Here is a 72,089-nt window from a genome sequence, read left to right on the forward strand (position 1 = left end):
TGCTCATTCAACTGTTTATAGAACTATTAAACAGTCGTAATGGTGAAAACGTTGAGTGATGTTGCCTAACTAACTGTATTTTAAACATAAAAACTTTCCATTTTGAGTTTCTTAGTGGTGCACGTTTTGATTTCTCCTCGAGAGGCTGCGTGAACCTCGCCTCAGCATCGCCACCTTATACTGTCAATAGATGCATTATATACAGTAGCTATATCCACTATTCGCCACTTACTCTAAATGTAGAATAATACTTGCGTTTTGGTGTTTACATAGTTATTTTTGGTTAGTGATGTTTTAATCATGTTACTTGTCTGGCGTTAATGAAGTGTTAATGTTGAGCCCTGGAGTCTATGTGCCGGGGCTAAGCCCCGGACGGCCCCATCCCGATTTAAACCCTGTTTATACATACAGGACAGTACAGAAAGTGCACAAGTGTGAGGGAGAGGAGGGGACGGCATCAGAAAGGACCTAGAGCTGGGACTCTTTCAAGGATCACCCAAAGCACAACCACGCTATATGCACAAGGCAGTTGGTTCTAACATTTTATCAGAATTTGAAGAAACATTTCTACTTAAAAATATTAAATGCATTTCATTCAAGGCAGCCTTTTTCCTGCATAAAGAATTTCCTCTGGCTGTTGACAAAACTCAGACAGTCCTATCCTTTACCACCGACATGGTTTCTGTTGCAGGTTCCATTCTCAAACTGTTCTACACATTCTCACTGCACAGATGTACAAATCTCTTAGTAAAACATGTTTTCACAGAAACTATAGATTTCCACCAAAACAAAAGATCAACTGGCTTCAGTCAAAAGAAGTACAAGGGTTTCTCTTGCAAGTGCAGTGCAAAATATGCATGTTATGTTGCAAACACTTTGAGTCTTTAAATGTTGTATTTGGATTTTACAGGTTTTTAACAATACATCCAAGCACAAACACTGCAAACTAAAGTTTGGGATTATTTTCATCAGTTTTATACAGTATGTTTCCAAAATAAAACGGTTGTTTTACAATATTGAGCATGTGGTAGTTTATTGAAGTTGATTGTAAAGCCATTGTTGCCAATGTTGATTTTTAAACTTTATGTATGTGTTGATCTAAATGCAAACTATGTTCTAATTGAACGTACAGTTGTGTATTCACTCATGTTGAATGTACGACGGTGAAACAATACTATCGCGTGGGCACGAGAAACTTTTCTGAGCTCAGGCATTACAGTTTCCGGTTGCATCACTTCTGCCATCTTACAAAGAAGAAAACAAGAGCATGCATGTGCATGAATTAGCCTAATTGAGATCTATTTTGACCTTGAATACTAAAACATTGTTTCTGTTCTTGCATTTGGACACAGATAACTCAGCATAAGAACAGCTTTTTCCCTCAGGCTATATTCCACCTGAACAATACATAGCCTAACATCTCAGGACTGTCCATCTGTACATAACTTCTCAAAACTTTTCATCTGTAAAATAGCACATTTATAATTCTTTCTATTTTCTCTATAGTTTATACATAACCTCCTAAAACATTTGCACATTCATAATTCTATTTTATCTATATTTTTATTACCATAGTTATTGTTTTTTAATGCATTGTCTATTCTGTTTATTATTAGCCTTATATTTCATTCTATTACTTTAAATTATATGCATGACTGCACTCTCTCTGTACTTTCTCCACTGGATGCTCCTGTCACCAAGACGAATTTCTTGTGTTTTTGTGTGTGTAAACACACTTGACAATAAAGCTCTTTCTTATTCTGACATTTAAAACGCATTTTGAGGTCTAGAAGGATTGGTAGCTACAGTATAAAAGCTCAAATTTTAGATTTCGATATGGCGATAGCCTTGTCCCACATGAAACTTTAAAAGGCAGTCAAATATGTATATAATCGAAAGCGATTACTTATTTTTGATAATTATTACTTTAATTCAGTTTGGTTTTCAATAACTGCTGTTAGTTTCGTTTCATTTTTTATTTCTTTGACATTTTTCTTTCTTTCTTGATAAATAAATGCCTTTATTTTCATTGAATAGAGTTCCACGCGAAAGTCTTCTTTTTTTCTTTTTGCCAGTGTCACTTTAGGGGCTCAGTACTTATGCACTATTTTGACAATGTTTTTTTTATACTTTTTTGTGCCTTGACAGTGTAATTTACTTGGCAGTCAATGGGACAGTCACAAGTCTCGCGGTTTTCATCCAAAATATCTTAAATTGTGTTCCAAAGACAAACTAAGCTTTTACGGGTTTGGAACGACATGGGGGTAAGTGATTAATGACCAAATTTGCATTTTGGGGTGGAGTATACCTTTAAGGATTGTCATTCTTAAATAAACATAAAATTCATAATGTGGAGACTTTTTACGCATAATTTTTTTCTTCCAGGAAAACATTAATTGTTGTTTCTGTTGCTGTGACAAGAATTTTTCTATTAGCAAAATAAGACAATCAGCATTGCATGAACAAATAAATTTATATTGGCTAAACAAAGTATCTTCACTGAAAAGAACTTACAAAAACTAACAGCTCAAAATGCAGTCTTACTGCATCAAGTTGCCTTTTAAAAAACAAGGTGCTGTATGTAGGATTGAAAGCTAGCGGTTGAACTAGGTATTGCAGTCCAAATTCAAAATATTGGACACGTTTTTTTTCACTGATTCCCTCCTCCTCAGACTTGACACGCGCAGGTTGCCAGATTAAGGACACCAACAGGAACGAGCGCACATGACAATGAATTAAATTAAATACCCTGTGTTTTCCACCAACTGGCAACCCGGGGTGCCAAAATATAATTGGGTAAACTGGCAGTGGGCGGGTTTCACAAACCATATTTTGTTTATTTTGCTGCAGTAAAGACTTTATTTGCAACAGGAAAGACAGAGACAGAATTGCTGCAGTAAAGACTTTATTTGCAACAGGACATTAGAAAGACAAGAAAAAAAACAAGAATGCAGGAAAACATAAATATGCAATATAGCTGTCATTTATTATGTGAAAATACAAAATATACAAAACAAAAAAAGCCACAGAAGAATAAAAAAATAATTTGGGAATGGTGGAATGCCACATCATGTGATCACATATATTGGCAAGTGGTCTCCCACCTGTCCCCTTTCTCTGGCACCAGTCTTTGGTGCAGATCTTCTAAAATATCCAACCCGATCATGAAAGTGCATATAAATAGTACGCCAAATAAAAATGAAAACTCGTGGTATTGATGGGTAGAATTAGGGTTGTGGGGTAGATGCATATTATATGCACGCCAAACACGTTTGTATCATTTTTCCGTATCAATAACATGAGCTTTTGTTTTTATTTGGCATACTATTTATAAAAAAAGATCGGCCCAAAGAGGCCTTCTTTTACTGTATATCATATGACCATGCGACTGAAAGAACCTCAACACCTGAATGTGTTTCCTAGATGGGAATCAGCTGTAATTTATATATTTGCATGACTTCAATCACCTGTTTCTCATTAGCAATATAGAATAAAATACAAAGGACATATGTGTTTCAAGGTTAATAGAAAGAGAAAACAGAAACAAGAATTAGACCCAGGGCTTTTATGGGGTCCTAAGCAGAATTTTATTTGGGGGCCCTCAGTGCCGCCAATACGTGTGATTATTATCAATGCTTGATTATTCGCACACTATAACTCAAACACACCCGTTATCAGTTTTATTTGTTGTAGCTGTGTTGCTTACAACATACCAATGTTTTTACCCTTCTACGATTTTTAATTGTAACAGTAGCAAACCCACAACAGTGGACAGGTGTTAATTAACTTTAACATTCAAAGTGGCATACTTAATGCGGTGTGCTGAAAAGTAGCTAAATAAACCAGCAGACAATGCATTTACAGAAAAGAATGTTATTTTAACAACAAATTATCATACACAGCAGCAAGCCATCTGTACATAAATAACAACAGCTCTTAATCTATAACTAGCTAATTGAGGCATAATGATATTGGAATATAATAGCAAAGACCCTAAAGGTAGACTAAGGTAAATAATGTTAAGCTGTTGTCAGTACCACGTTTATGAAAGAATTGTTTTATTGCAAAAATATATCCTAGGAAAGCTTTTACACAGAAGACAAAAACTTTCATCTAAAGCTAGCGAAGTAATATGTTATATTATATATCAGGTTATATATCAGAGAAAGCCCTCAGCCATAGTTTATTATCCTCCAACCATTTGCACGAAAACTTGCATTTCCCCATTAGTTAACGATGTTGTTTAACAACGGGGCGTAAAGGAACCTGCGCCATCACGCAGCAGTCAGTCAGCGAGCGCAGTAACAATAACATCAAATCTAGCGGGATTTCATACATAAACTACACAGAATCCCACTATTCACTTATGCAGTGATTCAATTCAGGAAAACTTTAGCATTCAACCTCTTTGGATAAATATACATAATGAAAAGATGATTTTAATACCTTGGAAATGGCATTTAAGACTTTTTAAGGGCCTTAATTTTCTCTAAAATGATTTATAAACTTTTAATACTTTTTAAGACCCCGCGGACCCCCTGTTAATGGTGGAAAACACAAACACATATTTTTGAAAAAGAATAAGTTGGAATAAGAATACAAACAAGTATTGTTATTTGATCAAGAACCTCAGAATTGTTTTGATATATATATATTATGTGAAAGTATAATAAATTTAAACAGATAATTTATTCATTTGTATTTTCTTAATCACAGCAACAATGGCGTCATCCACACATCGCCGCCGACGCAACAGCAAGGATGAACCTCCTGATATGCTGTAAGAGAGTTCTTATGCATTATACTCACTTCATTCAGTGGACCAGAATAACTGGTTGCTTAAACAAAAATTTGATTATTTTATTATGTAGCATATAGAATCAAAATAAACTAATGAAACACAGTTCCATCAACATATAATAAGTACCATATATGCTAATTCATTAAAAAAATGCATTACAAATTGTACAATATAGATTAATAAATTCTTAATTTTTATATTCTCTTCAGATCTGATGTTATTGGTCTCCATGAGGAATTCATTGCACTCTATGAGAGACATTACCATGAGCTCCAGGAGTGCATACAGGCGCTGAATCGTCTCATTAATACATTTGAAAAAGATTTGAGACGGTGTACTGCAGTCACTATTGGTGGAGGAATAGTGGGAATAGCTGGAGGGGTCACCACCATTGCAGGATTAGCTTTAGCTCCATTTACTCTGGGGGCTTCTGTTGCTGTCGCAGGCGTAGGGTCAATAATGGCCTTAGGTGCTGGAGTTGGTAGTGGACTCGTAAACTTCATGAAAATGCACCAGCAGAAGAAATTAATACAAAACGTCAAAAATGGAAGCACAAAATCAAACCTATGACTGACATTCTGAATGTCATTTGTGCACATTTTAATGAAATACTGAGACACCTTAATAAACCACAAGATGATATCTGTGGCTTTATTAAGTGTGCTGCTGGTGCCAGTGAAATATTACGCATCATGCGGATAGATGACATTGGTGAAGTGGCTGCACAGGCGTCTAAAACTGTGCGTCTGACTACAACCCTTACAGGAGTTTTTGCTGGGATTAGCCTTGTGTTCGACATTCTCTCAGTTATTGAAGATAACAAGACACTCGATGACATGGACAAACTATCAGGAAATCACCAAATAAGTGAAAGTGAGATGGAGTCAAAAGCTGGGAAATTCATTGTTGAAATGAGGAAAGTCATTCATCAGCAACAGAACTTAATGGATGAGCTTAAGAAAACAAAAGACAAAATTGCAAGAAGACTGGCTCTAATTAGGGCCTGAGCACCGCGGTGCAAGGCCCATCTTGGAATTGCTCAGTTTATTTTTTTTTCTTCTTCTTCTTCTTCTTCTCCAAAATGAATCACATTTTTGAGGGCCTAAACATGCTCAAAAACTCATGAAACCTTGCACACATGCCAGAAGTTCACTTTCAATGAAGTGCCCCTCCCGCTACGTTTCACGTACATGTACTGTTACGTCACGTATTGTTCTCTTGCTTCACTATCTTGTCTCACAGGTTCTGTGATTTTGGATGATGTTCCTGTCAGTTATTGAGTCTATGTGCCACCTTGAGGACCAATCAGACCTTAGTGGGTGCATATAAAGGCCGGATATGACAAGTGCGGGGAGAGCGTTTGCTTTTCCTTTGTTTGCTCTCTGATTCCGAGTTATTGTTTGCTTTCTGAATCTGAGTTATTGTGTGTTAGAGTTTTCTCTTGTGGAACTTTACTTTTCATATGCTGTTTTACTTAGTTTATGTCATGATTCAGCTCTCGGCTTACCCGAGTTTACTCAAGTCCTTCCTCGACAAACAGTGATGGGACCAATTCAGCATGTCATGTGACTTACAGCACGTAGTGTAAAGTTGTTTAAGCACACTAGATTATAAGCAGTGTCAACTTATGTATTTATGTTTATTAGTCAGTGTAGTTAGTGGCGTTCTACGCTGAACATGTAATTTTTCTTGGTTTCTTTTGTTTAGCTTAGATTTTGATTGGTGCTAGATAGTGTTTGTGTTTATGTTTTATTGATTTCTTTTCTTTAGCACCACTCTTGTCCCTCACTTTGTTGTCTTTAATCCTTTACGTTTGTGTATAATTTGTAAATATAATATTTTTTTTGAAGGTATATTTTGGTTCACTGTTTATTGTATTATTGGGTGTTTTGTTATATTGGATTGTTTTTCTCACTAAAACCAAATTCAGATTCAGTTTTGTCTCGGCCGGTTTCATAACTTCACGCACCGCATCTCCTTAGCAGAGAAAAGTATTTTTGCTTAAATAATATTTTTTACTTATTTGATGTTACCTTCCAATAATCCTAGATGCAAAATTATTAAGGAGATGTCATCGTTACACACATGTAACACACCAATACCTTATTTATTATGTGAAAATACAAAATATACAAAACAAAAAAGCCACAGAAGAATAAAAATAATTTGGGAATGGTGGAATGCCACATCATGTGATCACATATATTGGCAAGTGGTCTCCCACCTGTCCCCTTTCTCTGGTACCAGTCTTTGGTGCAGATCTTCTCAAATATCCAACCCGATCATGAAAGATTTGGTCTGAGAGGATTGTTTCTGACAGAAAAGTATGATTTCTGTGATCTTTAGAGACGGGGGGGCATTTTAATTATTTATTACTAAACTAGTGCTTTCTCAGTTAGTGTCGGCTGCAAACGCCAGTGTTGTGCACAATTCTGACCCCCTGCCAAATTATTACCCCCCTAGTATTGGTAGGTTTAGGGTTAGGTGTGGGGGAGGGTTTAGGGTTAGGTGTGGGGAAGGGGTTAGGATTAGGCAATCAGATAGCGATTTCAACGAGAGGGCAGGGGGTCGAAAATGGGCACAACAATATTTACTATTGCCCAGCTCCCCGTCATTGATCTAGCACCCCCTGAGCACCAGCGTTTAAAATTCTCTGGCGCTGCCCCGATTATAAATGTTACATTATGCCAGAAGGTAGCGAACAGTGACTGTTAAAATGTATCTAATGTCTAATTCATTCAATCAAGAGATTAATTCGAAAACGAAACAAGTTCATATATTTCAAATAATTTTTACAATATTTTTATTTTAATTGGCTCATTTATAACATTTTACACATTTTAAATAAAACATTTTGTAAGAAACCTAAGTGAATTAGCCTTCATATTATTTTGTATTTGTCTAATGTTTTGCTTCTGAATCTTGGGAGAACCATGATCTCTATTCTAAAAATTGATGATCCAGAGTCTTAACAAATAGGCTAATATCTGGCATCTAATACTGTTTTCTAATATTAAAATGTAGACTAGGATGTAAAATGGCTCTTTGTAGCCATCTCTGTGTTGAAACCTGCAATTGCAGTTATTTGCCGAATTATCTTCATTACATTATAACAGTCTCAGGTTTAACCAAGCCCAAAAGCTGCTATACATATACAAATTTATTTATAAAAGGTATAAATCACGAGGCATAAATCAATCAGAGTCATTTACTGAATGCAAAAATCATCTTTAATATTCAATAAGAAAATTTTAAGCACAACATCTCAACTCATTTCCACCTTTTCAGGACACTTACACCAAATCAAAACAAACAAAAAAACACGTAAAGGTAGAATCCAAATTAGGTCACTGTCCATCGATGATGAATGAAGAGTAAGAGAGTGAATAAAGTCTTATCTGATTTCCTTATCAAAAAATCCAACACAGTTGTCAATCTTAATCCATATGCCTGTTGTAATCAATACCCAAGTTCACGGCAACTTGGAAGATCTGTACAAGACTGACGGGCAAATGATGAGATAAAGATCTTGGTGAACAAAAGGAAATTATAAACTTCCTCCACAGTCTCCATATCAAGCACCATAGTCTTGCAGAGAACAAAAAGTATTTTTTCAGTTGAGCATAAAACACAAGTATCTCAACAAGGGCTCGGAAATTTGGCACATGGCAACAAAATCTTTTTTCAGTTGAGCATAAAACAGAAGTTTCTCAATAAAGACAAGTTTGAGCACACGGGCAAGGCCACGTTTCAGCCACTGTAGGTTGTACTCTCTTCTTCTTCTTCATCTTCCTTGATGTTTAATGGCGGTTGACATCCAAATTCAATGGTGCATTACCGCCACCTACTGTACTGGAGTGTGAACCGGAGCTAGACTATCCCTGCATCCCAATGTGCCTACTTGTACTACATCCTAAAAGTATGTGCTTTTTTCGCAAAGAAAAAGTAGATACTTTTGAGTGTGTAGCAGAAAAGTATGCACGTTTTTGGAAAACACTACTATGTCATAAAATTGCGTCTGGTGACATAATTGCGTTCATTTTACATCTGCTGTCAATTATTCAGATAGAAAACATTCTTACATGACATTTTTGCCATTGCATAAAAAATACACATCGACATTTCTTTTCCATTAAGTTTATTTATCCTTACCGTGCCCTACACTGCTCATTATTTGTTCTACAAATGCTTACCAGTTTATTCGCGAGACAAGAAAGAGCGCGTCGGCGCAGATCTGCCTGGACATTAATTCTGCACTGGATATTAAAATCCAAAATATAGTGAAAACAACACAGTAAAATCTCCAGTGTTGAAATCCCAGTGTTACGGACTTTTAGAGTAAAGAGTTAAAGTTGTGGTGTTGAATTGTAAAGGATTAACACTAGCTAGTGTAAACAGCACCCTCTGGCTGGTGTCAATACGGAGAATTACCCTTATTAACACCGTTGAGTGTTATTAGTGACATCCGGGACATTTTCTCGTGTGCGAGCCTGATCCGTCTGAAATATTTTTCACAGACGCCATTTTCTTTGCTCGCGATGCGGAGCATATTAGGACGGAAAACAGCGAAATAAAGTGTTTAATCCTACTCACAAAGTGTGTTTTGTAATATCATATCGTTTTATAATTATTTCAATGTGTTGTGTGCGCCTAAACATTTATCAATGGCATTTCCTTTCACTCGCGATGCGGAACAGACGAGGACTTTTCTAAAAGGGAATATCCGAAAGTAACCCAGATAGCAAACTGACATAGAATCAACGTCGATTTTTGGTTGTAACGGTCAGTATCGATCGTCAATCAAATTTCGATGTTGAATCAACGTTCATTATTTGGTCGGTACATCAGAATGTTATTACGTCGAAAATGAAACATCGATTCAACGTCGAAACCACGTTGGCTTATCAACCGACACAGCCGACGCATCATAACGTCTGATACAGGCTGAAAATTGGTCAGACGAATCGGAGATCTGCGCCTGCACTCTCACAGAGAGGAACAGTCCTGTAACTGTACCCGGGTAACAAACATTGATTTTTATTCATTATTCCGTCTGTCTCTAAATAGCTATTAGCGAAAATGAAAGTTTTAAAAATGACAAAACATTTTAACTGGAGCTTTGTCGAATGTTTTGTTATTTTTTTCTGCAGTCATTTTTTACACCGCTGGCATAAGCTATACCCTATAAGTTATAAAAATGAATTTCTTTTTCCTTATTTTTCTTCATTACACCTCTTGTTTGGTTTTATTTAATTGCACGTTAAAAATAATTTACTTTGTTATGCAGACGCAAAACGTGAAACTGCAGTTTTATTCGCAGCTCTAGGCTATTTATAGTATTTACATAAATATTTGTAAGATATAATCAGCATATTTTCTTAACCTGTTTTGTATCTTAATTATTTAATCCATGAATTAAAACAAGTTTTTATAACGACATAATCTTGATCAACAACAACTAATGATAAATTTGTAGCGGCATCGGTCCATTATCATTTTTAAACTCAAATAGCTTCAGTTTTAAGTTATAACTGAATTTGTCTCGGGTGTAGACTGGTGAATTATGTTAATAAACTTATAAATGTGTTCTAGTAGGTCTACTGGCCCATATTCAGATGTTTGTGCGGAGTGTGGAGTGCAGGACGGGGCGGCCGCGAGATCACTTGCATTTTTTTTTTCCCTAATAATGAAACAACATCAGTTCCAAACTCATAATAGGCACAACTCATATTAATAAATATTTCAAATTACTACTTTTTCCCGACACATTCATAATCATTTGGCGACTTTTTCCTGTGCTTTGTGGCAAACTTTATGCATGTGCTTGAGCGCGGAATATATTAAGGCTCACTGTGGATTATAAACTTTGGATAAACATGCGATTAGGCCTAGTTGGCTTAAATGAACGACTAGTTAAAATGTTGGGGGCAGCTCTATTAAATCTCCGCTCTTAGATCTGTCAAGTCCGTAACGGAGAGATGACATTGACTAGGCTTCATTGATTTTCCCTCTGAAACACACACACACACACACACAAAAAAAGTATGAATAGACTACATTTCTACATCTGGAAGATATTGCTGCTTATTGCGTGTGCATTGTAAATCGTACAAAATAGCCTGTGTTATCTCCCCAAAAACTCTTATATAAATAAAATAAAAAACGTTTATAGACTGATTCTTTTTTGAAGTCTAGACTCTATTTTCGGAAATTTAAAAAAATAAAGAGATGGTTCAACACAGGTCTAATGAATAGCCTATTTATATGATAATTTATGTTTTGACTGCGAATGTCACGTCAATAACGCTGGAATTGCTCTAATGTGATGCTGGTCTTTGAAATACAGGTACTTGCTTTTTTTGTCCAAAGTTGTGATGCAAGTTTTTGAAACACTGCCAAAAAAAAAAAAAAAGCACAATTTCAAAACGTTCATAAAATATTGTGCTTCACATTTTCATTCATTTACTGTTTTTTTTTTATTTTTTATTTATTTATTTATTATAAAGAATAGTTAGGTGTATTAATCTGGCCCTCTTAACTGCCCAAGTTTCTCTTGGACCCTTAGGGAAATTAATTGCCCACCCCTGGTCTACATGCAAGCAGGCTTTCTAATAAAATAAGGTGGTTGAGTGTTCATTAAAAAATAAATATATATAAAAGTGCTGCTTTATCCGACAATAACGTGCAGGGTGTCATAAACTACATTTAAATAAATTAAATGTATAGATTTAAGTTATTTATTTATGTAATGTTCTAATTTTATATGATTATTTATGTAAATTCTGCGTGACTGTGACGTGTTTTAATGCGTGCGTGCTGAACGTTCGAGCCGCGTTCAAACACAGGAGCGGAGGGAGTTGCCATGGAAACGGAGCAGCAACACAACGACTGACAAGCAGGAAGCTCCGTTTCTCGCTGCTGTTTTTACTGTTTTCAGTAAGTTTAGTCCCTAAAATCTCACAAATATTAAATACAGCTATTCCTGACACCTCTCTTGCTTGTATTTGACTCGTTTCTGGTGAAATTAGTTCATAGAAATGGTTTAGTGTCTTCGAACAAGTCCGTTAGCATCTTAGCCGTTTTCAGAGGACGTAACGTTAACATTAGGCTAACTCCGTAGACTGAGCTCTTTTTGAATGTTTGGGATTTTATTTACATCTTTATGTGTAGATGAGAGGTTTTGACAGTTCTGTAAAAGTTTAGCTGGTAATTTTTCAGTGGGTGATTGGAAATAGGCTCATTTATTTAACCTAAACATATAGCCTACACTGTACCGTTAATCGGTGACGTCACTTACATCAGCGGGACAATTAACTGAATCTAGTTCAAACGTATTTTGATCTCTCATGGTAAAGAAATATTGATTAAAAAACTGTTCTGTGATTTCAGAAGAAAAACAAAAGCACGGCAAGATGGGAGGCTCCAAGATTTCACAATTTCTGAAGGGAGCTGCAGACGGAGAAGTAAGGAACACAAGTGAACAGGTGAAGCTTCTTAACATTTTAAGAGGGCTTTGACATCCACAAGTAAGAAGTATGAGCAATATTAAATAAGTAAACCTAGAAGCAAATTATGTTATGTTAAAAGAATGTTTTCTGTATATTCTTCTTTCTCTTCTACATTTCACCTGCTCTAGCTTGGTTCCTTGTAACAAATCTGGCTGGCATTGTATACTAAATATTGTTGGCTCTGTTGATGGCCTGCACCCCAGACTCAGAGCGGACCTCCTGTCGGACAACATCTCCCAGGCACAATGAACAATATGGTTGGTAAGTTAACCTCAAACATGCACTAATGTTCAAAATTCAGTAAAATACTTTGTTTTTGAAAAGAAGTCTGTTATGCTCACCAAGCCTGAATTTATTAAAAAATTCAGATAAAAAAAAAACAGTAGTATTACAATTTAAAATATCTGTTCTCTGTGTGAATATATTGTAAAATGTAATTTATTCCTGTGATCAAAGCTGAATTTTCAGCATCATTACTCCAGAGTCACATGATCCTTCAGAAATCATTCTAATATGCTGATTTGCTGCTCAAGAAACATTTCTGATTATTATCAATCTTGAAAATAGTTGTGCTGCACAATATTTTTGTGTGTTTTTTTTTTCAGGATTCTTAGATGAATAGAAATTTCAAAAGAACAGCATTAGTTGAAACAGAAAACTTTACACTCATTTTTTTTATTAATTTAATGCATCCTTGCTGAGTAAAATTAAGAATTTCCTTTAAAAAAAAATCCTGATTAAAAATAAACAAACAAATAAACAAACTTTACACTGTTAAAATATATGGAGGACCAAACCTGCAAAACAATAAATAAATAAATACGCAAATAAATAAATAAATAAATCCACAAAATAATACATAAATAAATATATAAATCCACATATTCCTGTATAAATAAATATATAAATAATTAAATGTGCGAGAAAATAAATAATTAAATAAATTATACCAATGTTGTGGGAAATAAAATAAAGAAATGCTAAACTGAAAGTTATTTTTTTCTCCCCTTTCAAATGTTTATTAATTTTTGAATGTAGTTCAGTATTTATTCTTCCTCAGCTCAGCTGCTAATGAGGGGGTGTCTATCAAGCATCGGAGAAGGCGGTCTTTATGCCACCATTGGTTGATCGTTATAAAAGTTCTGCGTGCGATTGTTTGCCTGCGCAGTGCCTGTTAACGTAAAGGCAACTGACAAGCGTCGATTCAGCATTGTGTTTTAGAGAGATGGTTGAAATCATCATGCTAACAGTTGCCAGAGACTTGCGAAGACTAGCTGACACTGTTGAAATTAGTAGTATGCTATCTGCTGATTATATTCTCTTCAGAGTAGATTCATCTATACACTCTTTAGGTCAGTTAGCAGCTACATTTGATGTGGCTGTAGATCCTTTCGTCCTCGAAAAGCTGGAACAGATTACTCTCATTTTAAGACATACAGGTGTCAACAGAAATGTAACTGACGTCCTTTACTCCCTATTCCCGCAAGTGCAATTGAGTCTTATTTATTATCAGGCTTAAGAGCACGTGAAATTGCAGAGCTATTTGGAGTTTGCGAGAGGACAATTCGTTATAGAATGGCACAAAATGGTTTAAGGTAGGTTGAGGCTCTTTACGGTACTTGATATTACAAATGTAGTTTCTGTGTTCACATATAAGTTTATCAATGAGTCAAAAGGGATTTATCTCATTTTGCAAGTACATTTTGTGCAGTCGTGGCCTAATGGTTAGTGAGTCCGACTGTTAACGCAAAGCTTGCTGGTTCGATTCCAGTACCGGTGTGCGGCAGGAAATGACTGAGGTGCCCTTGAGCAAGGCACCCAACCCCATGTGTGTGTGTGTGTGTGTGTGTGTGTGTGTGTGTGCGTGCATGTGTGTGCATCCATCCTTGGATGAGTTAAACGCAATGGACAAATTCTGAGTATGGGCTACCACATGCCATGCCGTCACATGTCACTTTCAAGTAGTTGTGCATACCAAAGGCATGATGCACCAGGAATATATATATATATATATAAGGTTTTGTGTCCAGATGGACATTACAATGCATTTCCTGGAAACATCACAAGACAAAGCACTTTCTCCATAACATGATTAATTATAATATATGTATTTTCTATGTTTGCCATGTAAGGGTTGTAATAAAGGCCTGCCTGCTGTAATATAGCCATATCTTGGGATTTCTCACTATTTTATGCTTTATCTCTATTGGTGTCATCTTACATTAATTATTGTTTCTGGCATATAACGCACACAGACTAATCACTGCAATAACCTTCTCTTGTTAAATCATGATCATACTGACAATGTTTTTTTTTTTATATTTCAGGCTGTCAGACCTGCGCACAACCATGGACAATGAGGAGTTAGATGCCATTGTGACAGGCATCTTACGACAACACCCGAACACTGGGTACAAAATGATGATGGGACATCTTAATGCTCAAGGCATTCAGATTCAGAGTATGTAAATTGTATAATGTACAATGAGACATACTGAATGCAACCTCAGTGATATTTAAAAAAAAGAATGTCCTCTGAAAATGCATTATAATCTGTAGTTTCTGCTTTATTCAAAGTCCATCGTGTGCAGAAATCGATGCGGCGTGTTGATCCAGATGGCGTTGCAGTGCGCTCTGTCCTGCTGCAGACAACAAGGTGCAGACGATACTCCGTACCAGCTGCAAACAGTTTATGGCACATTGACAGCAACCATAAACTGATAAGGTAATGTAAATTTTTTTTCTTTCTTTTTTTTCCCCCCACCAAATGCTTATATTATGCGGGGTGGGGGGATCTATCTATCTATCTGTCTGTCTGTCTATCTATCTATCTGCTTGTCTATCTATCATTCTGTCTGTCTGTCTATTTATTTGATTCTGGTGTTTCAGAAATGAAATGAGTGAATTTCTAAATATGTTTCATTAGAACCCATTTATTGACAGCTTTAAACAGCACTTCTGCCTCCTACTTAAACTGCTACCTGTTTTTACTTCAGAAAGTCAGTTGCATCTTACTAGTCCATGACTGGAGATGAACATCTCTAAATGAACCTTCCTGGTTGAATAAAATACAATGGAAATTTGAAGTTGTGGAGTAATAAACTGATAGTATGAATTCCTTTTTTTTCCCCCTTGATAACTAATGTAAATGGTATGAATATGTTACAGATGGCGAATCGTTGTGCATGGGGGCATCGATGGCTTTAGTCATCTCATCGTATATCTAAATGCTGCTACCAACAACCGTGCCTCAACGGTGATGACAAGCTTTAGAGAAGCAGTTAGTCTCTATGGGTTGCCGTCTCGAGTCAGGTCAGACAAAGGAGGGGAAAACATTGAGGTGGCACACTATATGGTGACCAACAGAGGGGCCAACAGAAATTCACACATTACTGGCAGAAGTGTATACAACCAAATGTAATCAAATGTCTTGAATTTTACCCAGAACTTGAATGTTATGATTGATAATCCAGAGGTCTTTAAAGTTTTTTCAGGCCAAGGACCCCATGGGGGTCAGAGAAGTTAAGCAGGTACCACATTATATATTGGATAAAAATGAATAAGTATGGCCTATAGTACTTTTAACTTACCAACCATATTGTTCATTGTGCCTGGGAGATGTTGTCCGACAGGAGGTCCGCTCTGAGTCTGGGGTGCAGGCCATCAACATGGAAGAATGTAGGAACATAAGAAGCAATTTGTCACAGAGCCAACAATATTTAGTATACAATGCCAGCCAGGTTTATTACAAGGAACCAAGCTAGAGCAGGTGAAATGTAGAAGAGAAAGAAGAATATACAGAAAACATTCTTTTAACATAACATAATTTGCTTCTGGGTTTACTTATTTAATATTGCTCATACTTCTTACTTGTGGATGTCAAAGCCCTCTTAAAATGTTAAGAAGCTTCACCTGTTCACTTGTGTTCCTTACTTCTCCGTCTGCAGCTCCCTTCAGAAATTGTGAAATCTTGGAGCCTCCCATCTTGCTGTGTTTTTGTTTTTATTCTGAAATCACAGAACAGTTTTTTTTATCAATATTTGTTTACCATGAGAGATAAAAATACGTTTGAACTAGATTCAGTTAATTGTCCCGCTGATGTAAGTGATGTCACCGATTAACAGTACAGTGTAGGCTATATGTTTAGGTTAAATAAATGAGCCTATTTCCAATCACCCACTGAAACATTACCAGCAAAACTTTTACAGAACTGTCAAAACCTCTCATCTACACATAAAGATGTAAATAAAATCCCAAACATTCAATAAGAGCTGTCTATGGAGTTAGCCTAACGTTAACGTTACGTCCTCTGAAAACGGCTAAGATGCTAACGGACTTGTTCGAAGACACTAAACCATTTCTATGAACTAATTTCACCAGAAACGAGTCAAATACAAGCAAGAGAGGCGTCAGGAATAGCTGTATTTAATATTTGTGAGATTTTAGGAAGTAAACTTACTGAAAACAGTAAAAACAGCAGCGAGAAACGGAGCTTCCTGCTTGTCAGTCGTTGTGTTGCCGCTCCGTTTCCATGGCGACTCCCTCAGCTCCAGTGTTTGAACGCAGCTCGAACGTTCAGCACGCACGCATTAAAACACGTCACAGTCACGCAGAATTTACATAAATAATCATATAAAATTAGAACATTACATAAATAAATAACTTAAATCTATACATTTAATTTATTTAAATGTAGTTCTATGACACCCTGCACGTTATTGTCGGATAAAGCAGCACTTTTATATATATTTATTTATTTTTTAATGAACACTCAACCACCTTATTTTATTAGAAAGCCTGCTTGCATGTAGACCAGGGGTGGGCAATTAATTTCCCTAAGGGTCCAAGAGAAACTTGGGCAGTTAAGAGGGCCAGATCAACACACCTAACTAGATTCTTTATAATACATAAATAACAAAAAAAATAAACAGTAAATGAATGAAAATGTGAAGCAATATTTTATGAACGTTCACAAAAACAGTTTTGAAATTGCAAAACAAACAAACAAAAACAAAAAAAAAAACAGTGTTTCAAAAACTAGCATCACAACTTTGGACAAAAAAAGCAAGTACCTGTATTTCAAAGACCAGCATCACATTAAAGCAATTCCAGCGTTATTGACGTGACATTCGCAGTCAAAACATAAATTCTCATATAAATAGCCTATTCATTAGACCTGTGTTGAACCATTTATATTTTTCTAAATTCCCGAAAATAGAGTCTAGACTTCAAAAAAGAATCAGTCTATAAACGTGTTTTATATTATTTATTTATATACGAGTTTTTGGGGAGATAACATATAGGCGATTTACAATGCACAAGCCATAAGCAGCAATATCTGCCGGATGTAGAAAGGTTGTCTATTCATACCTTTTGTGTGTGTGTGTGTGTGTGTGTGTGTGTGTGTGTGTGTGTGTGTGTGTTTCAGAGGGAAAATCAATGAAGCCTAGTCAATGTGATCTCTCCGTTACGGACTTGACAGATCTAAGAGCGGAGACGGGTGGCTATTTAATAGAGCTGCCCCCAACAATTTAACTAGTCGTCGTTCATTTAAGTCAACTAGGCCTAATCGCATGTTTATCCAAAGCTTATAATCCACAGTGAGCCTTAATTCCGCGCTCAAGCACACGCATAAAGTTTGCCACAAAGCACAGGAAGTCGCCAAATGATTATGAATGTGTCGGGAAAAAGTAGTAATTTTAATTATTTATTAATATGAGTTGGGCCTATTATGAGTTTCGAACTGATGTTTCATTATTAGGAGAAAAAAAAAATGTAAGTGATCTCGCGGCCGCCCCGTCATGCATTCCACACTCCGCACAAACATCTGAATATGGGCCAGTAGACCTACTAGAACACATTTATAGGTTTATTAACATAATTCACCAGTCTACACCTGAGACAGATGCAGTTATGACTTAAAACTGAAGCTATTTGAGTTTAAAAATGATAGGACCGATGCCGCTACAAATTTATCATTAGTTGATGTTGATCAAGATTATGTCGTTATAAAAACTTGTTTTAATTCATGGATTAAATAATTAAGATACAAAACAGGTTAAGAAAATATGCTGATTATATCTTACAAATATTTATGTAAATGCTATAAATAGCCTAGAGCTGCGAATAAAACTGCAGTTTCACGTTTTGCGTCTGCATAACAAAGTAAATTATTTTTGGTTCAAAGTTTGTTTTTATTGTTTTTTAACAACATAAATCACATTCACAGTCCCCCACCCCTTAGATCAGCGTCCATACTGTCCGTTAAATCCAACAGAATATACATACAAACATGCTCACATACATTAACCTCCAACCAAATACATCAAATACATACTTACATAAGGAATAATAATAATAAAAAATAATAATAAAAAAAAAAAATAAAAAAAAAAAGGTTCATAGTAGAGGCATTGATTAACCAGATTTATCAACATAGTCAATAAAAGAGCACCACAGCTTAAAAAATAGTTTTTCCGACCCTCTTAGCGAATACCTAATTTTTTCAAGGCTGAGACAAGACATCATATCTTTGATCCATTGAGTGTGAGTGGGTGGCAAGGCGTCTTTCCACTTTAATAATATTGCTCTACGTGCGATCAGGGAAGAGAAAGCAAGGACCTTACACATTGATGCTGACAACCATATCTCCTCTGGAGCGACTCCAAATAATGCCACCAGAGGTTCTGGCCAGTTTTAATTTCGTCGACGAAGACGAAGACGAAAAATATTCGTCAACGAACCTTTTTTCTGTGACTAAGACGAGACGTTGACGTGCTAAAATTAATGTCTGATGATAAAAACTACGACGAAATTTATGCCGCGTCTTCATTAACAAGACGAGACGGGACTAAAATGTTATTTGAGGACTACCAGACATTCAAAATACATCCTATATGCTAAATTAACTGTCTTGTCTTTCAAAATGTGCGTCTCTGTCATTGGATTACAATTAGATGAGGGGCGTATCTAGTCTCAGTATGGCAGCCGCAGTGGACGGATAGGCTATCAAAACGCAAACTAACGATCTGAAACAATAGCCTCTGCACCCGAAGGGTTAGGGATAGGGTGACCAGACGTCCCGTTTTTCCCAGGAGTCACAATTCCTTGTCGATTAATTTAAAGTTAGTGACGGCGGGATAGGCGGAGTCGCGCTGATAGAAGCGCTCTCTCTCTCTCGCGCAAGCTCCACTTCTTCAGTTCTCATACAGCGCGCGATCAGTTCTCAGCGCTCAAATACACACACAGCAGTCCTGTGTCTATCGTGTAGAGTCAGAGTATCTCACATAAATACAGTCAGTTATGGCTTAAGTGAGCGTAAACAGGTGGATGAAAACTGAATGTGTGTCAGTATTACATGCATGCCTTCCGTCTTAAAGGGACAGCATTCCTAATTATCCGTGTCATAAATGTTAACCAACAAAAGATGTTAAATAAATGTATACTTAAGTAAAGCTACTGTATCTGAAAAATGAATTTAATTTGTATCTCTACCAAAAAATGAAAATGTATTCCAGTTTTCCAAATTCAATCCTTGATTCAAATTTCTCAGAAGCTTAATTGATTTGGTCTAAAGAGAAGAATTGATGCCTATTTTGTTTGAATACTACATATGAAATAGTTACCAAAATAAATGTTGTTAACTGCACTTTGACTAAAAGTAAAGACTAAAGTTGACAAAAATACAATGACTTTTAAATCGACTAAAACTATGAAATACTCAAATGACTAAAATGTGACTAAGACTATTAAGCATTTTCATCTCAAGACTAAGACTAAGACTAAATCAGAAATGCCTGCCAAAATTAACACTGCACAGAGCTCATATATCCAAAGTTAAACTAGCTCAAATGTTTCCTGGTACTAATCCTGTGTGTAATAGATGTCATGACATGTCCCAAATTAGAGCATTACTGGCGATCCGTATTTCTCACCCTCTCTGCGGTCCTTCCGCACAGATTAGAGCCAGAACCAGTGTTAATTTTGGCAGGCATTTCTGATTTAGTCTTAGTCTTAGTCTTGAGACGAAAATGCTTAATAGTCTTAGTCACATTTTAGTCATTTGAGTATTTCATAGTTTTAGTCGACGAAAAGTCATTGTATTTTTGTCAACTTTTAGTCTTTACTTTTAGTCAAAGTGCAGTTAACAACATTTATTTTGGTAACTATTTCATATGTAGTATTCAAACAAAAATAGGCATCAATTCTTCTCTCTTTAGACCAAATCAATTAAGCTTCTGAGAAATTTGAATCAAGGATTGAATTTGGAAAAACTGGAATACATTTTCATTTTTTGGTAGAGATACAAATTAAATTCATTTTTCAGATACAGTAGCTTTACTTAAGTATACATTTATTTAACATCTTTTGTTGGTTAACATTTATGACACGGATAATTAGGAATGCTGTCCCTTTAAGACGGAAGGCATGCATGTAATGCTGACACACATTCAGTTTTCATCCACCTGTTTACGCTCACTTAAGCCATAACTGACTGTATTTATGTGAGATACTCTGACTCTACACGATAGACACAGGACTGCTGTGTGTGTATTTGAGCGCTGAGAACTGATCGCGCTGTATGAGAACTGAAGAAGTGGAGCTTGCGCGAGAGAGAGAGCGCTTATCAGCGACTCCGCCTATCCCGCCGTCACTAACTTTAAATTAATCGACAACGAATTGTGACTCCTGGGAAAACGGGACGCCTGGTCACCCTATCCCTAACCCTTCGGGTGCTGAGGCTATTGTTTCAGATCGTTAGTTTGCGCTTTGATAGCCTATCCGTCCACTGCGGCTGCCATACTGTCTGAGACTAGATACGCCCCTCATCTGATTGTAATCCAATGACAGAGACGCACATTTTGAAAGACAAGACAGTTAATTTAGCATATAGGATGTATTTTGAATGTCCGGTAGTCCTCAAATAACATTTTAGTCCCGTCTCGCCTTGTTAATGAAGACGCGGCATAAATTTCGTCATAGTTTTTATCATCAGACATTAATTTTAGCACGTCAACGTCTCGTCTTAGTCACAGAAAAAAGGTTCGTTGACGAATATTTTTCGTCTTCGTCTTAGTCGACGAAATTAACACTGGCTCTGTGTACTACTTTGAACTGTATAAGCGAATGCCGAGCACATATTGAAGATGAGTGGACCTGTTTAAGAACACAGTTCCATGTGTCTTCGGAGAGTGGTCTATCAAGGTCTTCCTCCCAAGCTCTTTTAATGTTATCCAGAGATGAAGATGCCAAATTCATCATTAAATTATAAATAATAGCACACTTTGTGAGTAGGATTAAACACTTTATTTCGCTGTTTTCCGTCCTAATATGCTCCGCATCGCGAGCAAAGAAAATGGCGTCTGTGAAAAATATTTCAGACGGATCAGGCTCGCACACGAGAAAATGTCCCGGATGTCACTAATAACACTCAACGGTGTTAATAAGGGTAATTCTCCGTATTGACACCAGCCAGAGGGTGCTGTTTACACTAGCTAGTGTTAATCCTTTACAATTCAACACCACAACTTTAACTCTTTACTCTAAAAGTCCGTAACACTGGGATTTCAACACTGGAGATTTTACTGTGTTGTTTTCACTATATTTTGGATTTTAATATCCAGTGCAGAATTAATGTCATACGGCTCGTTCAGTGAATCGCATACATACAGCATTGTGGAAAAACTTCAGCACCGCTCTTGTTATTATGCTTGTTAATGGCAGATCTGCGCCAACGCACTCTTTCTTGTCTCGCGAATAAACTGGTAAGCATTTGTAGAACAAATAATGAGCTGTGTAGGGCACGGTAAGGATAAATAAACTTAATGGAAAAGAAATGTCGATGTGTATTTTTTATGCAATGGCAAAAATGTCATGTAAGAATGTTTTCTATCTGAATAATTGACAGCAGATGTAAAATGAACGCAATTATGTCACCAGACGCAATTTTATGACATAGTAGTGTTTTCCAAAAACGTGCATACTTTTCTGCTACACACTCAAAAGTATCTACTTTTTCTTTGCGAAAAAAGCATATACTTTTAGGATGTAGTACAAGTAGGCACATTGGGATGCAGGGATAGTCTAGCTCCGGTTCACACTCCAGTACAGTAGGTGGCGGTAATGCACCATTGAATTTGGATGTCAACCGCCATTAAACATCAAGGAAGATGAAGAAGAAGAAGAGTACAACCTACAGTGGCTGAAACGTGGCCTTGCCCGTGTGCTCAAACTTGTCTTTATTGAGAAACTTCTGTTTTATGCTCAACTGAAAAAAGATTTTGTTGCCATGTGCCAAATTTCCGAGCCCTTGTTGAGATACTTGTGTTTTATGCTCAACTGAAAAAATACTTTTTGTTCTCTGCAAGACTATGGTGCTTGATATGGAGACTGTGGAGGAAGTTTATAATTTCCTTTTGTTCACCAAGATCTTTATCTCATCATTTGCCCGTCACCTTATTTATAAAAGGTATAAATCACGAGGCATAAATCAATCAGAGTCATTTACTGAATGCAAAAATCATCTTTAATATTCAATAAGAAAATTTTAAGCACAACATCTCAAATCATTTCCACCTTTTCAGGACACTTACACCAAATCAAAACAAACAAAAAAACACGTAAAGGTAGAATCCAAATTAGGTCACTGTCCATCGATGATGAATGAAGAGTAAGAGAGTGAATAAAGTCTTATCTGATTTCCTTATCAAAAAATCCAACACAGTTGTCAGTCTTAATCCATATGCCTGTTGTAATCAATACCCAAGTTCACAGCAACCTGGAAGATCTGTACAAGACTTTGTATATGTATAGCAGCTTTTGGGCTTGGTTAAACCTGAGACTGTTATAATGTAATGAAGATAATTCGGCAAATAACTGCAATTGCAGGTTTCAACACAGAGATGGCTACAAAGAGCCATTTTACATCCAAGTCTACATTTTAATATTAGAAAACAGTATTAGATGCCAGATATTAGCCTATTTGTTAAGACTCTGGATCATCAATTTTTAGAATAGAGATCATGGTTCTCCCAAGATTCAGAAGCAAAACATTAGACAAATACAAAATAATATGAAGGCTAATTCACTTAGGTTTCTTACAAAATGTTTTATTTAAAATGTGTAAAATGTTATAAATGAGCCAATTAAAATAAAAATATTGTAAAAATTATTTTAAATATATGAACTTGTTTCGTTTTCGAATTAATCTCTTGATTGAATGAATTATACATTAGATACATTTTAACAGTCACTGTTCGCTACCTTCTGGCATAATGTAACATTTATAATCGGGGCAGCGCCACAGAATTTTAAACGCTGGTGCTCAGGGGGTGCTAGATCAATGACGGGGAGCTGGGCAATAGTAAATATTGTTGTGCCCATTTTCGACCCCCTGCCAAATTATTACCCCTCTCGTTGAAATCGCTATCTGATTGCCTAATCCTAAACCCTCCCCCACACCTAACCCTAAACCCTCCCCCACACCTAACCCTAAACCTACCAATACTAGGGGGGTAATAATTTGGCAGGGGGTCAGAATTGTGCACAACACCGGCGTTTGCAGCCGACACTAACTGAGAAAGCACTAGTTTAGTAATAAATAATTAAAATGTCTTCTTTTTCCCCGATGCATTCATAATTATTACTTTTGCTGGTGCTTTGCAGCAAGCTTTATGCGCACGCTTGAGCACGGAATGTAGCTAAATGCTTATTAGAAGATGGTTTAGTAGGTTATTATATTAATCTGTTTAATATAAACATTCAACTAGTTTACTAGAAAATCCATAGTCGGGGGCTGGCCTAGCCTACTTGGCACAAGGAATCCATTTTTTAAATAAAATGCTGTGACATTACGAAATGTGCGACTGCAAATCACGTCACGTAGTATTTCATTGCATGTGTAAGTAGACACATTTTTTTTGTATTATTTAATCTTTCTTAAACTATGGGGGTGCTTTGGTCTTTTTAGGGGTGCTGGAGCACCTGCTAGCCCCTCCCTAGCTCTGCCCATTACAATCATTTGAAGCGTAACATCAGTTCCAACAGTCAGTTTCTCATTTTGAACGCGGCTGCTGCAACATCAGAGTCTATATCCGGACTATAAACTTTTATCCCAATACTTTCATTATTATTTAAAGTTTGCAACACAGAAATGTAGCCTCATGTGTAGACTGTTTGTAAAGCTGTTTCAAACATAAAGTTTATGATGAGCGCTGCTCTCTCTGGATCAGCGGCTGCGCAAAAGCAGGTTTAAATATTCCGATGTGATTTCAATGGTTTAATAGACATGGTCTCATCGACATAGCAATAAGATTGAGTGTGTTTGAATCGAGATCGCAATCTTTTAATGAGTAATCCATATGAGCCTGTAGCCTATTTATTTTTGTATGTCATAATTTGTACCAGACCTCAAAAGTTAAAAGACAAAATTAAAAGACAGAAAAACAATCCAATATAACAAAACACCCAATAATACAATAAACAGTGAACCAAAATATACCTTCAAAAAAAAAAATTATATTTACAAATTATACACAAACGTAAAGGATTAAAGACAATAAAGTGAGGGACAAGAGCGGTGCTAAAGAAAAGAAATCAATAAAACATAAACACAAACACTAACTAGCACCAATCAAAATCTAAGCTAAACAAAAGAAACCAAGAAAAATTACATGTTCAGCGTAGAACGCCACTAACTACACTGACTAATAAACATAAATACATAAGTTGACACTGCTTATAATCTAGTGTGCTTAAACAACTTTACACTACGTGCTGTAAGTCACATGACATGCTGAATTGGTCCCATCACTGTTTGTCGAGGAAGGACTTGAGTAAACTCGGGTAAGCCGAGAGCTGAATCATGACATAAACTAAGTAAAACAGCATATGAAAAGTAAAGTTCCACAAGAGAAAACTCTTAACACACAATAACTCAGATTCAGAAAGCAAACAATAACTCGGAATCAGAGAGCAAACAAAGGAAAAGCAAACGCTTTTGTCATATCCGGCCTTTATATGCACCCACTAAGGTCTGATTGGTCCTCAAGGTGGCACATAGACTCAATAACTGACAGGAACATCATCCAAAATCACAGAACCTGTGAGACAAGATAGTGAAGCAAGAGAACAATACGTGACGTAACAGTACATGTACGTGAAACGTAGCGGGAGGGGCACTTCATTGAAAGTGAACTTCTGGCATGTGTGCAAGGTTTCATGAGTTTTTGAGCATGTTTAGGCCCTCAAAAATGTGATTCATTTTGGAGAAGAAGAAGAAGAAGAAGAAAAAAAAATAAACTGAGCAATTCCAAGATGGGCCTTGCACCGCGGTGCTCAGGCCCTAATTAGAGCCAGTCTTCTTGCAAATTTGTCTTTTGTTTTCTTAAGCTCATCCATGAAGTTCTGTTGCTGATGAATGACTTTCCTCATTTCAACAATGAATTTCCCAGCTTTTGACTCCATCTCACTTTCACTTATTTGGTGATTTCCTGATAGTTTGTTCAGATCATCAAGTGTCTTGTTATCTTCAATAACTGAGAGAATGTCGAACACAAGGCTAATCCCAGCAAAAACTCCTGTAAGGGTTGTAGTCAGACGCACAGTTTTAGACGCCTGTGCAGCCACTTCACCAATGTCATCTATCCGCATGAAGCATAATATTTCACTGGCACCAGCAGCACATTTAATAAAACCCCTGATATCATCCTCTGGTTTATTAAGGTGTCTCAGTATTTCATTATAATGTTCACAAATGACATTCAGAATATCAGTCATAGGTTTGATTTTGTTCTGAAATTCTTCAAGTCCATTTTTGACGTTTTGTATTAATTTCTTCTGCTGGTGCATTTTCATGAAGTTTACGAGTCCACTACCAACTCCACCACCGAAGGCCATTATTGACCCTACGCCTGCGACAGCAACAGAAGCCCCCAGAGTAAATGGAGCTAAAGCTAATCCTGCAATGGTGGTGACCCCTCCAGCTATTCCCACTATTCCTCCACCAATAGTGACTGCAGTACACCGTCTCAAATCTTTTTCAAATGTATTAATGAGATGATTCAGCGCCTGTATGCACTCCTGGAGCTCATGGTAATGTCTCTCATAGAGTGCAATGAATTCCTCTTGGAGACCAATAACATCAGATCTGAAGAGAGCATAAAAATTAAGAATTTATTAATCTATATTGTACAATTTGTAATGCATTTTTTAAATGAATTAGCATATATGGTACTTATTATATGTTGATGGAACTGTGTTTCATTAGTTTATTTTGATTCTATATGCTAATAAAATAATCAAATTTTTGTTTAAGCAACCAGTTATTCTGGTCCACTGAATGAAGTGAGTATAATGCATAAGAACTCTCTTACAGCATATCAGGAGGTTCATCCTTGCTGTTGCGTCGGCGGCGATGTGTGGATGACGCCATTGTTGCTGTGATTAAGAAAATACAAATGAATAAATTATCTGTTTAAATTTATTATACTTTCACATAATATATATATATCAAAACAATTCTGAGGTTCTTGATCAAATAACAATACTTGTTTGTATTTTTATTCCAACTTATTCTTTTTCAAAAATATGTTTTTGTGTTTCCACCATTAACAGGGGGTCCGCGGGGTCTTAAAAAGTATTAAAAGTTTATCAATCTTTTTAGAGAAAATTAAGGCCCTTTAAAAAGTATTAAAAAGTCTTAAATGCCATTTTCCAAGATATTAAAATAATCTTTTCATTATTTCATTATTCTTTTCATTATTTGTCGAAAGGTTGAATGCTAAAGTTTTCCTGAATTGAATCACTGCATAGGTGAATAGTGGGATTCTGTGTAGTTTATGTATGAAATCCCGCTAGATTTGACGTTATTGTTACTGCGCTCACTGACTGACTGCTGCGTGACAGCGCAGGTTCCTTTACGCCCGTTGTTAAACAACATCGTTAACTAATGGGGAAATGCAAGTTTTCGTGCAAATGGTTGGAGGATAATAAACTATGGCTGAGGGCTTTCTCTGATATATAACCTGATATATAATATAACATATTACTTCGCTAGTTTTAGATGAAAGTTTTTGTCTTCTGTGTAAAAGCTTTCCTAGGATATATTTTTGTAATAAAACAATTCTTTCATGAACGTGGTACTGACAACAGCTTAACATTATTTACCTTAGTCTACCTTTAGGGTCTTTGCTATTATATTCCAATATCATTATGCCTCAATTAGCTAGTTATAGATTAAGAGCTGTTGTTATTTATGTACAGATGGCTTGCTGCTGTGTATGATAATTTGTTGTTAAAATAACATTCTGTTCTGTAAATGCATTGTCTGCTGGTTTATTTAGCTACTATTAAGTATGCCACTCAGTACTGTAAGACTTTGACTGTTAAAGTTAATTAACACCTGTCCACTGTTGTGGGTTTGCTACTGTTACAATTAAAAATCGTAGAAGGGTAAAAACATCGGTATGTTGTAAGCAACACAGCTACAACAAATAAAACTGATAACGGTTGTGTTTGAGTTATAGTGTGTGAATAATCAAGCATTGATAATAATCACACGTATTGGCGGCACTGAGGGCCCCCCAAATAAAATTCTGCTTAGGACCCCATAAAAGCCCTGGGTCTAATTCTTGTTTCTGTTTTCTCTTTCTATTAACCTTGCATTTGGATAGTCACTCAATTAATTTTTCTTTTGCTTCGTTCCCACCCTCCTGAGTTATGTTGCATTGATAAGAAGTTATCACAAACTAAGACTGTTTAGCTGTGCTATCTTACAATCAATATATAGGTAAAAAGGTATTGAATTTAACTCAGTGATTACTGTATATACTCTGATTAAAGAACCACAAATATATTATAATCTTTTCAAAAGAAACAGAAATCAGTCTTTTGAGTAATAGTGCACACTACTTAAGGAAGTAGCCTAAACTTTCTGTGAAGTTTTACAGAAAAACTGATAGTCGCTGCTGCTTACGTGAGTGCTGTTAAGTCTGTATTGTGTATTATATATTTGCCTTTATAGTGATATTTTGAACCATTCTCCTTCAACAAACAACAGTGTGGTCAAAAATACTCACATTATGGCTGATAACAGGGCACCCATCGGCTCAACATCTATGTGATCTCTGTAGAATTCATGCAGAAGATATTAACAAGCAATTTTTCCTTTTCTTTGAGAAATATTTTCCAGGTACGCAATCCTTCTAGTAATGTTATGCAGAGAAAACGATCTTCTGAGTGTAATTTGTTGTGCTAAAGTACAACTGTACTGGACTTTATCTCGATCATATAACTTTGAGGATGGGTAGCAAGTCAAAGTCTTTGTGTCACATACACACTGCATGTGACAGAATCTATAAAACCTCACATAGTTTAATTCTTCTAATTTTATGAAGAACCAAATATATATATATTTTTTTACATGAATCTCAAGCTTAGGAATTCATAATCAACAGAAACCCAGCAGAACAAATCCACTCAGATTTGTTGAGCAGATACTGTATGTTAGTGGAAGGTTATGCAAAGATGGTATATTTATGCTGGAATGGACTCTGTGCTTGAGAACATTTACAGCCCTGTTAATATTTAAACATCTTTTATGTTTGCAGCTCATATTTATTACTCAGCAGATATTTAGATTCTCATTTGGTTCTTAGTGAAGTTTAACTTTAGAACTTTTGTGAAAGCGAAAGGATTTGTGAAGACCGTATAATGTTTCAGACTGACCTTTGAACCTTTGACCTTTTTCCCACCTCTTATTCTGATTTGAATGTTTTTGGGGGTTTGTTTTTGCATGTTTGTCACTTTCATTGTGCTGTTGTCCCCTGTGTTTTATTTTGAAATGTATGTTTGTTGTTTGTGTCCTCTTGTTGCTCTTGTGCTTCAGCCACAGCTTCGTCGTGTTTGTTGTCTCAGTGTGTTTGAATAAGCTGGTATTTTGGTGATTTTTACTGGATCTACAAAAGCCGAGAAATCACAGGTTTAGAGAATCACATTAACTACTGACATGATTCACTAACTACAAACGCAATACTGTCTTCATCTTCAACACTATAACAACATTTCAAGCATCAGTTACATCAAACTAGTAAATTAGCGCTCAAAGAACCATACGCAACCTTTGCTTACTTTCATTTACACTATGAGAAAGACTAAACCAGTTTTACGGAAAAAAAAAAAGCCACTGAAGTCTGTATGAAATCAAATATGACCCTATGTCCTACCTATTGCCAGTGTTTTCAGGTTTTCTGGAAGGACATCTGAAGCCTTGGGTTCTTTCTTTGCAAAGAGTAAAATTCGGTCAGTGATGACAGGAGCCCAGAATTCATAAAGGTCAGGGAATACAACTCTAAAGTCCTGCGATATCTAAAACATTAAGTCGTTATTAATATATGGTAGACTGCAACGAAAGAGTGAATAAGCTGAAGCATTTTAGTTAAATTAATGTAGGATTTCTGCTAGAGGCAAAGACAACCCTTCAGAAAATTCTGTATACTGCACATCATTATACTCACCATTCCAGGAAAGTCATGAAGTTTTGGATATTCTCTATTGATTTCCTCCATAGTTTTTGTTCCAGAAGATCGAATCCATGCAGCCCGATGAGGTGCTGTACGTTTCATGAACTCCTCAACTTGACTGTTGTTCTTTAGCCACTCAATCAGTGTGTGAATGTCAGCCAAAAACAACTCAGACTCTGTTAAAACATTAACATGAGATTTAAAAAAAAAAAAATGAAGAGAGACACGGAAAATAAAAAGACATTCAGACAATATACAGCTGGAATACTCAAGGATCTTAGTTGAGAACCACTGCGCATATTTATTCCAATTCGCCTACTTATATGACAGGTTGTTGGGTGTGCCATGGAAAATGATCATTATTATATTTCATTATTATTACTTTAAATCATTGGGTTTTACAAATATTTAACCAGAGGTGGACAGTAATGAAGTAAATTTACTTGAGTATTGTACTTAAGTACACTTTTTGAGTATCTGTACTTTACTTGAGTATTATTTTTTCTGGAAACTTGCGACTTTAACTTCACTACATTTGAAAGACAAATATCGTACTTTTTACTCAACTACATTTATATAAAGGTCCCAAAGTAGAAAGTCGTTATATACAGCAGTTTTTACAGCGTGTGCATTTTCAGATTCACTGAACCCTTTTTCTTCGAAAATCCGGCCTCCGATCTGCCAGGACCTTCCTGTGTTGCCAAGTCTTACAGTATTTCTAAGCCTGCAGTTTTTTACACAAATCTGGCAACCTCGGGATCTTCTCCACTAAACTATTGTAAATGTCCGCGCTACTGCATAGCTAAAAGCGCTCTAAAAAGGTATGTTTTAACTCTTTAAAGCCCTTTGGAAAATTAACCATGTTTTTACTATAGTAACCACAACTATGGTATTTGCAGTAAAATCACAGGATCCACAAATTTACCATTATCTCACTATAGTAACCATACTTATGCTATTTGTAGTAAAACTTCAGTAACCATAAATTTACCATAGTTTCATTGTAACTATAGTTTAATTTTTGTTTAATTTATATACTTCCCTGACCAGTAAAAACTGGTCAGGGAAGTATATAAATCTGAACATTATTTTATTGTCAAAACACTGCACATAAATACATATATTTTTTGCAAACAAATGATCAAAAAGTAGGCTAAATGAAAACTTTAGAATCTAAACTAGGAATCAATAAGAATTTAAATCAATAAGCAGAATCAGAATGGATAAAATTCAAACAATGCCCAACCCTAGCCACATGCTGTGAAGTTCACTGATTTCTGAGCATTTTATGAACACTGATCAGTTGATGGCAAAATTGAAAAATACGATTCTTTGGTGCAACCTGCACACCCATGGCCATACTGAGAGAATATGATCCAGTTTTCTGAAGAGACTAAAGATTTGTTTTCTTTTCAGTGTTTGCTTTGCTTGCCTAAAATGAACCATATCATAGTCTTCAATATCTCTTTGAAAAAGAACTTTGAACTCATTTTAATACTTGTTTAAAAGTTACAATGTAGTTGTAGTTAAAAGGAGTGTTAAATAAAATAAAAAAAAATGATGATTATATTCATTCAGTTGTTCCATTTCAATAGGTTTTGTAACATAAAAGCTCTTAATTCCAAAGATAATACAAGCTAATCAGTGTATTCAGTAGGTTGCCTTAGTAGCATAAGGTATTGTAAGTATACAACAATGCGACAATAAACAATGCATTTACTTTTTACTTTTGATACTCAAGTATTTTTAAAAACATGTACTTCCGTACTTTTACTTAAGTAAAAATCTATCTTTACAACTTTCACTTGTAGTGGAGTAGTATTTGACCAGTGGTATCTGTACTTTCACTCAAGTAAGGAAGTTGTGTACTTTGTCCACCTCTGTATTTAACCAATGAAAAGCAGTCAAAAGAGCATGTGACTAAACCTCCTAACACCATTGGATTCTCAAATTGTCAGTCAAACCTCATAACTCCACCCTGCCTCCATTCAGAATAAGTGCCGCGACATGCAGTTTGAAGACAGACGTCTACTTCTTTGCAATGCAAGGGTAAATAAAGAACTGATGTTTGAATAAGTACAGCGTTTCCTTTACTCAAGAAACGCTGTCTATAAAGGCTAATGAAGAATCTTAGCATTTGCTGTCTAGTTGTAGCCAATACACTTTTGTACATTTTAAATATCCTTCTGTAAAGAAAGCCCACTGAGGCGAGAGCGTAGTGAATCCAAGTGCAGATTTATTTACAAAGGTGATATCCAAAGTACAAACACACGAAGACTCGTCATGAACAGACTAGACTTGACTTGACTTGACTAAAACACTCACCGACAGCAGGTTAAATACATTCAATACACGACAGGGAACAAGGCAATGACATGACTACTTATAACAAACAATGAGGGTCACATGACATGAACAAACCAATGGGGACAAGACACATGACTTATGACAACCAATCAAAACATGACACAATGAACAAGGGAACCAATAGCATGAAGACATGAGGGAAGGGGAAGCATGACACAAACAGGAACCGTGACGAAACTTCAAAATAAAAGACATGGAAAACAAGAACATGAAACAGAACCCAAAACAGACCTTACACCTGTACATAGCGGCGTCTTTTATATCGTGAGATTTTGGCCAAATTCTTATTATTATTATTAGTGGTGCTTGCCAAAGGCAAGGCATCACTATTGTTATCTTGCATACTTATTATTAGTGGTGCTTGCCAAAGGCAAGGCATCACTATTGTTCTCTTGCATACTTATTAGTGGTGCTTGCCAAAGGCAAGGCATCACTATTGTTCTCTTGCATACTTATTATTAAGTTGGCTTGAGAAAGCCAACTTACTGAAATCCGTCTTAAACTTATTATTATTATTCTTTTTCTGAGACTAAAATTTCTGACTGCTACTCCTCCTAGAGCTTTAACTCTACAAACTTCAAACTCAGCCCAGATCTTCAGACTGGTCTGACTCGAGTTGCTATATCTTTTCTAACTGATCCGACTTACGGTTTTCATAAAAATTAAGATTAAAAATCATAAAAATCCCATAGACTTACATTGACGAAATGTTCAGATGAGCCAAGACCTTGCCAGCTCCAACTGTCAAAATTTAAATCTAAACACACTGAAGCCCATTAGACTCAATCAGACTTCCCTTCTATGTACTATTTCTAACCCATTCAAACTCATCTATCTCTCTCTATCTATCCTAGCGAAATGCTAATCATGCTAATGACTGGCTAGTCACTTGCTAATCATGCTACAAACATGCTAGTAACATGTTAATCATGCTAGAAACATGTTAGCGACATGCTAGTCACTTGCTAATCATGCTAGCAACATGCTAGTAACATGCTAATCATGCTAGAAACATGCTAAGAACTTGTTAATCATGCTAGCAACATGCTAGTCACTTGCTAATCATGATAACAACATGCTAGTAACATGCTAATCATGGTAGAAAAATTCTAGCGTCATGCTAGTCACTTGTTAGTCATGCTAGCAACATGCTAGTGGCATGTTATTCATGCTAGAAACATGCTAGCGACATGCTAGTAACTTGCTAATAATGCTAGCAACATGCTAGTCGCATGCTAATCATGCTAGCAACATGCTAGTAACATGCTAATCATGCTAGCAACATGCTAGTAACATGCTAATCATGCTAGAAACATGTTAATCATGCTAGAAACATGTTAGCGACATGCTAGTCACTTGTTAATCATGCTAGCAACATGCTAGTAACATGCTAATCATGCTAGAAACATGCTAGCGACTTGCTAGTCACTTGCTAATCATGATAACAACATGCTAGTAACTTGCTAATAATGCTAGCAACATGCTAGTAACATGTTAATCATGCTAGAAACATGTTAGCGACATGCTAGTAACATGCTAATCATGGTAGAAAAATTCTAGCGTCATGCTAGTCACTTGCTAGTCATGCTAGCAACATGCTAGTGGCATGTTATTCATGCTAGAAACATGCTAGCGACATGCTAGTAACTTGCTAATAATGCTAGCAACATGCTAGTCGCATGCTAATCATGCTAGAAACATGCTAGCGACATGCTAATAATGCTAGCAACATGCTAGTAACATGCTAATCATGCTAGAAACATGTTAATCATGCTAGAAACATGTTAGCGACATGCTAGTCACTTGTTAATCATGCTAGCAACATGCTAGTAACATGCTAATCATGCTAGAAACATGCTAGCGACATGCTAGTCACTTGCTAATCATGATAACAACATGCTAGTAACTTGCTAATAATGCTAGCAACATGCTAGTAACATGCTAATCATGCTACAAACATGCTAGTAACATGCTAATCATGCTAGAAACATGCTAAGAACTTGTTAATCATGCTAGAAACATGCTAGCGACATGCTAGTAACATGTTAATCATGCTAGCAACATGCTAGTGGCATGTTATTCATGCTAGAAACATGCTAGCGACATGCTAGTAACTTGCTAATAATGCTAGCAACATGCTAGTCGCATGCTAATCATGCTAGAAACATGCTAGCGACATGCTAATAATGCTAGCAACAATGTTAATCATGCTAGAAACATGCTAAGAACTTGTTAATCATGCTAGAAACATGCTAGCGACATGCTAGTCACTTGCTAATCATGCTAATAACATTCTAGTAACACCTTAGCAACCACTCCAGGTACCCTAGCAACCGCATAGCAACACCCTAGCAACCACCCCGGGTACCTTAGCAACCACCTAGTAACCACCCCGGGTACCCTAGCAACCGTCTAGCAACACCCTAGCAACCACCCGAAGTACCCTAGCAACCGCATAGCAATACCTTAGCAACTGCCCCAGGAGCCTTAGCAACAGCATAGCAACACCTTAGCAACCACACTTGGTACCTTAGCAACCGCATAGCAACACCTTAGTAACCACCAAAGTTAGCCTAGCAACCATCATAGCAACCACTCTGAGGTCCTTCTATCTATCTATGTATCAAACTTTAAGCTTTTAAAACTACTTTCAACTTCAAACTATTTCAGACTGAAACCCATCAAACTTAAAACTTTTAACATTTTTCAAACTTAAACTTTTTAAACTTCTTAAACTTTTTAAACTTCTTAAACTTTTTTTAAACTTTTCAAACTTTCTGGTCCGTCTTTCTCAAGCCAACTTAAAGTTTGTCTCGACAAACTTTTCTATCTAGTTATTATTCTGCTTCTTCTTATTCTTCTTCTGGACAAAACTTCGGTTCGCTACTCCTCCTGCACCGTTTGTCACAGACCCATGAAAGAGGCGTCAAATCGACCGCTCATTGAGGAGATGTGGGCTATATCTTTTCTAAGCGATCGGACCTACGATGTTCACACAGCGGACGAAAAAGCGGGCAAAAATCCCATTGACTTACATTGGCGGAATGTTCGTGAATTTGAATCTCAACTGTCACTTTCTCACACACACACGCAGGCCCTTAGGAACCCCTTCTCTCTCTCTCTCTGTAACTCACACACACTCATTTGACTCATCTTTTAAGAAACCAATAAGTAATGACCTATGACCTTCATAGCCACACCCTAGCAACCACTTACAGCACCCTAGCAACCACCCCATAGACCTCCATTGAAAACAGATCAAAAGGATATCTTTGGATAAAAGTGTCATATAAACATGCAGGTTTTGCTCTTTTGACTCGTGATTGCAAACAGGACTTTCCTCATGCCTGCTACACATACTAGCAGTGAATAGCTACATGCTAATAGTGATTAGCTAAGTGTTAAATCAGGCTAAGAACATACAAATAACTCTATAGAACTAGATAGTAATGATGTGTGACAACTACCAACCACTTAGCAACACGATAGTAACCGCCCAGTTATAGAGGTGTGCTATATGTTTTATAAGTAATTGAGTGTACGATGTTCATCTGGTGGATGAAAAATTTGGGCGAAAAAGTCCCATTGACTTAACATTGGCACAAAATTAGTGAGATTATATCTTTGGATCAAGAGGTCACAGAGACTTGGGGAGGGCTCTTTTGACTCGGCCTATCAAGCGCCAATAAGTACTGACATGATAACTTCGTAGCTATGCCCTAGCAACCTCTTAAAGCACCCTAGCAACCGTAAAGAACATTAACAAACAATTTGTCAGCATCAAAACATCGTAGAAACATTGGGTTGGGCTCTGCTGATACAGACTGTCAAAATAGTCTTTAAATATCATCCCGTAAACTATATAGCCACACCATAGCAACCATTTAGAGTACCTTAGTAACTGAACAAACACATGAATATGCAATTTCTCAGCACCAGAAAGTGGTATAGATATGGGGCTGGCCTCTTTGTTTGGGCTGAAAACCAGTCTGTAAGTATCACCATGGCAACTGTGCAGCGACACCCTAGCAACCACATACAGAACCCTAGCAACCGTATAGCAACATAAAGAAGCCATATCTCAGCTCCACAATATCATACAGACATGGGAGTTGGCTCTCTAGAATCATACTGAAGGCTATATTGACAGCCTAGTGCCGAGTTTTGCCACTGCAAGCACCACTCACATTTTCTTCAGGAAATGTACATTCTAGTATTGTTATTACTATTCGCCCTGACAAAACTTTGGCGCGCTACTCCTCCTACAAAGTTTGTCGTAGACCCATGAATGAGGTGCCAAATCGACCGGCTCATTGACGAGAGGTGTGCTATATCTTTTCTAAGTGATCGGGCGTACGATGATCGTACAGAATACGAAAGATTTGGGTAAAAAAATCCAATAGGCTTAACATTGGTATAACATTTGTGAGATCATATCTTTGGATCAGGAAGTCACATAGGCTTGGAGGTGGGCTCATTTGACTTGGCCTATCAAGCAGCCAATAGCTAGTGACATAACAACTTCATAGCCACGCCCTAGCAACTACTTTAAGCACCCTAGCAACTGTATAACAATATTAACAAGCCATTTCTCAGCACCACAATATTGTAGAAACATGGGGTTGGGCTTTTTTGACTCAGATTGGCAAATAATCTTTAAATATCATCCCATAAAATGTATAAGCACACCCTAGCAACCATATAGAGTACGCTAACAACTGAACAAACTCATGAATGAGCAATTTCTCAGCACCAGAAAGTGGTATAGATATCGGCGTGGCCTCTTTTGTTCGGGCTGAAAAACCAGTCTGTAAGTATCACCATGGCGACTGTTCAGCTACACCCTAGCAACCACATAGAGAACCCTAGCAACCGTATAGCAACATAAAGAAGCCATATCTCAGCTCCACAACATCATACAGACATGGGAGTTGGCTCTTTACAATCGCGCAGAACACTGTAGTACCTGCCCAGTGCCGAGTTTTGCCACTGCAAGCACCACTCACATTTTCTTCAGGAAATGTACATTCTAGTATTGTTATTACTATTCGCCCAGACAAAACTTCGGCACGCTACTCCTCCTGCACCTTTTGTCGTAGACCCATGAATGAGGTGTCAAATCATGCAACATATTGAGGAGAGGTGTGCTATATCTTTTATAAGTAATTGAGTGTACGATGTTCATCTGGTGGACGAAAACATTTGGGCGAAAAAGTCCCATAGACTTAACATTGGCACAAAATTAGTGAGATTATATCTTTGGATCAGGAGGTCACAGAGACTTGCGGGAGGGCTCTTTTGACTCGGTCTATCAAGCAGCCAATAAGTACTGACATGACAACTTCATAGCTATGCCCTAGCAACCACTTACAGCACCCTAGAAACTGTAAAAGGACATTAAAAAACAATTATTCAGGACCAAAACCTTGTAGAAACATGGGGTTGGGCTCTGTTGATTCAGACTGTCAAATAGTCTTTAAATATCATCCCATAAATTGTATATCCACACCATAGCAACCATTTAGAGTACCCTAGCAACCATACAAACACATGAATAAGCAATTTCTCAGCACCAGAACGTCGTATAGGCATAGGGGTGGCCTCTTTTGATTGGGCTGAAAAACCAGTCTGTAAGTATCACCATGGCGACTGTGCAGCTACACCCTAGCAACCACATAGAGAACCCTAGCAACCGAATAGCAACATAAATAAGCCATATCTCAGCTCCACAACATCATACAGACATGAGAGTTGACTCTCTACCATCGCGCAGAACCAGTCTGTAAGTATCACCATGGCGACTGTGCAGCTACACCCTAGCAACCACATAGAGAACCCTAGCAACCGTATAGCAACATAAATAAGCCATATCTCAGCTCCACAACATCATACAGACATGAGAGTTGGCTCTCTACTATCGCGCAGACATGACAACTTCATAGCTATGCCCTAGCAACCACTTACAGCACCCTAGAAACTGTAAAAGGACATTAAAAAACAATTATTCAGGACCAAAACCTTGTAGAAACATGGGGTTGGGCTCTGTTGATTCAGACTGTCAAATAGTCTTTAAATTGTATATCCACACCATAGCAACCATTTAGAGTACCCTAGCAACCATACAAACACATGAATAAGCAATTTCTCAGCACCAGAACGTCGTATAGGCATAGGGGTGGCCTCTTTTGATTGGGCTGAAAAACCAGTCTGTAAGTATCACCATGGCGACTGTGCAGCTACACCCTAGCAACCACATAGAGAACCCTAGCAACCGTATAGCAACATAAATAAGCCATATCTCAGCTCCAGAACATCATACAGACATGAGAGTTGGCTCTCTACTATCGCGCAGAACACTGTAGTATCTGCCCAGTGCCGAGTTTTGCCACTGCAAGCACCACTCACATTTTCTTCAGGAAATGTACATTCTAGTTAGTGGTGCTTGCCAAAGGCAAGGCATCACTATTATTCTCTTGCATACTTATTAGTGGTGCTTGCCAAAGGCAAGGCATCACTATTATTCTCTTGCATACTTATTATTATTATTCTGCTTCTTCTTATTCTTCTTCTGGACAAAACTTCGGTTCGCTACTCCTCCTGCACCGTTTGTCACAGACCCATGAAAGAGGCGTCAAATCGACCGGCTCATTGAGGAGATGTGGGCTATATCTTTTCTAAGCGATCGGACCTACGATGTTCACACAGCGGACGAAAAAGCGGGCAAAAAAATCCCATTGACTTACATTGGCGGAATGTTCGTGAATTTGAATCTCAACTGTCACTTTCTCACACACACACACGCAGGCCCTTAGGAACCCCTTCTCTCTCTCTCTCTCTGTAACTCACACACACTCATTTGACTCATCTTTTAAGAAACCAATAAGTAATGACCTATGACCTTCATAGCCACACCCTAGCAACCACTTACAGCACCCTAGCAACCACCCCATAGACCTCCATTGAAAACAGATCAAAAAGGATATCTTTGGATAAAAGTGTCATATAAACATGCAGGTTTTGCTCTTTTGACTCGTGATTGCAAACAGGACTTTCCTCATGCCTGCTACACATACTAGCAGTGAATAGCTACATGCTAATAGTGATTAGCTAAGTGTTAAATCAGACTAAGAACATACAAATAACTCTATAGAACTAGATAGTAATGATGTGTGACAACTACCAACCACTTAGCAACACGATAGTAACCGCCCAGTTATAGAGGTGTGCTATATGTTTTATAAGTAATTGAGTGTACGATGTTCATCTGGTGGATGAAAAAATTTGGGCGAAAAAGTCCCATTGACTTAACATTGGCACAAAATTAGTGAGATTATATCTTTGGATCAGGAGGTCACAGAGACTTGGGGGAGGGCTCTTTTGACTCGGCCTATCAAGCGGCCAATAAGTACTGACATGATAACTTCGTAGCTATGCCCTAGCAACCTCTTAAAGCACCCTAGCAACCGTAAAAGAACATTAACAAACAATTTGTCAGCATCAAAACATCGTAGAAACATTGGGTTGGGCTCTGCTGATACAGACTGTCAAAATAGTCTTTAAATATCATCCCGTAAACTATATAGCCACACCATAGCAACCATTTAGAGTACCTTAGTAACTGAACAAACACATGAATATGCAATTTCTCAGCACCAGAAAGTGGTATAGATATGGGGCTGGCCTCTTTGTTTGGGCTGAAAACCAGTCTGTAAGTATCACCATGGCGACTGTGCAGCGACACCCTAGCAACCACATACAGAACCCTAGCAACCGTATAGCAACATAAAGAAGCCATATCTCAGCTCCACAATATCATACAGACATGGGAGTTGGCTCTCTAGAATCATACTGAAGGCTATATTGACAGCCTAGTGCCGAGTTTTGCCACTGCAAGCACCACTCACATTTTCTTCAGGAAATGTACATTCTAGTTATTATTATTCTGCTTCTTCTTCTTATTCTTCTTCTGGACAAAACTTCGGTTCGCTACTCCTCCTGCACCGTTTGTCACAGACCCATGAATGAGGTGTCAAATCGACCGGCTCATTGAGGAGATGTGGGCTATATCTTTTCTAAGCGATCGGCCCTATGATGTTTGCACAGCGGACGAAAAAGCGGGCAAAAAAGTCCCTTTGACTTACATTGGCGGAATGTTCGTGAATTTGAATCTCAACTGTCACTTTCTTACACACACACACACACACATGCAGGCCCTTAGAGCCCCTTCTCTCTCTGTCTCTGTAACTCACACACACTCATTTGACTCCTCTTTTAAGTAACCAATAAGTAATGACCTATGACCTTCATAGCCACACCCTAGCAACCACTTACAGCACCCTAGCAACCACCCCATAGACCTCCATTGAAAACAGATCAAAAAGGATATCTTTGGATAAAAGTGTCATATAAACATGCAGGTTTTGCTCTTTTGACTCGTGATCGCAAACAGGACTTTCCTCATGCCTGCTACACATACTAGCAGTGAATAGCTACATGCTAATAGTGATTAGCTAAGTGTTAAATCAGACTAAGAACATACGAATAACTCTATAAATCTACATAGTAATGATGTGTGATAACTACCAACCGGTTAGCAATACGCTTAGTAACCTCCCAGTTATAAAGGTGTGCTATATGTTTTATAAGTAATTGAGTGTACGATGTTCGTCTGATGGATGAAAAAATTTGGGCGAAAAAGTCCCATAGACTTAACATTGGCACAAAATTAGTGAGATTATATCTTTGGATCAGGAGGTCACAGAGACTTGGGGGAGGGCTCTTTTGACTCGGCCTATCAAGCAGCCAATAAGTACTGACATGACAACTTCATACCTATGCCCTAGCAACCACTTACAGCACCCTAGCAACCGTAAAAGGACATTAACAAACAATTTTCCAGCACCAAAACATTGTAGAAACATGGCGTTGGGCTCAGTGGATTCAGACTGTCAAATAGTCTTTAAATATCATGCCATAAATTGTATAGTCACACCATAGCAACCATTCAGAGTACCTTAGCTACTGAACAAACTCATGAATAAGCAATTTCTCAGCACCAGAAAGTGGTATAGATATCATCGTGGCCTCTTTTGTTCGAGCTGAAAAACCAGTCTGTAAGTATCACCATGGCGACTGTGCAGCCACACCCTAGCAACCACATAGAGAACCCTAGCAACCGTATAGCAACATAAATAAGCCATATCTCAGCTCCACAACATCATACAGACATGGGAATTGGCTCTCTACAATCGCGCAGAACACTGTAGTATCTGCCTAGCGTCGAGTTTTGCCTCGGCAAGCACCACTCACATTTTCTTCAGGAAATGTACATTCTAGTATTGTTATTACTATTCGCCCAGACAAAACTTCGGCACGCTACTCCTCCTGCACCTTTTATCGTAGACCCATGAATGAGATGTCAAATCATGCGACACATTGAGGAGAGGTGTGCTATATCTTTTATAAGTAATTGAGTGTACGATATTCGTCTGGTGGACGAATAAATTTGGGCGAAAAAGTCCCATAGACTTAACATTGGCACAAAATTACTGAGATTATATCTTTAGATCAGGAGGTCACAGAGACTTGGGGGAGGGCTCTTTTGACTCGGCCTATCAAGCAGCCAATAAGTACTGACATGACAACTTCATAGCTATGCCCTAGCAACCACTTACAGCACCCTAGCAACCGTAAAAGGACATTAACAAACAATTTTCCAGCACCAAAACATTGTAGAAACATGGCGTTGGGCTCAGTGGATTCAGACTGTCAAATAGTCTTTAAATATCATCCCATAAACCGTATAGCCACACCATAGCAACCATTTAGAGTACCTTAGCAACTGAACAAACACATTAATAAGCAATTTCTCAGCACCAGAAAGTGGCATAGATATGGGGGTTGCCTCTTTTGTTGGGGCTGAAAAATCAGTCTGTAAGTATCACCATGGCGACTGTGCAGCTACACCCTATCAACCATATAGAGCACCCTAGCAACCATATAGCAACATAAAGAAGCCATATCTCAGCTCCACAACATCATACAGACATGGGAGTTGGCTCTCTTGTTCTTCAATGCTCTCATGCAAACCCAGTTTTATACTTGCCTAATTATTCGTTATAGAAGTCAGCTGACCACACCTTACTAACTAGCTAAACGAAACTGGGAAATTCCCGCGATACGGCCGAGAACAAACACGACTTCACTTTACCACGGTAAAACACAGTATGCAATACAAAGTTTCCTAGCAACAACAACTGCGCTGAAATCTAATGAGAAAAGACAAAACACTTACAAACTGCTGTTCTCTTCTGCTGTTCTTCTGCTTCTTCAATGGTCATATTTCAACTGTAGTTTGTTGATCAAGCGTGCAGAACAACCACCCAATAAAGCATTACAATAGTCTAACCTTGAGGTCATAAACGCATGAATTAACATTTCTGCATTTGACGTTGAGAGCATAGGTCGCAATTTAGATATGCTTTTGAGATGAAAAAACGCAGTTTTACAGATGCTAGAAACATGGCTTTCAAATGAAAGATTGCTATCAAACAGCACACCTAGGTTCCTGACTGATGAAGAAGAATTGACAGAGAAGCCATCAAGTGCATGAATTAACATTAAGTGCATGAAGTGAAGCCATGAATTAAGTGCATGAAGTGAAGCCATTAAGTGCATGAAGTAAAGCCATCAAGTGCATGAATTAACATTTCTGCATTTGACGTTGAGAGCATAGGTCGCAATTTAGATATGCTTTTGAGATGAAAAAACGCAGTTTTACAGATGCTAGAAACATGGCTTTCAAATGAAAGATTGCTATCAAACAGCACACCTAGGTTCCTGACTGATGAAGAAGAATTGACAGAGAAGCCATCAAGTGTTAGATAATGTTCTAGGTTATTACATGTGGGGTTTTTAGGTCCGATAATTAACACCTCTGTTTTTTCAGAATTTAGCAGTAAAAAATTACTCATCATCCAGTTTTTTATATCGACTATGCATTCCGTTAGTTTCTCAATTTGGTGCGTTTCACCAGGCCACGAAGAAATATAGAGCTGAGTATCATCAGCATAACAGTGAAAGCTAACACCATGTCTCCTGATAATATCTCCCAAGGGTAACATGTAAAGCGTGAAAAGTAACGGCCCCAGTACTGAGCCTTGAGGTACTCCATACTGCACTTGTGATCGATATGATACCTCTTCATTCACCGCTGCGAACTGATGGCGGTCAGATAAGTACGATTTGAACCATGCTAAGGCGCTTCCAAGCACTGTTAATGCAATGCATCTTTTTTCCGATTTGTGGAATTCAGCATGCTTTATATTTCAAAAACTATTGGCATTATTCTGCTTCCATATGAGAGTCAATGTGGTGAGCGAGTGACCTCTGGTGGTGAGTGAACAGAAGTTCATAGACTGGATTCGTGACATTATGTGTGAATAAAGACTATTTAGTTGTTTCAGTTTGTTATTTGACAGTACAATTTTTTGTTTTTAAAAAAAGTTGTCGGGTAACGGGTGGTCTAATAAATTTAAGGACTGTATGTAGCTACATAGTTCAGAGGATTTAAAAAATTAAGCTTACAAACTCAATCATTAACACTCTGACCCTTTCTTGATTGCCAACGGCTGCAAACAACAACATGAAACCGCAAGGCTGATGCTCTGTAGCGGATTCACACATCCATGAGCGAGGCCGTTTCATTTCAGTTGAAAAGACGGGAGTTGCGCACGCCATGCTCCTAGAATCTGTTTGGGTAATATATATGGGCGTCGAAACGAAAGCGCACGGGTTCACCCAGTATGTGTACATCCGGCGAAAGATCGCGCATCCACTGATTCACACAAGAGGTAAAAAATACTTTTAACAAAGCATTCAGGGAACTTAGTACGTTCTGACGAAAGCGTATAGGCCATGGCTAGATAGACATTTGAGAATACATCGCTTGCGTTTGAGAATACATCGCTTGTCTTACCGGAGAAAATTTATTTGCGTGGTGCCCCCCCTGGACACTTGCCCAATTACCCATATGGTTAATCCGCTTATGGGTATCGGCAAATATTGTATCGCTGGGTATGAGAATCGATATCGTATCGTATCGTGACGAACCATCCGATTTACACCCCTACTGCAAATACAAGCTAAGATGATTTGTTTTCTCAATAACAACAATCATGTGCATGACTAAACAACGTCTGTTCTTAGGCAGGTCTATTACAGTGATGGGAGTCTAGAGTTTTCAAGATGTTGGCTTTACAGAAAGCAATGCGGCTGCATGCATCACATTTTTTTAAAATTTCACTAATTATTTAATAAGGGTGTAAATCGGATGGTTCGTCACGATACAAATATAATGTGATTTTATGGGAAACTAGCCTATGTGATTGGCGCTTTGTGGCACGACAGGATTTGGAACAGCATCCTGAGTTACCGCGGACTGACTTTAAATTAAATTTAATGTTTTTAAACTGAATGTACAAAGCAAACTATTTGCTGAAATATCCACAAAATAAAAAACAACAATTAAATAAGAGCGTGGTTTATCTGTCAATCAGATGCGCGTGAAAGTTGTGTTCGTCACTATAGCAACAATAGAGTTTCCTCAAATTCAATTTATATTAAAATAAAGTTATGGGTGATTAAGACACCCAGCGCTCTGATGCTGCTGTAATGTTGTTAGTTCATAAAATAAAAAATGTGTAATTATTGTCTGGTAAACATAAAAAAATTAATCATGAATTATGAATATGTTGGCTACCATAATTTGTAAATAAAGACTTTAGATGAGATGGGGGGGGGGGGGGTATTTGACATTGGTATGTCCCCACCAATGTCAAAAGCAAACCTACGCCCTTGTACTACACATCATTATACTCCCCATTCCATGAAGTTTTGAATATTCTCTATTGATTTCCTCCATAGCTTTTGTTCCAGAAGATCGAATCCATGCAGCCCGATGAGGTGCTGTACGTTTCATGAACTCCTCAACTTGACTGTTGTTCTTTAGCCACACAATCATTGTGTGAATGTCAGCCGAAGACAACTCAGACTCTGTTAAAGTTAAAACATTAACATGAGGGAGAATATGAAGAGAGACATAATGCTCTTTCGCACCGCAGGAACCTTTTCATAGTACCCGAACTACTTGTGGAAGTACCCACTTTTTGGCGTGTTCGCACCGCGGGAACTAGGAACTGTTTTAGTTCCCGGAACTCCGTTTGGAGGAACTATTTAGCTCCTACTTCAGAGTAGGGTCTAAAACAGTTACATAGGAACTATCGTAAGTGTACACTGATTGGCTAAACGCGTACGAAAACGCCCTCACCCGCCATGATTTAAAACGCTGTGTAAACACATACTGTGTAAACATCAAATCAACTTATATTTCGCAAGAATGGAGAACAGCGATAGATGGACGGACGCTGAAGTGCAGGCACTTTTGAACATTTTGAACTCCTTTCCGATCTTTCAATCGCTTGACGTATAAGTTACGTCGACATTCCATGTCCATTATTGTGAACCCCGCAAGACACAACAACGACACAGCTCCGATCACAGCGTCCTCCATCCTCCTGTTGTTAACGTTGTTCTTCTTTGTTTTCTTTGTTGAACGCAGCGCACAAATGACGTCGTTGTCGACCGGCTTACGTCACTTCTTAGTACCCACTGTCAGTGCAAATGCAACCCTTTAAATGGTACTGGGAAATAGTTCGCACAAAATCGTCCCAGTACTTTAGTACTGTACTTTTAGTTCTGGAACTAAAGCGGTGCGAAAGGGGCTATATAGAGTACAAAGAAGACAAAGACATTCAGAATGTGTACAGTTGGAATACTCAAGGACCTTAGCTGAGAACCACTGCGCCTACTTATTCCTCACGCAGAAACTCCACATATGCACCACAGAAGAAGTAGAAATGATGACGCTCCAGGAAATCCATAATATGGGCAAAGACATGCAGCTATTGCTGTAACTGAATAAAAGAAACGCTTAAACTGATCAAACTTAAAGACAATAAACACTCGACTGCAACAATGTAGAGTTAATCTAGGTTCTTCAAGCCATCTTGGGTATTTTCATAATAATTATAATTGCTAATTGACATAGCCTTTTTTACAGTATAGAATATATATTCATCGCTTCATTCTGTGATAAGAAATCACATTGGATCACAAAAGGAATTTATTTCAAACACGCTAATGATGTTGTGAAGTAAAAACATGTTAAAATGTTCTCTTTTGTTTGGAAAGCAGTTTTAGAGACGCTTCTCATTACAAGTCATCACAAGGGAAGATGTTCAGCGTGTGTTGCTTTTTTAAATGCACTTTATAAGCGGGAAGGAATTTCCTCATCTCAGCTCGTAGACTCAAGGACACACAAACAGAGCCAGTTCAGAGGGAAATAAAACACACTGGTTATTTAAATGCAAAACTGAAAAAAGAAAACACAGAATAATGACTACCTTACTGTCCTTGCTTAAGAAATCAGTCCGATGGAAAGCATCTCTAAAACTGCTGTCCACACAAAAGAGAACATTCTAGAGTGTTTAACAAAATAGAGTGTTTGAAATAACTTCCTTTTGTGATCCGATGTGGTTTCTTCTTTGCATATGCCTGTACGAGTGTGGAATATGAACATTTAAACAAATAAGAAAAAATAAGGTCTAATGACCTAAATTGACCTAAAAAGAATTTTATTGTTACTTTTTAAGGGAATTTGTGTTATATCATTTCATTAAAGTAAGCGTAGTATGGTGGTGATATTCTATTCCAGCCAATATGACTAAATTTTGCCACATACAACAAAGCATCTGTGTTTTGTTTTAACAGAAAGAAAACAGACCTGAAAGAAAAGCTGAAAAACTTCTCTCCGAGTCATCCAGATGTAAAGGACATCAAGATCCTGGTAGCTGGACAAATTGGAGCAGGAAAGTCCAGCTTTATTAACTCTGTCGATAGCGCCTTTCAAGGACGGATCTCCTCTAGAGCATTAGTTAATTCAGCTGCTGGTTTCGATCACAGTTTCACTCGAAACGTAGGTATTTGCCACCTAGTTGCATATAGTCTTTTTCTAAAAAAAACAGAAATGTCCAGTTGACCCACACTTGAGCGTTGTAAGCATTTTGGATCATCATATGAGGATTTCTTCTAGACTGTTCACAAATATATTTGGTCTTGATTTGTAGCTCAAAGGATTCACCATTAGAAATGGGAAAAAAAAGTTGCCCTTCATCCTCAAAGACATCATGGGCCTGGAAGCTGAAGTTTTGGAAGGTTCACAAGTAGAAGACATCATCAGTATTGTGTTTGGCCACGTGAAGGACGGCTATAAAGTACATTGAAAACATTAATTGAGCAAATAACAGATTTGTACTGTATGTGTGCAATATGTCTGATGTTTAATATATTTTGCTGAATTTCTAATCTTAGTTCAACAAGGATCAGCCACTCACTCGTGAGGATCAACATTACATCAGTGACCCCAGCCTCTCTGACCAATCTTTCTGCCTGGTTTACGTCATAGACGCAACGACAGTCCAGTTCACAGACGATAAACTTATTGACAAGCTGAAGATTATCCGCCGGAGAATCAGTGATAAGGGTAAAACTGCCCCCTGAATGTTTATGATTTTCATTCATGAGCTCAGATACACTATATTACGTTGGAGAGAGGAGTCGGTATAATGATAGTGGGCTGGGTTTGTGTGACATGTTTTGACATTGTGTAAGTGAACAACATTGAATTCAAATTGTAATTTTGCAATAAAGGGTATGTTGCAACTCTCAACTTTGCAGCTTGATTATGTACACGGCCCAGACAGCGTATGGGGATCAATTATGTAGCCTAGGAATATATACCTTTCAACAAATTCTGCAACAAATTTTTTAAATTTTGTTGAGAAAAATATTTACATTTTACATTGCCTCTACATTTCCTGTAGGGATTCCTCAAGTGGTTATCATGACCAAAGTGGATGAGGCATGTCCTTTGATCAAAAAAAATCTGAGGAAGGTGTACGCTAGCAAGAAGATCAAGGAGAAGGTATGTGATATCATCCAAAGACATATATGTGACACTTGCTGTGACTTCTACACGGGGGGGGGGGGGGACTTTGTCATGTCATTCATTGCATGACAAAGCCTTGAATGCAGTTAGAATGCCTCCATAATACAAATAATGAAAGGAAAAATATCCATAACTTCATAATTTTTTTTTTTAATCTTTATATGATATAGTTAAGTAATATCACACAAGAATCAGCACATGTGTGTGATCGCAAATGTTAAATTAATTTTATACAGCAGTTCAACAGACAAGAAGTTAATTGAGTGAGTTACATTGAAGACACATTTTGCATTTTGTCCTGTTTTGCAAATGAATTAGTTTACAAACAAAGAGCAGCAGAGCTGTTGTGCGTCTCAGAGCATTGCGGTGTATCTTTCCTGAATGAATCTGTTTTTGAATGAATCCAGTGAGCCAGTTATTCAATGATCCATTCATAAAGACAGCCAACTTGCTGTTTCAAAAGCCATTTTGAAAGAATCGTCTGACTGAAGAATTCAATGAATCATTCAGTGAAACAGAATTGCCACCACCTACTAAAAATAATAATAATAATAAAACCTATTTATAATAATTTAATAAATAATAATTTATTAATAAAACTGTGTTTAAAAATTTGACAAATTTTGTAATCATTTGTAATCACAGGACCCCCCCACCCCACCATCCCCCTTGATTTATTTATTTATTTTTCTCAAATTCGACCACTGCATATAGCCCATGTTGATCTGATTTTGTCTAATTTTCTGATTTTCTCACATTCTGTTCCTGTCCAGATGGAGTTGTGCAGTGCTAAAGTGGGGGTGCCATTGTCAAACATCTTCCCAGTGAAGAACTACCATGATGAGATCGACACAAATGATGACGTTGATGTTCTGATACTGAAGGCACTTGAACAGATTGTTCAGCTTGCTGATGATAGATTGGAGGATATTGATAGCTAGACATAAACCACATATACAGTAATTACTGCATTTCCCAGTCTAGCTTTCTAATATATCTGCTCTTGAATATTGTTGGCTGTATTTAATACATTATTATTATTAAACATATCTCAACATTTACTATGAAACTGAATTATGTGAAACAATTCTTAATGATCTTTTTCCCAGAAATTTTGTAGCTTTGTTAAATGAATTTATTATAAAAACAATGAAATACCAGATTGAGTTTGAGTAAGAAAAAGAATAATGAATGAATGATGCATTTATATAGCGCTTTACTGTGTATTACTGTACACCCAAAGCGCTTTACAATCATGGGGGCCGTGGCATCATCCAAGTGGACCACCACCAGTCCACTTGGATGATGCCACGGCAGCCACGGTACAATGGCGCCAGTGCGCTCACCACACACCAGCTACAGGTGGAGAGGAGAGAGTCATAGAGCCAATTCAATGAATGGGGATTATTGGGAGGCCATGATTGAATAAGGGCCAGTGGAGGGAATGTGGCCAGGACACCGGGGTTACACCCCTACTCTTTTACGAGAAGTGCCATGGGATTTTTAATGACCACAGAGAGTCAGGACCTCGGTTTAACGTCTCATCTGGATAACAACATTTATTTTTACACTAAAACTATTCATGTGCATGCAGGGCAACAGTATCTTCCAGATGTGTAAGGTCTGCCCACACAGTCACAGTGGCACCATTTTCCAGTATGTGCATTCAATCTTAGGAAGCACGAAAGCAAGTAAATAAATAAATATTACATAATGGTACGATTCAGAAGAATAGCTACTCCAGCTACTATAACATTTCTCACCCATTGGTCACATTGGTTTACAAGGTAATGAAACAGTATAAAAGGCTGTTATGCTCAGTGTTGGGGAAATTTACATTTAAAAGTATGCATTACAATATTGCGTTACTCGATAAAAAAAAGTAACTAATTACGTTACTTAGTTACGTTTTATGGAAAGTAATGTGTTACTTTCGTGTTACTTTTTAAATATGAGCAGGGCTTGATTGTTTGTTTTTAATATAAAAAGTTCTATTTATAGCAAAAGCCCTTTCACACCAAAAAGTGTAATGAATAAACCTCAGGCTGAAGGAAAAGTAAATTAACATCTGTACAGTAGAACACAGGAGAAGAAGGTTCAACACTCTTCAACACTAAAAAACAATGAAGCACAATTGTTAGTTTATTTAAAGTCATTTTTGCTTATTAGGTTGAACTGGATCATCAAATATCAGCAGCAAAGACATTGGTTAATAAAATGAGATTAGATTCATTTGTGTTATTTAACATATTTAATTATTGCAAGTCATATTCTGAGTTTGCATTTCACTGTTTAAATTCATTTTGATGAATACTGAACCTGTTTTTTTGCCAGTCAGATGAATTAATGCACATTCACATTTAGTCTAGAACTACAGTAACATCATGTTCACATACAATGCCTCTGTGCTTCCAATTTCTCCCAACATGAGGACAGGAGACTTGTCAGTCAATAAATGAGAAAAAGTAACTGGTGTTACTTTTTTTGAAAAAGTAACTCAGATATTTTCTTGTAAATTAAAAAGTAATGCGTTACTTTACTAGTTACTTGAAAAAAAGTAATTTGATTATGTAACTTGCGTTACTTGTAATGCGTTACCCTAACACTGGTTATTCTTGCCAGTTTCTCTCAAAAGGTTTATTATGGCAATCTTTTTCCCCCATCTCCACAACCCCTCCTTCATGGACTGGAAAATCCATTCTTTCCTTCATAAGAAGGGCCTGTGCTAACTGATATGAAAATTATGTAATTCATAAGTCAAGCTCTCAATTAAAAACTTTAAAACAATTGACTAATTACAGTGTATACTTACTTTGCAAACCAATGCACCACAGGATGTGGAATCTTCCTGGGTGGGATGAACAATTGAACGGCTTCCCCATCTTGAAATGTTAAAGGTGCCATAGAATGCAATATTTTAAATTGTTCTCTGATATCTACATAGAAGCTAAGTAAGCGCAAAAATTCTCCAGAAACGGTTTTACATGTCCATTTAGGATTTGTCCCTAGAATTAAATGGTCTGTTATTACCTTATTTAGAAGGGTTATGAATAATAACGTTCAGCTCTGCTCTGATTGGCTGTTTCACAGTGTGGCTCATTTCAGTAGATCGCACACCAAACAGATCTCTACTGTCCGGCGTGAACGGTGGAGAGATTAGGCATCCAACCTTATATGTTTGAGCCTGTATCAGATTTTGCAAGAATGTTTAGCGTCCATGGTATGAACATGATCACTGCGATACGCTGGAGGAGTGAACAAGGCTTGAGAGAGAGTTGTGAGTGAGGGTGCGGCCACGGACGCAACCTTTGTGTTGCCAGATCCAGCTGATATGTGTGTTTTTGGACTTGACTTTTCCACTTTTTTTGACACCTTAGAAAGTTAATAAAGTAGGACGTTGCAGTTTAGGGTCAGCAATATCTTTATCTTATCTTAATTGCAAAAGATTGAAATAATTTCAGTTCATTTTTATTTGTTTATTGGTTTTTGTTTGTTATGTGAAATGTGAACATTTGTAACACGTGAATCCTCTGTAAAACCCATGAGGTCACATGTATATTCCCATGTGAAACCCATGGTATTTTCCTATGTGAAACCCATTAAATAACATAAATCTCATGTGAAATGTATATTTTAAACCTACTTGTGTTGGAATCTTGTGATTGTGAAATGACTTTAAAAACTCTGCATCTGGTCAATATTGCACCTGTTTCTGCATCTGGTCAATATTTAACCCTGTTTAAGACCTCAATTGTATAGTAAAATTCCATTACGTTTTATTGAACAATCCTTATACACTATTCATATGATGAAGAAAATGAATATTTACAGTCTTAAAGCATTTTTATAAATCTTAAAGGGGTGGTTTACTGCTTTTTTTCTTTGCTTGATTGTGTTTATGGGGTGCAATATAACATGTCTTCGTGTTTCGTTTGTTAAAAAACGCCTTATTTTTCATATATTTCACCTTTATTGTAAGCCGCTTTCTCCTCTGTCATCTGAACGACCGGTTGACTTCCTGATTCTCTGAAACCACTCCCTCAGAAACAGGCGATGGGCTCAGATTGGTTAGTTAGGCCGGTGTGTTGTGATTGGCTAAACTGCGTACTGCACATTGTCTGGAAACTTCACGCCCATCACCTTCACAGGCGACAGTCGCATGTGCTGCGGTCAAATGTAAATAATGGTGTCAATATTGCCGTATCAGTTTGAGCCAGAATCAGACCCAGAAAGCGGTAATGAAGAGAGTCAAGCAGAACTTCCGCAAGCACGGCTCTTACAAACGTTTCTGAATGAAGTTTGCTGTTGTGATCACATATCATTTTTTGAAGTTTGTACACGTTTGTCTTATACACACAAAATAGCATCGAACTAAGTGGCTACTATAACCAAACAGCGTTGGCTTGTGTTTACGTTCTTGATAAAAAAAAATACGTCATAAAGTATACATGGAAAATACATTTACAAAATTAGTACATAATTACAAATTCGGGTCCAAAATGTTTGTACGCGTTTGTCATAGACACATGAAATAGCATTTAACCAACTGACTACTAAAGCCAGAGTTGGCATTTGTTTACGTCCTTGATAAAACTAAAACATTACGTCTGAAATTATACATGCAAATACATTTAAAATGATGAAATCTTACTTACAGGTTGTGGCCCAACAACTGCTGCCTCTGGTTTTAAAGTTGGAACTGCTCCATGTTTTAGTAATAGTTTCTGTGTGAATCCGGCATTGAACTCGTGTAGATTCTGGAAGCTGTCTTCCGTAAAATGCGCAGCACAGAGAGCTAAATTAGGATTGTAATTGTCAGGAACATAATCAAACATAAATTTTAACCATTGCTGACAAACTACAGCGTCCGTAGGAAGCCCGAACACAGAAGACCTGACAGCTGGGTGAAAATAACACCGTTTCGACGGCATGGCTACAACTCTCCACTATAACTCTTCCTCTTCTACAAAGCCGCAGAACATGGCCTTGCCCCCTCTTTGGCATGTTCCGGAGGGAGGGGTTGATGCAAATGTATGGGTTTTTTACGTATGCAACCCGGAAGTATCTCGTTGTAGTCCCGTATGAGTCGTTTTTGTAGGCATTAAACTTCCTGATTTTTAAAAGACTGCAACTGCAGCGCTGCAACTTTGCAGATACTGTTCATGCACCAACAGCAACATTACACACTATTTAAAATGAAAAAAGTGAAATTTCTGTCATTAATTACTCACCCTCGGGGGTTGTTTCAAACTTGTAAGACCTTCGTTCATCTTCAGAACACAAATTAAGATATTTTTGATGAAATCTGAGGGCTTTCTGACCCTACATAGACAGCAATGCAACTGAAATGTTCCCAGGCCCAGAAACACGGTAAGGACATCGGTAAAACAGTTCATGTGACAACAGTGGTTCAACCGTAATGTTATGAAGTTACAAGAATACTTTTTGTGTGAAAAGAAAAGAAAAATAACAACTTTGCATTGCAGAGTATGTTTTTCAAGTGTTTATATGTGTAATAGTTTTGAATTAAGGTAACTAATTGTGCCAAATTTTTCTGAATGGTTTCATGCATATAGTTGTGTTAATAGTGTCCTATGTGAATATGTTCTGCATTTATTTTCCCCAGTTTTTTTTTCTTGAAAATCATATTTGAATGTGCGGCAACTATAGTTGCCGGTGGGCAAATATGTTGTAAGCACCCCTTCAATGTAAAATTTGAATAGGAGAAGAACATTTGGCATCTAACTCAAAATAACTGCTTTCAACAGATCAATCTTTATTCCTGAACAAATTTCTTATGTATAAAAGTCGAAGAACATTCGATGCAAACCCAAAAAAACTGCACCTAGCTTATAATCTCTTGAATATGAATACACAACCAACAACAAATCCATTTGTCTTAAAGTGGTGGAACATAGTGCAGAACAAAGTGCAGCCATTAAGTTGCCCCAAGTTGCCATTGTGTATCAAAAATTTAAATGATAATAAATAAATTAAATATATATATATATATATATATATATATATATATATATATATATATATATATATATATGTACAGTGCCCTCCAATAATATTGGCACCCTTGGTAAATATAAGCAAAGGCGGCTGTGAAAATAAATCTGCTTTGTTTATCTTTTTGATCTTTCATTAAAAAATTAACATAATTCTCACCTATCACTGAAGTAAAACAACTGAAAGTCTGTGTTTGGGGGGAGGGGGGGTCTCATTATGAAATAAATGCTTTCTCTACTTCATTTTGGCCACAATTATTGGCACCCAATTATTGCAACGCCCTTTTCCGGTGTGCTAAAAAAAATATGAATGGGAATATACTTCAGAGATATTTTACTCATAAGAATTTCTAGGGGTGCCAATAATTGTGGCCAACATGCATTGGAGAAAAAAAAAACATTTATTTCATCATGAGATTTTCTCCCCACTTTCAATTGTTTTACAGGTGCATCTCAATAAATTAGAATGTCATGAAAAAGTTCATTTTTTTCTTGGAAGTTATTTCAAAAAGTGAAACTTTCATATATTTTAGATTCATTGCATGTAAAGTAAAACTTTTCAAAAGTTTTTTTTTTGTATTAATTTTGATGATTAGAGCTTACAGCTCATGAAAGTCAAAAATCAGTATCTCAAAATATTAGAATATTTACATTTGAGTTTGAATAAATGACCATCCCTACAGTATAAATTCTGGGTATCTCTTGTTCTTTGAAACCACAATAATGGAGAAGACTACTGACTTGGCAATGGTCCAGAAGACAAACATTGACGCCCTCCACAAAGAGGGTAAGTCACAGAGGGTCGTTACTGAAGGTGTGGCTGTTTACAGAGTGCTGTATCAAAGCATTGTAAAGGAATTTGAACCTTTTATTAGCTTTTATTTTGAATTTTAGCTTTAGGAAATCGAATCATAGAGACTCGCTATTAATCTGATTATTTGATATTAATCAAAACGTATAATTTATACTTTATTAACGACTCCTCCAGCGAGTATCAACCAGTATATCTTAGCAATTCAGTTTATTTCGTGGCCACGATAACAACAGAATTAGTTAGGTAAATTAAAAAGAGCACAGGTAACAAAATCTTCGGCAAATAATTTCAGACTTGAAAATCACGGCACCAGACCATTCATTATAAATGAAACGAGAGTTTATTTGCTATTCTATGATACAATACTAACAAAACACATACACACACATTCTGGCAAGATGAAAGCAGTTTGAAGAAAGTTTAAGGTTATACTCTTTTCTGAAAGTATTGTAAATTTCAGTCTGAGGAAGTCACAATCAGAAGACTTGACTATCGTTATCTTTTAAAGATTCATTCAAATCAGCTCAGCAAATACAGATGGTTTGTTACTTGCTTTGAGTTGAATTGAAGGCTGGTTTTGCTTTCTGGATGGTTGCTTGAGGGAATCCCAGACTTTTGCGGTTGCTGCATCGTTGTCGCGTGACGTCACTCGGGGAATTCTCTCTCCGATTGGTTGATTTCCTGGCAGCGCGCGAATGGCAAGGCTTTGAAGTTCGTGCGTTCAGGCTTTGCAAGTTTCTTTGGTTTGAAGTTGACAGAGTGTTGGAGTCTTGGATGACCGGCCTGATGTTAGCTCAGTGGGCGCTCACAGCGCGAGACCAAAGTTTTGCAGCGAGCAAGCCAAAGTTTTTCTCAGCACCCAACGTCTCAGCTCCTTATTCAAAGCTTTGTGTCCGTTTTATCGGACTGATTTGAGTCCATCCCATTCACATCGTTTCTGTAGGGGACGGAGCCCCGCCCCACACGGCTTCTTTCCGTGCACATATCATCTGCTAATAAATATGTCACATGGAGGAAATATCCTAGCAGATTTCTATTAGGTGTTATAATCATGCCTTATGATGCTAAAAGTCAACATTCATTCACGCCGCATAATTGGTATCAAGACAAGCATTAATTCAATATCAAATATAACGTATTTGTCATACCGAATACATATAGAAATTTTATCTACAAATATCCTAAACCCTAATAACCACAGTACACTTATAAAAGTACACATTAATATATATTGTCTCTTGAGTATATTGCTTTAATAGCAGCAGTCACTTCTGACTTTTTGGCAAAGTCCAAAAAGTGGGTGCTCTTTGCACAAGAAGAGAAAAAGAGCGCATTCCTTTGGAAGGCGGGAGAACAAAGCTGAGGTCTTGAGGTCATTAGGAGTGTCACGATTTGTAGCTCTGGTGATTCTCTTAAATCAGATGAACTATACACCCATCGTTTGTGTTTATCCAATTGGTAGTTTATGCGTAAAAAGGTCTGCGGGTGTCACGAGCCATGTGTTGCTGGAACCTCTCCAGATAAGCAGTTCTTTGTTCTTAAATCCGTGCAAATGTAGCACGGTCATTTCATCCTCAAATTTATCGTGGTTTACGAGTGTCTCGAGGTGGGTAGCCTCCTTGGAATGTACTGAGCTGAGACTATATGTGGGTGTCCTTTTGATCAGGTTCTACAGCATATTAAATGCAAAGTTGACTGGAAGGAAGAATTTGCGTAGGAAAATGTGCACAAGCAACAGTGATGACTGCAAGCTTGAGAATACTGTCAAGCAAAGCTGATTCAAACACCTGTGATAGCTTCACAAGGAGTGAACTGAAGCTGGAGTCAGTGCATCAAGAGTCACCATGCTCAGACGTCAGGAAAAGGGCTACCAAGCCACTTCTGAAGCAGAGACAACATCAGAAGCGTCTTACCTGGGCTGTGGAGAAAAATAACTGGACTGTTGCTCAGTGGTCCAAAGTCCTCTGAAATAAATGAACTTTTCCACGACATTCTAATTTATTGAGATGCACCTGTACTTCAATAGTTTTTTTGTGAATTTTTTTAATGAAAGATCAAAAGGATAAACAGTGCAGATTTATTTTCACAGCTGCCTTTGCTCAAATTTACCAAGGGTGCTAATAGTAGTGGAGGGCACTGTACACTTTCTAAAGAAAATCTTTCATTTTCTGAAGAAAATGTGAGTGGTGCTTGCCGTGGGAAAACTCGGCAGTTAACAACATGCTAACAACATGTTAATTGTGTTAGCATTATGCTAACAACATGTTAACACAAGTAAATGTTAAAACAAAATTAGCGTGATTAGCATATTGCTAGCATGACGTTAACATGTTTTAAACAAGCTCTTAATGTGATTAGCATGATGCTAGCAACATACTAACATGATCAACATGTTAGCATTGAGTTAGCATGATTACCATGTTGCTAGCAACTGTATACCCCCATTTCCCCATGATATATGTTATATGCACTTAGCTTGGACTTTTGACTAAGTATACAAAAAACTATAGATCTCTTGTAAGATTTGTTTTGTTTGGGTGATTCTAGAGACCTTCATGAATTATGTAGATGTATATATGTCAACAAAAAATACTTATTAGTAACATGAAAATGACCTTTCTTTGGGAGGGTTTGCCTTTCCCATGCTTCCTGAAAATAAGAGTAGGAAGTTGATGGTCTCATGTGACAGGAAGGAAGTGAATACCTTTTTTCCCCCCTTGAAAATAATTTATTTGGTTGTTGGTTCACAGGTGTTCAGTTTACATTAAGGTTCACTTTCGCAGGTTATTAACGTTTATAGCTCAATAATAATTGGTTCTTTACATGAAGGTTTACAGGTAACTAATAATGGAATTAAAATATTCATTACTGATCATGGTTGTGCTTTTATGATTTTTCCCTTTTTCCCCCAAAAAAATAAAGGTTGATAATTTCATCTTGATAAACAAAATACATAAATTTTAATCACTGCTGTGGATAGGCATCATTAACTTTTGCATTGTATCATGGGTAAGGTACAGAGTAGATGCTCATAAGAAACATAGTAAGAAAAGTGACACGAGTCATGATATATGAATGAGAAAAACATAAATACAACACCCTTCAGTCTCACTATAACAGTCTATTTTTGCTGCATCATGAAATAAACCAGGAGTCTGGTTTTGAGTAAAAAAAGTATGAATAAATATATTTATTAAGCATTTATAACATGTGAGTTTAAAATGTCTCACTATTTGGCAGGCATTGCATTTTTATTTATGCATTTATAACTGCTTATAAATTATTTATAATGCATTTGTAAATGAGTTATTAGTCATTTATGAACACCTTCATAAAGGGAACTTTAATGTAAAGCGTTACCATAATTACGTATATGTTACATCATGTTGATGTTTGTTATTATTTCAAATTTTATATACATTTTTATAAACTTTTTTAATTTTTTTATTTACTACTTAGGCATGTTGACAATAACATCTTCAACATTGTCTATGACCAGATATGTTTTTTGTGGACTTTCAAAATTTGCTTTACTTGAGAAAGCATGAAAATATATAGTTATGATGGGGTTTTTTTCATATGATTTCGTCGGGTTAGTTTTGCATCAAACACAATGTAATTTTTGGCAATCGAGATCTGGCAGCAACAGATCTCGATTGCCATTGCTCCGCTTGGGCGAGCGCTTCTTGGACAGCTTACATCGCGCATGAAATCAGCCGCATACCAGCAAAACACTGAGAACGCGCTAGAATCCGCTTACCTGGAAGCTTCCGTCACTGATGCAGATTTACAGAAAATTACCATTGTTTTCAAATAAATAATTTTACATACTTATTTCCAACACTTTATTAAGCTTTAATCTCAAATGACAAGGGATCAATTTATAATCACGTTTATATTCATTAGCCCATGAACTCATTCTTTCAGAAGGCCTGGGTATGCGGCGCATTCACAGCTTATATGGACGGAACACCACTGATATATGGGTAATTCTAGAATTGGGGGTACATTATGCGTCTCCTAGATAAACCTTCTATTATTTTTCAAAAAAAAAAAACTTTATTGAAACAGTTTTGAATAATTACACAAATTATATCAAGCTATCACTAAAAATAATGTTTGTATGTGTATTTAGGGACAATTTGTCTTGAAAATATTAAATTAAAGACAGCCACTATACCTGTTTTTGACTGTCTATGCCTCCTGAATCATACATTCAGCTTCAATTATCATGAAATAATTAAGTCTAATTTTCACTTTTTTTGTGTGTTTACTCTACTAAATTATATAAACTGTTGCATAAAACATCTATTTTCTGTATTATTTGTAATTTCAATAATTAAAAAATAAATTTTGTGTCTGTCCCTACATTCTGGTCAACTCTGTTACCTTTGTTATAAAAAGGCATAATAATCTTTAAAGCACTGATAGAAAAAGCATGTGATTTGCTCCAAGTGATGTCACTTCCTCTGGCGGGAAAATCTGGAAGGCACTGAGGTATGTCATTTTTCTTCTCTCATTAATTTGTACAAAATGTTTAGGAAACACCAATAGTAGATTAATTATTTGTCAAATCTGTTATTGTGATATTTCAGTGAATCTCTCATTCACTTTTTTAAAAACAATAATATGATGAAAATACATAAAATTCTGTTTTAGACATGCCATGTGGTATCTGGTTTGAGGTTAGCATCTTGAGCTAAAGCACAAAATGGTGGAAAATGTCAACTCTGTTATTGTCAACTCTGTTAGTGGTTTAAAAAGTTTAACGTTAACAGAGTTGACAATAAGTAACAGAGTCAAATGTTCCCTATCACATTTAAGCATCTTGCATTATTTTACATTTATTATGGATTCATTTTATTGTAAATTATACATTTGTTGTATATCATTCCAGGTTAAGGAAAATGAATGATAGGTAAATGAAGCTGTCAGCAGCAGAAAGGCAGCGGCAATACAGGGCACGGCGAGATGCCGACCCTGTAAGGAAGGCAGAAAATTTGAGAAAGGACAGAGAAAGACGGGACAAAAGGAAAACTGCAGGGCAGACAAACAAAGTGGCTGATCTGGGTGAAAGGGAGAAAAGGTACAAGCGCAGGTATTGGAGAGAGACACAGCAGAGGTGCAGAGAAAACAGGCAGAGACTTGTAGAGATGACACCACCACAAAGTCCTGAACCAGACCAAGAACCACAGATATCCAGGTAACATTAGGTCCAAGAGTAGAATTTTATGTAGGTTATGTAGACACATGTAGATGGAGGAAAGTTAAGTTCTCTGTTATGACTGTCAACATAATAACTGAACTGTTTCCTCCAAGATGTTGTGTCTTAAAGGTATACTCCATAATTTTGCATGGTCTGTTTACACATTTTAATTAATAGTGCACTGTGCAACACTGTGTAAATACAAAACTATATGGCTTCAAAGTATATGGCTTCTAAAAATGTAGCAAACTGCTATTCCTTGATTCAAGAGCTCTGTCTTTTATATGCCAATAAAAACTTGCATAGTGCACATTTAAATACTAAATACCAATTTTTTAGCAAGAACAATATGAATTGAAATAGGCTACTTTAAATTTTAATTAATTAATTTTAATTTTTTCAGACAAAGGCAGTCAGGACGAAGAAAAATCAAACGGGAGAACTCCAAACTATACAGAGAAATAGAAAAATTGAAGATTTTGCTGAAAAAGAAAACAACCGCTGTCCGAAAATACCAGAAACGCCTTCAGAGACTGACGTGTGTGTCTGAATCCCCTCGATCAAAAACACGGAAGCAGTTAAGAAGACATAAAGTCCCTGCAGAGATTCAAAAAACCCTCTTTTTTTCATAATGCACTGATAAATCGTATCAGACAAAAGTACCAAGACACTAAAGAGAGAGTGCGTCAGTTTATTTCACAAACTGTGTCAGGAAAGATAATAAAACATTACAAACTACAGAAAACAACACAGACTTCACTTGGTCTTTCAAGAAAGCAGTTCGGCAAGAGTAACCAAAGTGAACTGACTTTTCAAAGAAGAAAATATCGATCAACACAAAGCAAGCTCCAAAAGAAGATACAAGAATTCTTTTTGAGAGAGGATGTAAGCCGCTTGACTGCAGGAAAAAAACAAACCACAAGAGGAAAAGCAAAAATGCAGAAAAGGTTTCTAAATGATACCATAAAAAATCTTAATCGCAAATTTCTTTTTCAGAATCCATCAAGTCAGCTGTCATATCCACTCTTCTGTTGCATGCGTCCTTTCTGGGTTGTCCACCCATCCATATCTGACAGAGAAACCTGCCTCTGTAAAGTTCATGAAAACTTATCCTTCCTTGCGCAGAAGCTTCATACACTTCAACTTGTTGGGACGGCTGACTTGGAAGTCATTGCAAACTCAATTTGCTGTGATCCTGCAAGCAAAACATGCATGTATGGAGAGTGTGTCCAGTGCAGAAGCAACGTCTATCAGCTCAACTCTGAGTATGATGCTGAGGCTCCAGTGAAGTTTGTTCAGTGGACAACTGAACTGGGAGTAAGGAGAAAGAAAAATAAAGAAAGTGAGAAAGAGTCACCACCAGTCCGAATGACTGTGAAAAAGGAGATTGAGTGTTCACTAGGAAATATGATTGATATGTTCCAGAACCAGCTGAGAGTTCTCACAAGGCATCAATTCAACATTAAAACACAATACATCCACTACCGGGAGATCAAGAAAAGCATGAAATCTGATGAATGTTTGATTCACATTGATTTTTCCGAAAATTATGCATGCAAATTATCAGCAGAAATTCAGGCAGCTAACTTTGCGTCCTCTCAGCAACAGGCAACTCTGCATACGGGAATCCTTCATGTGGGTGGAGTGGACAAACATATGTGCTTTACTACCATCTCAGCATCAAAAGAGAAAAGCCCACCCGCTATATGGACACACCTGTCCCCTGTGCTAGATTATGTGAAAATCCATCATCCATCAGTAAGTTTAGTTCATTTTTTTAGTGATGGGCCCTGCACCCAATACCGTCAGAAGGGCAACTTTTATATGTTTAGCACAGAGTTGTTCAAGAAGGGCTTCAAGAAAGGCACATGGAGCTTCTTTGAAGCAAGCCACGGAAAAGGTGCTCCAGATGGAGTGGGAGGAGTTTTAAAAAGAACAGCTGACAGACTGGTCAGTGAAGGAAAAGACATTCAAAATGCCAAGCAATTGTATGATTGTCTACTGAATGCCCAGACCTCTATACAGTTGTACTACATTGATGAGGAATCTGTGGACAAAGCTGTACAGAAGATGCCAAAACGACTCCTGGTGGTTCCTTCAACAATGAGGCTCCATCAGATGATCACTTTCAGACCAGGAAATATCATCTACAGAGATGTCAGCTGTCTCTCCTCTACTAAGCAGATTCTTGAGTGTACATGCCACAACCCACAAAGGTTTGAATTTGATGTTCAGCCCATCCATTATGCCACCACTGAAGATCAACAAGCACAGAAAACAGATGAAATCAACTGGGAAAGCAAAGACATCATTGGACAGTGGTGTGTTATCAAATATGATGATGAAATTTATCCTGGGACCATTGTCGAGGTCAATGAGACACATGCAAAAGTGACATGCATGCACAAAATTGGGAGAAATCGCTTCTTCTGGCCAAACCATGAGGATAGTTTGTGGTATCTCTTCGATGATGTCCTCAGAATCATCCCTCAACCAACCCCAGTGACGGGACGCCATGTAGAAATAAACAAAGACATATGGGCAGAAATTGCCAATAATTGATGTGCATGCCCAGGGTGTAAGAGAGCAGCTATTGAATTTTATTTTCCGGATCAGTAAAGCATGAGACACATGCAGTTAATTTTCAAGTTCATGAAAGATCTGTAGTTCACATGTATTTGTTAGGATTAAATAGTTGTTTTTACATTAAAAATGATTTCAAAACTTTCAGAGTGTGACAGAAAACGTTGTTGTTTTTGGTCTTATAACTATGGGTGATCAACTCTGTTACCGTCAATGTCAACTCTGTTTGTTTAAGGTTTTGCTTTAAAAATATCATTGTATGTGTTTTATTGTTAACAAATTGATTAGAAGCTGATTAGCCTAACTAGTTTTCTTACTACATTAAATTTTTTAGAATTTCAGTCATTTTTAAAGCTATTTTTAGAGAAAATGCACAATATCTTGGCAACGTTTCAGTTAAAGGTGTTTATATTTTTTACTCCAAAACAAAAATCTATATTTTATCAGGCTTAAAGTTGAATTAATGGATGAAAAGACAGAAGTCCTCTTAGGATAGACAGTGTTTTACATTTTGTCACATTTGTTAACTGTATATATTTCACCCAATTTGTCTATAACAGAGTTGACAGATTTTTCTTAGTACTTTGATTTTCAGAATAAATATTTTAAATCTTACAAGTTTAAGATCAGCAAATATTGAAAATATTGAATTTGAAGTGTGTTCTATGAAAATAAAAAGGTTTAACACAAAAAGAAAATCCTATTTTTTGTCTTCTTTTTCTATTTGAAATGTACCCGCAATTCTAGAATGACCCATATATATATAGAGAGAGAGAGAGAGAGAGAGAGAGATCAAATTGTGTAAAGAGCGTTTTTTACGACTTACCAGATTGTCCAACCTCCTCACTCACTTGCTTCCAAGCAAAATCCTTTTTATTCCTGTTTCTGTAAAATTACGAAAATGTATCATACAGCTCCGGGTATCCACAAACGATGATTATTAGGCTTGTTTGAGATGCGCCTCGCCTGAAATGTAGGCGAGAGTAGGCGGCTGCAGTGAGGGGAGGAGTGAAATAAGAGCAGTCAAGACGGACAGTTCTGACCTCTCAAAGTGGAACAGACACCAACGAGATCAAAGGCAGATATCGCGTTATTCTCACTCATATGCTGTGCTGCTGATAAACATGATATAATTTCAGTTCTGTTGCTTTTATATGAATATAAATATGATGAACAAGACACTCAAAGTGCTTTCTATTTAATTCCATACGAAAGGCGTATTTATCATCCATTTTTATTTTAATCCAAACATGTATTTTAGATTTTTATAGAAAATATGACAACAATCACATATCTCACAAAGAGATCGCATTGTCATAGTGTTTGGGAATATTTATGCACAATTTAACCCTCTACCGCACACATTATGATATACCTATAAAACAAAATATTTGATTCTTTTTCTTGTCTTGTAATGGCTTAACTTGAAGTGCTGTAAAAAAAAAAAAATTGGAAAAAATATTATTTTAAGGTACTTTATGATTTGTTGCCATAAGGCAACAACGTACAATAGTGGATCTAACTTAGAATAAGTGTAAGTTTACTTATAGTTAATATTTTTCCTCAGAAATGTTTGTGTTGATTCAACTGGTGCTACAGTATTATAAGCTTTTACACAGTACTTATAAATGACACCTTATACATACTTTCCAACAACTTGTGCTTTTATTTATTCCATTCTTTTTTGTTGAATAATGCTTTATATTCTTAGAATTTCATTACATTTTTTCATGAATATTATTTAAATTGGTCATTTATACAGTTAAAAACAAATACTGTATATCATGTATCATATAACATTGACATATAACCAAAAACATTGCAGAAAATTGCAGCATTAAGCTACATTGCAGAATGTAGCTTAATGCTATACATTAAACAATCATGTTCCATGAGGGCAGGGACATGGATATCGGGTGCAGAAACTGCTGCTGCCAGACGGCTCCTCATGACATCACCACAAATCACCTTTTGACGTTCTCTTCATGGTTGGCGGCGGCGGCGACGGCGACGACATCATCATCATCATCATCGGTGATCACATCTTCAGCTTCGGTTATGTCACCATTGGCAAAGCACATGTTGTGAAGGATGACACAGCTTGTCACAACAGTGGGAACGGAGTTGGGGTTTACCTCCAGAGCTTTAAAAAAAATTGACCTCCAGCATGCCTTTAGCATGCCAAAAGCCTGCTCAACAACACACCTTGCCCTGGAGTGATGCCTGTTGTAGTGAGTTTCAACAGGGGTAGCAACAGGTTCACGATAGGGGGTCATAATGCATATAGGGGCTGTTAGGCAGGGATACCCCCCATCTCCTAGGATGCACCTGCCCTCAGGTGGGTAAATTTTTTTGTGATAAATTGTGCTATGTTTCAGGACCCTTGCATCGTGCACAGAACCAGGAAAGCCAACACAAACATCCAGGAATTTTCCTTGGTGATCACACAGAGCCTGGAACTGAACTGAAAAGAACAGTTTCCTGTTGAAGTAACAGGAGTCAAGTCAAGGCAGCGTTGACTGATGGAGGCTTTATACGAACATGGCAGCCGTCAATGGCTCCAACTGCCACACTGAAAACAGGAGAGCCTGCAAGCCTGGAAAATCCTGCACCCACCTCCTGTAACTCTTCACTTTGAGGAAGCCGAACAACTCTTCTTAGTAGGTCAAGGACGCCCTTGCTGACCCTGTGCACAAGCCTATGAACTGTAGACCGAGGGATATCAAAGGCTGAAGCAGCCACTCTATAGGATGCCGCATGGGCCAGCCAGTAGACGAACACTAGCACTTCTATTTCTTTTGACCATCCCTGTTGAACCTCGTAAGGGACTGCGTTTATCAGGTGCAGTATGGATGCTCGGCTGAGGTGCAGATCAGGGCGGAGGTCAGACTCCCCATCAAAATACAGCCTCAGGATGGGAACTGTGTCATTTATTTGACAGTATGATGTGGGATTTCCACTCTAGAAACGATCAATAAAGAATATATTATCATGCAAGTGGCCTGTCTTTATTTCTTGGTGTATAATATTTAATTAAAATGGTTAAATATTTAAACTTAAAGCCAACAAGCTTTTTTGTTTGTTTAGTTTTTTTAAGTTCTTTCATGGATATTAACAGCAAACAATAATAATTCCTTAAATATTATTACAAATTATTTAGGAAATATTTACATCACCTCCGTAAGTTATGACGACATATTCACCACTCAAAAATGTTTTTACGAAATTAGTTTTTGGTAAATCAATCAAATGTATGTGTTGCCAAGCGGCAACTCTGTGCAATAGTGGAATGACAGTATTGCAATAGTTTAGCTAGCTAGCAAGGTCAGTAGCGATCTTTTAAGCTGTAACAATAACAACATTAATGCTAGTGATATAATGTAGATTAGTTGTATGTTAATGGAATTTGTATTATAGATAAAATCAAATTTAAATGGCAATATTACTTTTGATTAGATATGAGTAAAGGTAACAGTACATCAGTGAGCACATGCAGCCATATTCTATGGCAAGGTAAAGAAGAAAAGGACAGAACTGGCTCTTCCTGCAGATGAAAGTGAGGATAAGATAGGATTTAGTGACCATGAGAACGATGTGGATCGAACAGTTGATGAAAGCAGTGATGGAGACATTTCAGGTAAGTTAGCTCAGAGGCAGACAAGACGGGTATAACTTAGTGTAGTAAACAGTATTAGCTACATTATTCTGATGCATCTGGATAAGTTAGACTTGTTATTTATTGATTATAATATTTATTGAACTACTGTATTTTGTCTGTTAACGCAAACACTGTATTGTTTTGAATATTTATTTAATCCTTTCAGCAGATGAAGAGCTGCAGTTTGAGGCTGAAGAGGGAATTGTGCCAGCAACAGAAGAGAGAGGTACAGAAAGGCTGTCCATTGTTATAGAAAATATTGTGTGTGTGTGTGTGTGTGTGTGTGAGTGTGAGAGTGACTGTGTGTGTGCGTGTAGGCTTGTACTTCGGGTGGTGAAAAAGAGACAGAGTGGTAAAAAAGTACAGAGTGGTGGGGTAAAAGAGACACAGGTTAGCTAAAAGAAGAGGTCTAGAAATCGAATCATCCATAGCTTCCAACATGTTACATTAATGTATGTTTGTTTATTGTGTTTTATTAGATCAAGAAGAAGTTAGAGCTGCCCTGTGCCCACCCTTCCAAAAGGCGAAGAACCTGAAATGGAGGAAAAAGAGAAGCACTGCTACTGTTCCAGAATGGAAGAGCAGCCTCCCTCATGCTGACCATGTAAAGGGGCCCATTGAATACTTCAAGTGTCTTCTGAGCAGAAGCATCATTGAAGAGATGGTGTTCCAGAGCAATCTCTACGCCATCTAGTGTGACCCAACCATGCCCTTGAATGTCACCTTTGAAGAGATGGTGCAGCTCCTGGGCATATGCTTTCACATGTCTGTACATGGCCTGCCACACACCCGAATGTTTTGGAGCACAAAGACAAGAGTGGATTGTGTGGCTGACACAATGTCAATGAAAAGATGGGAGGCTATCAAACGGTCTCTCTACACTTTGCCAACAACAAAGATCAGGTACCTGCTGGACATCCAGGCTATGACAAGCTGTTCAAAGTGAGGCCACTCCTAACAGCTTTACAGGAGAGTTTTAATCACATTCCAATGGATGAGCACTTATGTGTTGATGAGCATTGATTATACCATTCAAAGGTAAAAGCCAGCTGAAACAGTACATTCCAATGAAGCCTAAGCGCTGGGGCTACAAGATCTTCGTGCTGTGTGATGGGAATGGCATCGCCTACGATTTTTATTTCTACACTGGTCCAATCGCTACAGTGGAGGGCTTTCCAGACCTGGGTGCCAGCGGAAATATTGTTTTGAAGTTGGCCTCAATTGTACCAATGTATAATGTCCCACAAAATGTTTTATGACAACTGGTTTTCTAGTGTTGATCTTCAGGTGCAGCTTGAGAAAGCAGGGATCCATTGGGAACTGTAAGACAAAATCGTCTTGCTGGATGCACCTTCACAGAGGACAAGGCTATGAAGACCTACAGAGACGTGGAACATATGAAGAAAAAGAGACCACACATGACGGTAGAGCGCTAACAGCAGTGAAATGGTTCGACAACTGCCCAGTTATCCTCCTAACACATTTGCAGCAGCCACTCCAACCTCCACTGTGAAGCGGTGGGACAAGAAGAAGAAGGAAGTCATTACAGTGACACGTCCAAACATCATTCAACTCTACAACGAAAGCATGGGAGGGGTGGATCTCTTGGATTCTCTCATTGCTCTGTACCGCACCAAAATCCGCTCAAAGAAGTGGTACCAACGCATTGTGTTCCATATGATGGACATGACCGTGGTGGAAAGCTGGCTGCTTTACCGGAGAGACTGCAAGGATGTGGGGCTCACACAAAATGCACAACTCAGTCTGCTTGACTTTAAAATTGACATTGCACACTGCCTTTGCAAAGAAAACAAGGGTGGGCTGAAGCGCAAGGGTAGGCCCTCACAGAGCACTGAATCAGCTCTGGATGGGAAAAAACATCGGAGACCTGCTTGCCCACTGCCACCGCAGCCAGTACAACTGGACCAGACCAACCATTGGCCTATCATGGTGTCTCAAAAAGGCAGATGCAAGTGTCCTGGCTGTAAGGGCATTGTTAGGGTGAAGTGCACCAAATGTGAGGTGTACCTGTGCTTCACCTCTGAAAAAAACTGCTACATGAAGTTTCATGGATATTAACTTGATCCAAACTGTTTGAAAATGTCATTGTAAACAGTTTCTTTTCATTCCTGTAGGGCAAGGACATATACATTGAGGACTTTTATGTTGTCCCTGTATGGAAAAGAACTCCTAACAACATTGTTACTGGATTACCGGTGAGTGTATGTACTGTATTTACTGTGTGGGAGGTAAAAACTAAATTAAAGGACATAACTGTCCTGATCAATTCTAGGAAGATGCAGACTTGAAAGACCTGTTATAGACTTTCCAGCATGGACAAATGCTAATGAACCAGACCACTTCGTTTTCTGTGTAAGAAAATATTGAAATGTCTTGTGCATACGTTGATTGCTATTGCAATGTGTGCGTTTCTAAAATTAAACACTGAAAAATCTTGGAAGAAGCAATAAGGTTCAAATGAAATATTTTTACATCTTTAACATTGTAGATAATGATGCCGCTTCGAAGAGAGATGGTGTTTTTAGACTCTCTGTATGCAGTGCATGAATCAGGATTTGGAGATGAGGAATACAGGGCAATTTTTAGGTCTATCAATAAACTAAGACATGTTTCAGCCTTTATCTGATATATGGCTACGTTCCTATAGCCATTTCTATCCATTTCCTAACCGTGTGTTATATAGTGTGTCGGATTGAGTCCCAACCCATCCGATATGTAGTTTCCTGACTGATCCTCTAACAGGAACATTAAGAAAAGGTCAGACAAAATAGAAATTGATTTTGACGATTTTTTAGTTCAAGGTATACAACGAAACTGGAGTAGGGAGGTCAACAAACAGAAGAAGGAACGTCGCAGACGGGCTCGAGAGAGAGCAGGAGAATCGTCTTCAAAATGAAGACAATTCTGAGGTTGATGAGGAAACAGGAATCAACAAATAAGAGGATAATGAAATTGATAAGAGAAATGATTAAGTTGTGTGATTTTTTCAGCTGAATTACAAAGATTGACAAATGATTTAGGTAATCTATGTAAGAGTGTATCCTATGTTTAGATTAATGAGATTACTGATAGTGATGGATTTGTGGCTCTAGCTTCTATATAGTTGCTTTGCTTACTTTGTAACGAAATGGTTAAAAACAAGGGGATGCATTTTGCAACATGAGTGCAGGATGCAACTTCTAGTTAACCGTGGCATAAAATGCTCTCAGCGCCTGCTAGAGGTGTTAAATTGTGGTTTAGACAAATATGCTTATGTATCGCATATGCTTAGAAAGGTGTTACAATTTTTTTCTATAGTTTAAAATAGAAATAGATACGCTTGCTATCTAGAGGTGTTATAATTTTTCATTTTTGAACTTTGACACAGCCTCTGTGATGAAGGTTATGTTTTCTGTCTATGAGGGAGGAGGCAGTCACAGGCATTGGCAGAAGATGGGAGAATTATGGGAGGTTTTTAATAAGATTAATGCAAATGATATGCAAGACTGCAGGTGCATCTCAATAAATTAGAATGTCGTGAAAAAGTTCATTTTTTCTTGTAAGTTATTTCAAAAAGTGAAACTTTCATATATTTTTGATTCATTGCATGTAAAGTAAAACATTTCAAAAGTTTTTTTTGTGTTTTAATTTTGATGATTACAGCTTACAGCTCATGAAAGTCAAAAATTTGTATCTCAAAATATTAGAATATTTACATTTGAGTTTCAATAAATGACCATCCCTACAGTATAAATTCCAGGTATCTCTTGCTCTTTGAAACCACAATAATGGAGAAGACTGCTGACTTGGCAATGATCCAGAAGACGAACATTGACGCCCTCCACAAAGAGGGTAAGTCACAGAAGGTCATTACTGAAAGGTGTGGCTGTTTACAGAGTGCTGTATCAAAGCATATTAACTGCAAAGTTGACTGGAAGGAAGAATTTAGGTAGGAAAAAGTGCACAAGCAACAGGGATGACCGCAAGCTTGAGAATACTGTCAAGCAAAGCTGATTCAAACACTTGTGAGAGCTTCACAAGGAGTGGACTGAAGCTGCAGTCAGTGCATCAAGAGTCACCACGCTCAGATGTCTTCAGGAAAAGGGCTACCAAGCCACTTCTGGAGCAGAGACAACGTCAGAAGCAACACGGTCTCACCCCTATTCGTCACACACTGCCTTTTGGTCATTTTCCCCTCACGTCCATAAGCCGACATTGAGGGTACCCCTCTTCGTCGCGTGGCACCGTAGAGGGTCATCCGATAGATTTGAATGCAAATCGCTCATCTTTGGATTTTGACGAAAGGGGGTTAGGCATCCAGCGGTTTTCCTGCGCTTGAAAGTATTGCTTCAGGCGATTGATTTTGTGCTGCAAATGTGTATTTTGCAGTAGCGTGCGTCGTCGCATGGACTGTCACAATCATTGGTGCGGTGACCATACATTTTCGTGGCGCAGAAACCCTTGTCTGAATCGCTACCCCGACTTTTATATATATATATATATATATATGTACAATTTAATATATATAATATATATAATTTTGGGCTACATTAAAATGGCATAATTACAGGAGTTACAGGACTGCATATTTGCTGTAGGCTTAAACGTGTCTTAATTTAGGTGGGATATTTTATAATTGTACTTTTTTTCCCTTTCTTTTTTTATTTAGTTGTGTCTCTCATCCAGTGACGCATAGCAACCGTCGCTATGGGTAAACAACACCAGGACTCTGTCCTAGAATTCTGTATGGTCTGGTCCAGACAAAAAACAATAGCCTACTTTTATAGATCTTTCTCAATACTGATTATGAAGTTGTGATAAATTAAATAGCATACTGCAGAAATGTTTGTATTAATATTATATGGCCATCCCCAGCCTGGAAAAGAGATGGATGCATTCTGGGAAGTGATGTGTTTCAATGTAATGGCTACATATTCCCGTGTTTCCTTCACTCAGACATTCATGCTGATTCTTTTAAATGTTTGAGCAAGGATATACAATATTAAGACTGTACTTTTTCATTATGATTGATATTTTGTCGCAATTTTGTGCAACGCGTCACACTGTGTGCGACGATCCCAGAAACCATTGCCCAGCGCGATTCCACCACGGTAAGTAGCCTACAACAGTCAAATAATGTTTTTAACGGTTGTAAGTCTGGCAAGGCAAAGTTTACAAGTACCCTGATCACGTTATTCCTGTTTGATTATCAGTTTGAATTAAGGCAGAACAAAAGGATGTGTTAAAAATATAATGATAAAAGAACCCTTGCTCACACAATGACTTCTTTTTAAAGTCATTCATTTTTTATGATATTGTGATTGCATGAATAAATAAGAGGAGCATTTACTTAACGTCTTAGCCTAGTAGTTATTTATATTGTAATATGTAGTTTGTTGATCTATTCTATTTTGGTTTGTTCTTCTCTTTCTCTGCAGGTTCCTTAATCTCATCTTATCCCTCATCTTAATACTTATTAGCAGCATCTTATTTAAAAAAGGCACTTTTAAGAGCCACATTTGTCTTACTTTCTCTACTGTTGTATTGTGTTTT

General features: G+C 37.3%; 3 protein-coding genes across 7 annotated transcripts; 2 read left to right on the forward strand and 1 right to left on the reverse strand.

The window, feature by feature from the left end:
- Positions 1-22,788: 22,788 nt before the first annotated feature.
- On the reverse strand, positions 22,789-30,162 carry LOC131537585 (apolipoprotein L3-like). Of its 5 annotated transcripts, none has more exons than XM_058771157.1 (6): positions 29,823-30,162; positions 29,532-29,582; positions 29,035-29,264; positions 28,386-28,511; positions 26,682-26,745; positions 22,789-26,455 (listed from the first exon to the last, which is right to left on the reverse strand). In XM_058771157.1, the coding sequence occupies exons 5-6, from the start codon at positions 26,738-26,740 to the stop codon at positions 25,645-25,647; spliced, it is 870 nt and encodes a 289-aa protein (XP_058627140.1). In that variant the 5' UTR covers positions 26,741-26,745; positions 28,386-28,511; positions 29,035-29,264; positions 29,532-29,582; positions 29,823-30,162; the 3' UTR covers positions 22,789-25,644. The 5 variants fall into 5 exon arrangements, with proteins under 5 accessions (XP_058627140.1, XP_058627138.1, XP_058627137.1 ...); XM_058771155.1 differs by having other exon boundaries at positions 29,532-29,586; XM_058771154.1 differs by having other exon boundaries at positions 28,386-28,433; positions 29,532-29,673.
- Positions 30,163-46,114: 15,952 nt separating this feature from the next.
- LOC131534368 (interferon-induced protein 44-like) lies at positions 46,115-49,276 on the forward strand. The gene is made up of 6 exons (XM_058767203.1): positions 46,115-46,164; positions 47,025-47,229; positions 47,381-47,527; positions 47,625-47,796; positions 48,137-48,237; positions 49,035-49,276. The coding sequence occupies exons 1-6, from the start codon at positions 46,115-46,117 to the stop codon at positions 49,200-49,202; spliced, it is 843 nt and encodes a 280-aa protein (XP_058623186.1). The 3' UTR covers positions 49,203-49,276.
- A 10,511-nt stretch (positions 49,277-59,787) lies between these two features.
- On the forward strand, positions 59,788-61,038 carry LOC131537607 (uncharacterized). Its single transcript, XM_058771184.1, has 2 exons — positions 59,788-60,292; positions 60,699-61,038. The coding sequence occupies exons 1-2, from the start codon at positions 60,012-60,014 to the stop codon at positions 60,925-60,927; spliced, it is 510 nt and encodes a 169-aa protein (XP_058627167.1). The 5' UTR covers positions 59,788-60,011; the 3' UTR covers positions 60,928-61,038.
- The last annotated feature ends 11,051 nt before the right edge of the window (positions 61,039-72,089 follow it).

Source organism: Onychostoma macrolepis, chromosome 03, assembly GCF_012432095.1.
Source record: "Onychostoma macrolepis isolate SWU-2019 chromosome 03, ASM1243209v1, whole genome shotgun sequence".
NCBI classification, from domain to species: domain Eukaryota; kingdom Metazoa; phylum Chordata; class Actinopteri; order Cypriniformes; family Cyprinidae; genus Onychostoma; species Onychostoma macrolepis.

Bases quoted from the DNA above. Each gene is read 5' to 3' on its own strand.
- LOC131537585 (XM_058771157.1), bottom strand. From the start codon at position 26,740: ATGGCGTCATCCACACATCGCCGCCGACGCAACAGCAAGGATGAACCT. The intron at 26,456-26,681 runs GTAAGAGAGTTC...TGCTCTCTTCAG, and splicing joins GATGAACCTCCTGATATGCT to ATCTGATGTTATTGGTCTCC.
- LOC131534368 (XM_058767203.1), top strand. From the start codon at position 46,115: ATGACGCTCCAGGAAATCCATAATATGGGCAAAGACATGCAGCTATTG. The intron at 46,165-47,024 runs GTAACTGAATAA...TTGTTTTAACAG, and splicing joins AAAGACATGCAGCTATTGCT to AAAGAAAACAGACCTGAAAG. The intron at 47,230-47,380 runs GTAGGTATTTGC...CTTGATTTGTAG, and splicing joins ATCACAGTTTCACTCGAAAC to CTCAAAGGATTCACCATTAG.
- LOC131537607 (XM_058771184.1), top strand. From the start codon at position 60,012: ATGAAGCTGTCAGCAGCAGAAAGGCAGCGGCAATACAGGGCACGGCGA. The intron at 60,293-60,698 runs GTAACATTAGGT...TAATTTTTTCAG, and splicing joins CAAGAACCACAGATATCCAG to ACAAAGGCAGTCAGGACGAA.